Source organism: Dermochelys coriacea, chromosome 2 (assembly GCF_009764565.3).
Source record: "Dermochelys coriacea isolate rDerCor1 chromosome 2, rDerCor1.pri.v4, whole genome shotgun sequence".
Lineage (NCBI taxonomy): Eukaryota > Metazoa > Chordata > Testudines > Dermochelyidae > Dermochelys > Dermochelys coriacea.
In genome coordinates this window covers 150643407-150715495 of record NC_050069.1, presented here as the reverse complement: position 1 = coordinate 150715495, position 72089 = coordinate 150643407, and the positions used below count along the sequence as shown (strand labels likewise).

The 72089-nt window shown below is 40.5% G+C and overlaps 2 protein-coding genes across 4 annotated transcripts; one reads left to right on the top strand and one right to left on the bottom strand.

The window, feature by feature from the left end:
- The first annotated feature begins 32496 nt into the window (after positions 1 to 32496).
- IRX2 (iroquois homeobox 2) lies at positions 32497 to 50676 on the top strand. Of its 3 annotated transcripts, XR_005291518.2 has the most exons (6): positions 32556 to 33172; positions 34676 to 35081; positions 35579 to 36274; positions 36966 to 37033; positions 41628 to 41693; positions 50529 to 50676. XR_005291518.2 is itself a non-coding variant. In XM_038393006.2 (5 exons), exons 1-4 carry the CDS (start codon positions 32930 to 32932, stop codon positions 37007 to 37009), a joined length of 1389 nt encoding a protein of 462 aa, XP_038248934.1. In that variant the 5' UTR covers positions 32497 to 32929; the 3' UTR covers positions 37010 to 37033; positions 37707 to 38293. The 3 variants fall into 3 exon arrangements, 2 of the variants coding, with proteins under 2 accessions (XP_038248934.1, XP_043364440.1); XM_038393006.2 differs by lacking the exons at positions 41628 to 41693; positions 50529 to 50676 and adding an exon at positions 37707 to 38293 and having other exon boundaries at positions 32497 to 33172; XM_043508505.1 differs by lacking the exon at positions 50529 to 50676 and having other exon boundaries at positions 41628 to 42044.
- On the bottom strand, positions 43483 to 48579 carry LOC119850652 (histone H4-like). Its single transcript, XM_038389079.1, has 3 exons — positions 48270 to 48579; positions 44216 to 44277; positions 43483 to 43614 (listed from the first exon to the last, which is right to left on the bottom strand). The coding sequence occupies exons 1-3, from the start codon at positions 48577 to 48579 to the stop codon at positions 43483 to 43485; spliced, it is 504 nt and encodes a 167-aa protein (XP_038245007.1).
- Positions 50677 to 72089: the final 21413 nt, after the last annotated feature.

The window sequence follows — 72089 nt, the reverse complement described above, 5'->3', positions numbered from 1 at the left end:
ACATTTTTCTATGGGCTGCATCATGCTCTTATTGTACATTATTAAATTGTGCCTGCTCTTTGTAATGGATGTGTTCATGTCCAATTCATCCCTAGGAATCACATTGTAAGACCTGAAATTGCACTAATTGTTAATAATTCCCTATTAACATTGTTGCCTGCATGGAGGTTGTTATTGTCGCTCATTGTAATCATGTTCTGACAACCTGAACCTGATATTTATATGAAGGATTTTGAATTGTCCTATATTATTTCTTAAGCAAAGCACTGAGAACATTGCTTTACCACCATTAACTGAAAATAGGGGAAAAACCAAAATCAAATCAATTCAGTTGGTAAGAAGTGGGGTGGCAGCAGTAGACGATAACATTAAGGTGCATAAATTAACAATTAAGCATATACTAAAGAAATAAGGTGATGGCTTACAGTTTAAATGTTTGGTAATTTAAGTGTGCATACAATGTCGGCACACAGCCAAGGACAGTGAATTGGCAGTTTCAAGCTGTTTAGCCTATGGTTAGTGTGTAGGTAGGCAGAATGTGGACTGAGGTTAAATAAAGGTCACTCCACCACTGCAGGGAGGGGTCAGTCAGACATAGTCCAAAACTAGGTGAGGGTCACCATTCTATGATGGTAAACATCCCATAATACTAAAATGTGTTGTGTAACAGCTTTGATTGACAGTTAGATTTAGCAGTTGTGATTGGTCTATATGGACCAATCGGAGAGGGTTTAAAGATGATTGGAGGATAGATATGCTAATGCTAGGATTGGGAAACAAGTCAATCAGAACAGGCCAAAATTGTATAAAAGACAGAGAGCAAGCAGGCAAAAGTCAGTCCAGTTAGGAGCAGGAGAAGGAGCAGAATCAGGAAAAGATCAGAAGAAAACAAAAAGAGTGAAGAAGTAAGTAGCAGAAGCAACTGCAGGGTGACAGCAGCAGCAGTAGTACTACTGGGACAGAGCAGAAAAGGCTCCTTAGATAGAATAAAGGGAAAGAAGACTATGGAGTGTAAGCATGCTAGCTATAGTAAAGGATCTAGAGTAGAAATAGGGTTAATGAATGTGTATGCTTGGGATCTTCTCCTTGGGCTGCCACCTTGATGTGGTGGAGAAACTTGCATAAACTTAAGACCCTAAGAGCGATGCCATCTGTAGTCTTGTACTCCTGATAGGGTCATCCATGGCGGTAAGGTCGAAGGCAAGGTACCAGACAAAGTTCAGCACAGCACAACACAACCCAGTATAAGACCTCAATGGCAGAACAGGCAGATGAAGCAGAATCATCTCTCAATGGCTGCAAAGACACATGAAGACTGCAATGGAGGAGAAACCACCTGTCATCTTGGACCTCCTTGCTACCGGACACAGGTGCTTCTTCCGCCAAGATTTGTGTGCATCAGCTCCCCCATATTAAACTACTCACACGCAGGAAGAACTTTTTCCCACTCCTACCCATAAAAGTCCTGCAGCGATGGGTGAGTGGCAATGCGGATAGGTGAAGTGATCACCAGGAGTCCCTAGTCACAAACCCACAAGCAGGCGGTGTCCACAAGATAGATGTCATTTGCCCCTGGATTGGGATGGGGGGCATTTTCGGTAGCAGGAACCCCTCTGCTCACCCCATATGGGAAGGGGCTAGAAAAGGTGCCCCAAACGTAGGCTATCCCACCATACTTGACTGCATAACCATGTCCAGAGGGATCACTCCCAGTGCAGTCAAAAACAAAAATGTTTCTTGAAACTTGGAATGTCCAGACCCCACTGGACGAATCAAAAAGTGAAAGACCCAAATGCAGAACAGCAGTTATTGCCCAAGAACTCTCAAGGTATAACATCAACATTGCTGCTTTCAGAGAAACAAGACATGCAGATGAAGGCCACTTGAGGGAAGACAAGAGGCAGGTGGTTACACTTTCTTCTGAAAAAAAAAAAACAGTAAGCAACATGGTGTTAGCTTTGCAATCAAAACCCTTCTAGTCAACCGCCTGACTGAGCTCTCGACATCAACAAGCACCTTATACTCCTCCGCATCCAATTGATCAATAAGTCATTTGCAACTATCATCAGTGCATATGCACCAACTCTTGATGCTGAAGAAGAACAGAAAGAATCCTTCTACATTGACCTTGATAAAATTTTGTCATCCATTCCAAAAACAGATACAATAATCCTCTCAGGGGACTTTAACACAAGAGCTGGCCGAGATTCTAATGTATGGAGTAGCACCATTGGGAAGGAAGGAGTAGGGAAGACCAATTCCAGTGGCATTGTTCTACTCAGTAAATGTGCAAAGCACAACCTTGTGATCACAAATACAATCTTCAGGCAAAGCAACAAGTACAAAACAACTTGGCAACACCCCCGCTCAAAACAGTGGCACCTCCTAGACTATGTCATTGTAAGAACACAGGATCTAAGAGATGTCCAAATCATCCATGTCATGAGAGGAGCCAATGATTGCTGGACTGACTACCGCCTGGTGAGATCAGTCATGACTATCAGGATTGCATCAAAATATAAAAAGAAATCCAAACCATACGGACAACAATACAACACCCAAAGACTTCAATCCTCAGTGCACCAAGAGAACTTCCAAATACTCCCCAGTGAAAAACTGACTCTATGCACACCTGGAAATGACAACCCATGTGTTGAAGAAGACTGGGAAGCCCTGTTTACGAGGAATCCATTGGCCTTGCTACCCGTTGCCATCAAGACTGCTTTGACAACAACTCTGAGATTACAGCCCTTTTGGACCAGAAGAGAAAAGCTTTCTGTGATTGGCAAAACCAACCACTATCCAGTCAGAAGCAGAGCTCTTTTCATTAGCTCAAAGCTGAAGTTCAAAGGAGGATCTGAGAAATCAAAAACAAATGGTGGGAGGACAAAGCAAAAGAAATCCAAACATTCTCTGACAGATATTATATGTGGAGTGGTTTTGTGAGATAAAGAGCCTGTACAGACCAAGCTAATGTGGCCTCAGACCTCTGAGATCCAAAGATGGTAGTACCCTTCTTAAAGATAACGAATCCATCAAAGAGTGCTGGAAGGAACACTACCAAAAGCTTCTAAATTGAGAATTGACTGTGACTGACAACACCATTGACTCCATCCCTCAGCATGCAATTTGGGAAACTCTTGCCAACCCACCAATACCCGAGGAGGTCTGCAAAGCAATTAAACAAATGAAGAAAAATAAAGCACCAGGTCCTGATGGCATACCAGCTGAAGTACTGAAAATGGGGGCAGAACCAGAACTAAGAAGCTTCATTTGCTGCTCCTCAAAATCTGGCATCCCAAAGAAATCTCTGCTGACTTGCATAATGCTAAAATCATCACCATTTTCAAAAAGGGGGACAGGGCCAACTGTGGCAACTGTTGAGGCATTGCCCTCCTCTCCATCTCTGGGAAGATTCTTGTTAGAATTTTACTGAATCGCCTGCTCCCTCTTGCAGAGGAAGTACTTCCAGAGGCTCAGTACAGCTTCAGACCATCACGAGGCACTGACTTGATTTTCACAGCCAGGCAGATCCAGGAAAAATATCAAGAGCAACACCAGGAGCTGTATCTGGCCTTTATCTATCTGACCAAAGCCTTCAACTCTGTCAGTCAAGAGGCTCTGTGGAAAATCATGTCAAAGTTTGGCTCACCAAGCAAATTTATCACCATTGTAAGACTCCTCAGTGACCAGATGACTGCCTCCATCCTGGGCAGTCGCTCTACCTCTGAGCCCTTTGTCATCTGAACGGGCATAAAACAAGGCAGTGTACTGGCACCCACCCTTTTCTCCATTTTCTTAGCAGCTATGAAAACACTAACCCAAGACCATCTACCACAGGGCACTGGCATCCAATTTAGGATTGACAGCAACCTCTTTTTCTCATCTCTATGCCAGAACTAAAGTAATATTGGCAACAATAACCGAACTGCAGTATGCAGGTGATTGTGCTGTAGTTGCACACTCAAAGGAGAATCTTCAACAGCCCTTAATTGTTTCTCTGAAGCTTACAAAAGCCTAGGGCTAACTCTGAACATTGGCAAAACAAAAGTTCACCACGAGCCAGTCCCCAGTCAATCATCAGACCCAGCAAGGAAGATCTACATTGACAAAGAAGAACTGGAAAACGTAGAATATTTTGCCTATATTGGCAGCCATCTCTCACAGAGGGCAGACATAGATGTCAAGATTCAGCACAGAATTTGCTGTGCCAGCCTTGCCTTTGGCAGGCTGTCTTGTTTGGTCTTCAACAATCACAACATCAGAACACAGCCTAGACTTTCTGTTTATAAAGTGGTGGTGATCTCAACTCTCCTCTATGGCTGTGAGACTTGGGTGACCAACAGAAAACACCTGAAAAACCTGGAACACCAGCACCAGCACTTTCTTCAGAAGATCCTCAATATAAAGTGAGAGGAACATCACACTAATGTCAATGTCCTCAGAGGCCAAAATCTTCAGTGTTGAGGCCCTGATTATCCAGCACCAGCTGAGGTGGAGCGGGCACTGTGTGCACATGCCTGATGTACGCTTACCAAAACAACTGCTGTATGCCCAACTCACCACAGGAGAAAGGAAATGGGGAGGCCAAAAAGAAATGCTTTAAGGACACCCTCAAGATAAACATCAAGAGATGTGGCATCAACACCACACACTGGGAGACAGCAGCCCAGGATAGGGATAACTAACGAAGACTTGTCAGAGAGAGAACATCCACTTTGAGGAAAATCGCCTTTCCCTGGTCGCAGAAAAATGCCAGAAAAGAAAGGAAAGACAACTGTCATGCAGCAATCACGGCCAAACCCTGTCTTCCAATGCCACCTGCAATGTCTGCCAATGAACCTGTGAACTCCTCAGTCACCAAAGGACCCATGAAAAATAAAACATGTGAAAGAGATCATCCTTGACTTCGAGGATTCCCAGCGATGCTTGGGATAATAAAGATGAGTGTCTGTGGTATGTATTTTTATGTTACTATGTATAAAGTTTAGAGTTTATTAAGATTGCTGTCAGTGTCCGGCATGTGACTGATCACATGTGCAGAACATAATCCCTTAAGCCATTCCAACTGTATAACAGTACAGTATTGGGTATTTTAGCTTGTGCTAAGGGATTTATGTTTGTTTTAATTTAGGTTAAGATTAGGAAAGGTTGGTTACACTAAATAAAGAAAACACTTTGTTTTGGAAAAGTGCTGCCTGGTTGTGAATCAATCCTTTGAGTAGGGGGTTGCATCCGTGTCCTCCCATGAGTGAACAGATCTAGTCTGTTCTGGGGAGTTTCCTGAAGGGCATAGGGACATCCTTGGTAAACCCTGGTAATTCTACTAGGTGGACTCCCTCCCTTCACCTTGCAGGAAAAGATGAATAGGTCAACATCTTGCTATTCTGAAATCTGTTTTTCGGGTAACAATATGCTCTCAGACTCAAGGAGGGAATCATGATGTCAACACCACTGTCTCATGTACTCTCCTCCGCTTGTACAAGTCTGACTGAATGTTTCGGATACCTTCCTCTGCTCTTACACAAATTGCTAAAATGGTTCAACTAGTCACATTCTCTGCAATGCTGTCCTAGTACAGAGCACTTCTCCTTTACCCACACATGCTGTCTCCAACAGTAAATGCATCTCACTATGGATAAAGAAACCACCCCACACACACACTCTCCTTTGCTGTTGTCTCACTGTATGTACTTCTGGGGGGTTGGGGCCTGCTTAGGCTTTCATCTTTTCTCTCGGGGCTTCTGCTGCAGGCCCTGGTCTAAGCATTTCTCTAATGTAAGATCACCTTCCTAGAGCAGTCACTTGTGCAGGAGTGAACCTAAGTGCCACAGACTGTCCTGAATTAGGGAATGTGTCAAGTCCCCAGAATATCATGTAGCAGGCAATGTACATAATGCAGTAACATAGAGATCTATGTTAGATCTCCCCTCAGATTGGTGTCTAATGAAAAATGCCATCACTCCAGTTTCATTGTGATTTGGGGAGCAATAAGTCCCATTGGCTCCTTGTACTGCTATGAAGCTTGAGGCAGTGGTGAGCTTCAGAAGGATGCAGATCTCTCTGCCTTGTTCCCCATAAAATAAACTAATAGTGTTACTTTCCTGCAGTTGTCATCCTCCTGCATAGCCAGGTCTCTGTACAGCTCGAACTCCTCCTTCCTCTGAGTCCATCACTAGGTTAGGCTTGTATCTAGGACTCAAAATGTATCAAAATCCAGGACTCCAGGGGGCTTCAGACCAATTTCTGTGGCTCATGATGCCAGTTGCTGCACTTCAGAGAACTCTCAGCTCAGATGCTGCCAGCATGTTTAATTCACAGCAAGTGATACTGAACACAGATTAAGTTGAATAAGTGGAGCTTCATTAAAATCTGTGGACTGCTCTGGCCAGGTGGCTGACTTGCTTCCAACCTAACTCCCCACATTTCCTGTTCCACTGATGTCCCCTCAAAAACAATCACTCCAGGGAATATGAGCCCTCTGACTTCAGTTTCAGTTATCATGGTACACCAGTTTCCCCTCACTTGCTGTGCTTTCCTGGGGAACTGCAAACTGCATCCTGACACAATCCATCTTGCTTCATGCATGGGCTCATCCTGCTGTGTAGACAGAGGTGTCTTCCACCTACAACCTATGACTTAGTAGAATGCTAGTTTAAGAATAGTTTGAGTTGGCTCTGGCCATATACAACTAAGGCTTCCATGAACATCTGAGACATCATTTGTATGAGGGGACATTTAATACTACGTTTTAAACATCTCACCAAAGAAGGTGATGTAATGGTGAGGTAATGTGGAATTGGCAGTGGTACACCCAGGCAGGACCATGTTGCAGTAGCAATTGGGGTCACACTGCTTCTTCTCAATTAGGTGTTTTCAACCAGCTGTCATGATTACAAGAGGTAAAATGTAGGTGGGGGAGAAAAAGTACAAAGGATAAGGAAATGGAATGGGCTTTTTGTTTGCACACAACCCTTTAAATGAGCAAGCTGACTGCTAGCCAGACTTCCAGAAAACCTTTTCCGAGCTCATGCATTGAACAATCTGATGACCCTTGTATAAAACAAGCCATGATTACCACCATAGCTTGGTCCCTATGTCCCAGGGCAACTCCAGAAAAGACATCATTGTTGCCACAAATGATGGTATGGTATGATCTATTATATCTTTTTATCTATTATATCCATCTTTTCAGAAATGATAAGATTTATCTTAAACAAGATGTAATATGATATGATGAACTGCGCAAATATCAAGTTTACAGGCCATTTACTGTTAGTAGTTTCAAAGGAATCCTTCACATCATAATTCACACACGCTCATAAATAAAAGTTGAAATACAAAGTAACCACAATACATGGTCTATCAAAAACTATCAAGATGATAAACAATGGGGCAAGCTCCAAAATAAATAAACAGTGCCAAAGAAATTATTTGCGTATTTTTCTCTCCCCAACCATTGTTTAAATAATGTTTTCAGTCATTGTGCTTGCTCATCCACACAACTGCCAGCTGTGCCGCCTTCTTCCAGCAGTAGTCACATGCTACACTGGTTTGTAATGTTGAGTTTGGAATGGTGCAAAATCATAGGCTATGAAATGCAGCTCTCTATAGTGCTTTTACCATTTGTGTAGCATTATGATTGCAATACTGAAACCAAAACTTAATGTGTAGCTGAACACCAGGGCACATAAGAAACCAAGACAAAGAGTTCACAGGCAAAGGTGTCCAGACAATAAGAGAGTTCCACAGCAACTATCATGTCACTATCATAAATCTGAGCTGCCAAAAGTACTAATAGCATTTGAAGCAGCTTTGAAATCCCAGGTGCACAACTGCTAAATTTAGAGCTCTGTTTTCACTCTTTTCAGTTATGCACATGTATATATTCATGTACCTTAATTGCAAGGCAAAAGGAATGTGATAACTCCATATTTAGAGCTACAGTGTCATTTTAAACTACAGACCAATATTAGGAACAATGCTGAGTTGCACCCGCCATGGGAAATTAGGGTGGCATTCTGCTTCCCCAGAAACTCCAAGGAGTCTAGGCAGGTTCTGTGCACTTAAAGAGGGTGTATGTAGCGTGTGCTCTCCTCCCTAGCTAGCTTGCTATCTTTACTAGTTTCAGAGTAGCAGCCATGTTAGTCTGTATTCGCAAAAAGAAAAGGAGTACTTGTGGCACCTTAGAGACTAACAAATTTATTTGAGCATAAGCTTTCGTGAGCTACAGCTCACTTCATCGGATGCATTCAGTGGAAAATACAGTGGGGAGATTTATGAGAACATGAAACAATGGGTGTTACCATACACACTGTAACCAGAGTGATCACTTAAGGTGAGTTATTACCAGCGGGAGAGCGGGGGAGGGTGATAATCAAGGTGGGCCATTTCCAGCTAGTGGTGAGGAGCAGACCCTTGGCCCCATCTACTCTGTGTTCCACCTATCACTTTTGCAGAGGCTAGAAGAAGTAGAGCTCTAAAGAGCAAAAGGGCTACTGTTGTGACTAGCCCTTGCATGGATGTCACAAACAGGTGAGAGGTTCCTTGAACATTCCTCCTTTCTTTGCATGCTGAAGCCTCAAACAAAGACCATACATAATCTGACCCACACTGTTAGAACATAAATGATACATTATATTCCCATACACCACGATTTTGGAAGGATGCAACTTAAATTATATTTAAAAGCAAATCTCCAATGTAGGCACAGAGGCTGCAGTCCACAATTTTTGACTATATAAGAGAATCATCATACTGATTACAATACTCAACATACATTTTAAATCTAATATTTAGTATCCCCACTGGGGATTTCACAGCTGGCCATTTATAGCCAGAATCTGGTTCCATTCTACTGCCTGAGATCAGCAATGAATATCTGGCCCTTAGTCCTGTTATTGTTTCAGGGGCTTGCACCTCTGTGTTTCCTTAGCAGTCATTCTCAAGGGCTTATAGGAAATATATCTGCCACCACACCGTTGGTGGCAGCACAAAGCTGCTCCCTGCTATTTCTTTTTTTTTTTTTATGGAAAGGGACCAAGATCTGCTTGCCTCGTCCAAAAAACACAGATTCTGTGTCCTCGGAATTTCCCTATTTCTAGATTTATGTGCAGCTTTGCTATGCTGAAGCTGCTTTATCACATGTTTTTATGTGTATTTTTGCAATGAAGAGGAAGTTTTACTGTCTGATTGTACATGTTTTTATGCTGTTGTGAATCTGGAGATGGCTTTAAAAAATTCCCTTGTAGTTCTAGAAACAGTGTCAAACAAATTTAAATGGGAAATTGAGATTCTTATTATTATAATTGATATCATTAAGTTTCTCCCTTGTCTTTTCAAGGAATTCACCTGCATTTGTCTTCTCCTTTTCAAATACTTTAAAATCATTTGGATGTCCTTGATACTAATATTTCTTCCCTCTTTTTGTTAAAGGGGTATCACATGAATCATTCCTCTGGCTGGCTGGCTGAAGCACAAAGTGCATGTATCTAATGGCAGCAATCATTCTGAAAGGACAACTTAACTCCCTTTATAGTATCTTGTCTTGCTTAGTACACAAAAAGTGCTGGCCAGCTGATTTAGCACCCAAAGAATTTACTCCAGAAATGATTATATGAGGTAATCACCAGTCAGCTCCATTACCCTTCCATGAAAAAAAAGACACCTGAACATAAAAAGAAGATAACACACAGCAGTAAAAGTGATACAAAAGTTTCCCAATTGTACCATGCATTTTCTCTAATATAACCTTCTAGTCCCACCATAAATTACTGGTATGAACTGCATGTGGATCCACAAAGGCATTCAGAAATTCTATAGTGTACATGTGCTACACAGATGATAGATTTGGCACTTGTGAGCTAGCTAGTAGCAATCAGAATTATTTTGATGGGGGTGAAGAAGACAGAAACAGACAATTATCCACAAAGGGGGAATAATGCATTGGCATTGATTCATCCCAGAATAAATCCAGTTCTTGTGTCAGTGATAGAGGTTTACTCGGCCCTTAATCCCACATGGGCTGTTAGTCATTGTGGTCCATATGCTCTCCTTCTGTGTAAACAAACATGGGAGAAGAGCAAACTCTAACAAACAGCCATGGCTTTACTCACCCTCTTTTATACAACAGCCTCCTCTAGTAAGTTGCATAAAGGGAATAGGGTGTAGCCTGGGAAAGAGTAGAGACCTAGGATCTACAGGCCAGATCTCATGGGTCACTGGTCAGCTGTGCAGAAAGGCGTCTCCTTCTACATAGCTCATTGGGCAACCCTGTCCAGAAGTGGAAGCATACCTGGCTCAGCTGTCATGTTGCCATTGGTCACCAGGTAGTGGAAATGCTCTTGGGAATCTTCCAGCCATGCCCAAACACAGCCTCCTAGCCCTGCTGATACTGTGTGGATTATTCCTGCAAGAAACAAAGGTAATCTGTATGAGTTGGATGTGCATGGGGCTGTAGTCAGGACAATCCACATACTAGCTTAGATTTACGGACCATTCTCCCTGCAGAACATCACTCCATGACTCATTGAGAGAGCACCTCAGGGAACCTGTAGAGCAACCTCTCCATGGGGTTGAGGGAACCAGACCTGGGACACAGCTAATCATTGCTATCACTTTCTCCCTTCTTTAGCTGTGTTTTATTTGGCTTGTGATAAACCACAAATTCTGCTGTATATAGATGCAAATTCAAACCAGAATGGGCCCACTGTTCTGACCTCTTCTATAAAACACTAGGGATGGGTAAATAATGGAAATATCAATAATAAATTAGCATAATTAAAATTGTAATATTTGTCCAACACATTTTGACCTGCGTATTTATGAATTCTCTGTCTTTCTAAGGTGGATGAAAAATGGAAAATATTTAATGAAATTTGTCAAATTTATGTTTTATTGTTAACAGTTTCCCTAACTATTCTAAGCAGACATACATAGCCAAATTCCATCTTTGTAGGTGTGCACTGAACTTTTCACTAGAATTTGGCCCAAAATATTTAACTTAGTCACAAACAGAAAAGCCCACCAAAACCATAGATCTGTCAAAAACAAAAATCAAAAACAGACATACAAAGCATATTTTGTAACTTAATATTATTTTACATTTTCCTTTTAATTCTTTTGCTCCTCCCATCAGGTAGCCTTCTTAAGAAGCCAGACCTTCTGAGGTGAAGCTGATCTGCATATACATTCCCATAAAAAAATAGTATGCCAAATCCTCAACTGGTTATATAAACTGACTTCAATAGACATAATCTGGATTGCTCCAGCATTGTATCTGGCCTGACATTTTAAAAGCTTTTAATCAAAATGATTAGCAATTTTTAATCCACAAAGTATTACAGGCATGGTGAGTGTTTCCTGTCTAAGAGTTAGAAATAAAATGAAATAACTGACAGCATCACCAGAAAGTCACAGAGATCACTTAAGAAGTGAAATGATATATTGAACAGAGGGAAGATTTTCCATACATAAACAGTCAGACTCATCTTAGGGAGAGAATATCCTGCCCAGGAAATACTTTCCATGAGTTAAACTATCCATTCAGCTCCCTATAAACTGAGCCCTCTCTATGGATATGATCCAAAGCCCATTGAAGTCAATGGGAGGCTTTCCATTAATTTCAGTGAGTTTTGGATTGACCCTTATTTGTCTCCCTTCTGTTTTACTTGAGAGGGACAAATCTTTCTAATTTTGAAAACATGGGTTTGTGCCCTTTTTTATTTCTTTTTCATGGATGAAGAAGATCAGAAAGTTTATTTTAAAGGTTTTGGAGTTTGGTTTGGTTTTGGTTTAATCTGCTCATTTTAACCATAGAAATATTTGGTATGTCGTATTTGGTGCTTGCCAATTTCGCTGAAGGACCTCTGGGGAATCTCAAGAATGCTTACTGTGAGTTCTCACAGCTTAATTGAAAAGGTGAGTATGTTGAATCTTTAACAAAGGCTTCCTTTGGCCAAAATGTTAATTAGCCACTGAACTTTAATGGATGCTTACAAAAACAGAGAAGGGTTTTGAGAATGATTAGATTGTATGACGAGGGATTGGAATGACTGGAGCATCACTGTGGACATGTGCTTGAAAACCTGCTCAGTGTGCAGCAGTGTTCAGAAAAGCAACCCACATTTTCAGATGCAAAAACAATTAGATAACTATAACACTACCAATATTATTACATTATTATATAAATCAGTACTGACTTTGAATCAAAATACTTTGTTCTACAATGGTCATCCTGCTTGAGAACATGCAGTGGTCCTAGTTTTTATGAACCCAGTTTCTTCAATAGACTCATGTGTTCAACTTTATCAAAGGTCCAAATAAATGATGGCAACCAATTCTCTTTTACCCACTCTTTAGTTATCATACTCAAAGAATTCTAAGAATTCTAACATCTTAAAGAAGCACAGTTTTCCTTTATAGAAGTCATATTGGTTTGTCTCCATAGTGGTATGTTCAAAATGGTATTTTATAATTCTATTTTTAATGATCAGTTCCACCAATTTACCTGGTACTGAAGTAAGGTTTGTATTTCCCAAGATCATTACACATAGCTATAACATTTACTACACACCTGTTTTCTGGTATAGGAGCTGATTTTAATTTTAATTCCTTGCATATGAACATACAGCATAGGCCTGGGAGGGACCTCTTGGGTCATGGAGTCCAGTCCCTAGATATAGCAGGCAACCACATCATATAATCTTATTGATAACATTATCAAACTCTATCTTAAAACTATTTTTTGATCTTACTACTCCTACTGGAAGGCTGGACAAGAACCTCACTCCTTTGATGTTTAGAAACCTTCTTCCAATCTGTTAGCTAAATTTATGCATGGCCAGTTTATACCCATTTTGACCTTTAGTTTAAATAGCTCTTCTCCTTTTTGTGGTTACTGCCCCTTAATGAATTTATAGACTGCAATTTTTTTCTAGGGTAAACAAGTCAACTTATTTTAGTCTCCTATTCTAAGATAGGCCCTCCATTCCCCTGATCATCCAGGTAGCTACTTTCTGCACTTGAATTCGTCTTTCTCTTGAACATGAGTGACCAGAATTATATACTTTTTTAATATTACAGTCTTTTTGACTAACTTTTTCATATTTTTAAATCTCCCTTTTTAAAGTTTAGTGTTACCATGCTAATTTGTGGTATTATGCCCAAGCTTAACCTCCACTGGGTTTTAGTTAGTCTCTACCTTCAATATGTTCAAATATGTTCAAAGGCAAATGTTTGCTCTGGGTCAGAGCGCCATACATGTCGCTTCTATGATCAGCTGCATGGCATTCTAGGAGGGGACCCTACCACCGCCCCACCACTGTCCATGGACTTCTGCAAGGGGGGAGTCTCACACAACACGGAGGAGAATTTTTGTGGAAGAGGAGGAGAAGGAGGCGAATGCACATCAGGCAAGCGGTGAATCCATTCTCCCCAGCAGCCAGGACCTTTTCATCACCTTGGAGCTAATACCTTCCCAAGGTGGGATCCCCGACCCTGAAGGCGGAGAAGGCACCTCTGGTGAGTGCACACTTGTAACTATAAAAAGAAAAGGAGTACTTGTGGCACCTTAGAGACTAACAAATTTATTTGAGCATAAGCTTTCGTGAGCTACAGCTCACTTCATCGGATGCATTTGGTGGAAAATACAGAGGGGAGATTGATATACAATCTCCCCTCTGTATTTTCCACCAAATGCATCCGATGAAGTGAGCTGTAGCTCACGAAAGCTTATGCTCAAATAAATTTGTTAGTCTCTAAGGTGCCACAAGTACTCCTTTTCTTTTTGCAAATACAGACTAACACGGCTGCTACTCTGAAATTTGTAACTACAGTACAGGGTTTAAAAGCAATAGTGTTTAATGTTTGATTTGCGCTAAAGACTTGGGATGCATTCGCAGCCAGTATAGCTACTGGAAAAGTCTGTTAACATATCTGGGGATGGAGCAGGAATCCTCCAGGGACATCTCCATGAAGCTCTTCTGGAGGTACTCTGAAAGCCTTTGCAGAAGGTTTCTGTGGAGGGCTGTCTTATTTCGTCCTCCATGGTAGAACACTTTACAACACCAAGTGAGTAGCAAGTATTCTGAAATCATTGCAGCACAAAGCATGGCAGTGAATAGTCCTGGATTTTGGTTGCATTCAAGCAACATTCGGTCTTTATTTTTCTGTGTTAGCCTAAGGAGAGTAATATCATTCATGGTCACCTGGTTGAAATAGGGGAATTTTTGTAAGGAAACAATAAAAGGACCCTGTTCATGCTGAGCTGTTTGTGCTTGGCTAAAAGGGATCATCTCATAGCCACACGGTTAGGGGAGGGGTGAAGGGATCATCCGAAATAGCCACACAAAGGGGTTGGGGGAGGTGTGTGCTGCGCATCCACCCGAAAACCGCAGCCCCTCCTTTTAAACGGCAAACCCAACCGGCATTGCTTGCTATGGGGAAGGAGGACGCTGCAGTTTGAAAACATTCCCACATGTTTTGAAGGGGTTAGAAGCCAAACCCACGTACCCTTTGGCTTACCATGGCTGCCTGGAAACCAAATTCTGTTGCCCAGCCATGTGTGATGTGTCACCATACCAGCAGTTGCTCAATATAAAAGACAAAATGCGACCTTGTACCTAAAGCACATGTGCTGTCTGCTGTGAATTGCTTGATTCACTGTGAACAAGTCTCCCTTTTGTTCTCAGAAATGTATCATCTTAAATTTTACTCTCCCTTTTTATCCCCCTGCAGGTGCAAATGTTTCTATACTCCCCCTATCATCTCCGTCTCTAAGGTTATCACAGATTAGAAGGTGAAAAAAATGCACTCGCGATGACATGCAGTCCTCCCGCACTGATAGGGCACAGCTGAATGCATGGAGGCATTCACTGGCAGAGTCCAGGAAAGCATTAAGTGAGTGTGATGAGAAGAGGCAGGATGCAATGCTGAGGCTAATGGGGGAGGAAACGGACATGCTCAGGCGACTGGTGGAGCTGCAGGAAAGCCAACAAGAGCACAGACCGCCACTGCATCCACTGTACAACCACTTGCCCTCCTCCCCAAGTTCCATATCTCCTCACCCAGACACCCAAGAACGTAGGGTGGGGAAGGCTCCAGGCACCCAGCCACTCCACTCCAGAGGATGGCCCAAGCAACAGAAGGCTGTCATTCAAACAGTTCTGTAGTATGGCTACAATAAGCAATGTGCCCTTGTCCTTCCCTCCTCCCCTCCTCCCCAACCTCACCCTACCTTATTAATTATCTCTCTTTTTTTTAATTAAAAAAGAAAGAATGCATGGTTTCAAAACAATAGTGACTTTATTTCCTTTGCCAGCTGTGATTGAAAGGGGGAGGGTGGTTTGCTTATAGAGAATTAAAATCAACAAAGGGGGCAGATTTGCATCAAGGAGAAACACACACAACTGTCACACCGTAGCCTGGTCAATCATGAAACTGGTTTTCAAAGCCTCTCTGATGCGTAGCGCACCTTGGTGTGCTCTTCTAATTGCCTTGGTGTCTGGCTGTTCAAAACTGGCAGCCAGGCGATTTGCCTCAACCTCCCACCCTGCCATAAACTTCTCTCCCTTACTCTCACAGATATTATGAAGCACACAGCAAGCAGTAATAACAATGGGAATATTGGTTGCGCTGAGTTCTAACCTAGTCAGCAAACAGTGCCAACAAGCTTTTGAACGTCCAAAGGCACATTCTACCACCATTCTGCACTTGCTCAGCCTATAGTTGAACTGCTCCTTACTACTGTCCAGGCTGCCTGTGTACAGCTTCATGAGCCATGGGAGCAAGGGTAGGCTGGGTCTCCAAGGATAACTATTGGCATTTCAACATCCCCAACAGTAATTTTCTGGTCTGGGAAGTACGGTAAGTCCCTTCTTGCAGCTGCTCAAACAGCCCGGAGTTCCTAAAGATGCAAGCGTCATGCACCTTTCCCGGCCATCCCACATTAATGTCGGTGAAACGTCGCTTGTGATCCACCAGTGCTTGCAGCACCATTGAGATATCCTCCTTGTGGTTATGTACTTGTTGGCAAGGTGGTCCGGTGCCAAGATAGGGATATGCGTTCCGTCTATCGCCCCACCACAGTTAGGGAAACCCATTGCAGCAAAGCCATCCACTATGACCTGCACATTTCCCAGACTCACTACCCTTGATAGCAGAACGTCAGTGATTACATTTTTCAGAGTAGCAGCCGTGTTAGTCTGTATTCGCAAAAAGAAAAGGAGTACTTGTGGCACCTTAGAGACTAACAAATTTATTAGAGCATAAGCTTTCGTGAGCTACAGCTCACTTCATCGGATGCATCCGATGAAATGAGCTGTAGCTCACGAAAGCTTATGCTCTAATAAATTTGTTAGTCTCTAAGGTGCCACAAGTACTCCTTTTCTTTTAGTGATTACATTGGCTACTTGCATCACAGCAGTCTCTGCAGTAGATTTGCCCACTCCAAATTGATTTCTGACTGACCGGTAGCAGTCAGGCATTGCAAGCTTCCACAGGGCTATCACCACTCGCTTCTCAACTGTCAGGGCAGCTCTCATCTTGGTATTCCTGCTCTACAGGATGGGGGAAAGCAACTCACAGAGTTGCAGGAAAGAGACCTTACACATGTGGAAGTTTCACAACCACTGAGAATCATCCCATACCTGCAAGACTATGTGGTCCCACCAGTCTGTGCTTGTTTACCGGGCCCAGAATCCACATTCCACTGTATCAACCAGCCCTACTGCCATCATAATGTCCCAATTGCCACATCCCATGCTTTCTGGAATGTCTGTGTCCATGTCATCCTCACAATCGTCCTTGTGCTGCTGTTTCTTAGCCAGGTTCTGCACATACTGCAGTAAAATGTGCAAGGTGTTTACAATGCTCGCAACAGCAGCAGTGAGCTGAGCAGGCTCCATGCTTGCCTTGCTATGGCATCTGCACAGGTAACCCAGGAAAAAAGGTGTGAAATGTTTGTCTGTAGTTGCTTTCATGGAGTATATGAACAGGGAGGAGTGACTGATGACATGTACCCAAAACCACCCACAACAATGTTTTTGCCCCATCAGGCATTGGGAGCTTAACCCAGAATTCCAATGGGCAATGGAGACTGCGGGAATGGTGGGATAGCTTCCCACAGTGCACTGCTCCGTGAGTCGATGCTAGCCACGGTAGTGAGGACGCACTCTGCCAATTTAATGTGCTTAGTGGGGACATATACAATCGACTGTATAAAATCGATTTCTAAAAATCGACTTCTATAACATCAATCTAATTTCATAGTGTAGACATACCCTGAGTGTAGCAATTCATAATACCTTTAAAATCTGGGTCCACGTCTCTAGTGTAGACAAGCCGTTTACCTTTGTCAAAAAAGCAGGTCTCAACTAAAGGAATTGGCCTCTCAATGTGATGTTGTTTCCCTCCCATTATGAGACCAGCTTCCTCAGTTTTAGATTGGGGCAGCCAGTTCTGAGGTGGGCCTGCATGCTGTCTAAAATGTTGCTGTATAATGTCTTTTTATATAATGTCTCTCTGAGCTCCGCCAGTTCAGCAACTCCGGTATCAAGATATCAAACTTGATCTCTCAAAGCCACAAGCTGTTTGCACCGGGTGTATCTCTATGCCATTTGGCCATGAAGTACATGCTACATCTTGCACAGTAAACTGAGTAGCCTCCTTTGTTGCTGTCCTCCAACCTCCAAAGTTAAACTGTATTTCTTATTCTGTAAGTCATCAGTAGGATGAACTAGTTTCTACCTGTACTTTTACAATAGAAACGACATTCTTGATATTGCTTGTTTCCCAGATTTTATTCACTTTAGTTCACTAATGACAAACGTACAGCCTATTCCCCCTCAGTTCCAAGTTCCACTGTCCAAACAACCCTTTGCTCACTCACTTAGTGCTTCACTCACTCTGTCTGGAGCCTCTCTGAGCTTGAGAATAGGGGAAAGGATCCCTCTTCCTCTTTCCCTCATGAAGCTCCCTAGTGGCAACTGAATTACTTGGGCTGGAAGCTGGGAAAAGGATTTTGGCCTAAGTGCACAGTTGTGACAATACTAAATACTGGGTGGCCTTTTTAACAAGACACATCTTGTATACAAAAAGAAAAGGAGTACTTGTGGCACCTTAGAGACTAACAAATTTATTAGAGCATAAGCTTTCGTGAGCTACAGCTCACTTCATCAGATGCATTTGCATCCGATGAAGTGAGCTGTAGCTCATGAAAGCTTATGCTCTAATAAATTTGTTAGTCTGTATTTGCAAAAAGAAAAGGAGTACTTGTGGCACCTTAGAGACTAACACGGCTGCTACTCTGAAACCTATCATCTTGTATACAGTATATGAACAGCTTGAGTGGGAAAGGAAGAAAACCAAAGAATAAAACAGATAGTATCAGGCACATCCACACGTTAATTTTCAGTGTCAACAGATTAACTATCTCGAAGACAAATTCTATAAACAAAAATCAATATGTCCCAATTAAAAGAATGGAAACAGGTAAAACTTCACTAATCAGGTCAGAGCAGAGCAAGCAATCAAAACAAGGAAAACAGGATATTAAATTCCAAGTTAATAAACATTTCTGTCATTTGCTTCCAGAGGAGAACATGCTACCAGGAGATGAGTTCTATTTATAACCCATACTTTTTGATCTTATCATGATAAAATTAGTACTTTTGTCCTCCATGGATGACTGTCAATTTAGCTGGTAGAATACTATAGCTTGATCATTTGTGGGTCTGTTTAAAAACGTCTTAGGTTTTGTGGATATATTTTTCAGTGGTTAAAATTTTCAAAAGTTCCTAGGTGGCTAAATCACTCTGGGTATGTGTATGTATAAAAAAATATGATACCTGTGTATGCAAGAGCATTGCTAATGGTTGTTGTTTTGTTTGTTTGTTTTAAGGTATGCATAAAGAAATAAAAGTAACAATATTTTTTAAAAATAATCTCACCAAAATTACCAAAATTACAGTGAAGGAATATCTGATAATATGTAATATCTTATTATTTTACTACATGTGGCTGACAAGGGAGATGGTCTATTAAATTAAGTTCCTAAAATTTTCTTTACTCATACCTAGGTAAATTGTAATAATCCAACTTGGAGGCCACAAAAGATGGATCATAGAATCATAGAATCATAAAACTGGAAGAGACCTCAAGAGGTCATCTAGTCCCATCCCCTGCACTCGTGGAGGACTAACTATCTAGACGATTCCTGACAGATGTTTGTCTAACCTGCTCTTAAAAATCTCCAATGATGGAGATTCCACAACCTCCCTTTCCAATTTATTCTGGTGCTTACCCACCCTGACAGTTAGGAAGTAGGTCTGTTGATTAATCGCAGTTAACTCAAGTGTTTAACTCAAAAAAATTAACTGCAATTAAAAAAATTAATCACAATTAATAGCACTGTAAAACAATAGAATGCCAATTGAAGTTTATTAAATATTTGTATATGTTTTTCTACATTTTCAAATATATTGATTTCTATTACAACACAGAATACGAAATGTACAGTGCTCACTTTATATTATTGTTTTTATTACAAATATTTGCACCATAAAAATGATAAACAAAATAAATAGTATTTTTAATTCACCTCATCCAAGTACTGTAGTGCAATCTCTTTATCGTGAAAGTGTAACTTACAAATGTAAATTTTTTTGGTTACATAAGTGCACTCAAAAACAAAACAATGTAAAACTTTAGAGCCTACAAGTCTACTCAGTCCATTCAGTTCTTGTTCAGTCAATTGCTAAGACAAACAAGTTCATTTACATTTATGGGAGATACTGCTGACTGCTTCTTATTTACGTCACCTGAAAGTCAGAACAGGCATTTGCCTGGCACTTTTGTAGCCAGTGTTGCAAGGTATTTATGTGCTAGATATGCTAAACATTCATATGCCCCTTCATGCTTCGGCCACCATTCCAGAGGACATGCTTCCATGCTGATGATGGTCATTAAAAAAATAATGCATTAATTAAATTTGTGACTGAACTCTTTGGGGGAGAATTGTGTGTCTCGTGTTCTGTTTTACCCACATTCTGCCATATATTTCATGTTATAGCAGTCTCAAATGATAACCCAGCACCTGTTCATTTTAAGAACACTTTCTCAGCAGATTTGACAAAACACAAAGAAGGTACCAATGTGAGATTTCTAAGATACAGAACTCAACCCCAGGTTTAAGAATCTGAAGTGACTTCCAAAATCTGAAAGGGATGAGGTGTGGAGCATGCCTTCAGATGTCTTAAAAGAGCAACACCCTGATGCGGAAACTACAGAACCCGAACCACCAAAAAAGAAAATCAATCTTCTGCTGGTGGCATCTGACTTAGATGATGAAAATGGACATGCATCGGTTCGCTCTGCTTTGGATTGTTATCTAGCAGAACCCATCATCAGCATGGACGCATGTCTTCTGGAATGGCAGCTGAAGCAGGAAGGGACCTATGAATCTTTAGCACATGTGGCATATAAATATCTTGTGATGCCAGCTACAACAGTTCCATGCAAACGCCTGTTCTCTCTTTCAGATGACATTGTAAACAAGATGTGGGCAGCATTATCTCCTGCAAATTGTAACCAAACCTTTTTGTGTGAGTGATTGGCTGAAGAAGGACTGAGTGGACTTGTAGGTCCTAAAGTTTTACATTGGTTTATTTTTGAATGCAGTTATTTTTGTACATAAGTCTACATTTGTAAGTTCGACTTTCATTATAAAGAGATTGCACTACAGTACTTGTATTAGGTGAATTGAAATATACTGTTTCTTTTTTTTTGTGGTGCAAATATTTGTAATCAAAAATAAATATAAAGTGAGCACTATACACTTTGTATTCTGTGTTGTAATTGAAATAAATATATATGAAAATGTAGAAAACATCCAAAAATATTTAAATAAATGGTATTCTATTATTAACAGTGTGATTAATCACACAATTAATCATAATTAATTTTTTTAATCACTTGACAGCCCTATTAGGAAGCTTTTTCCTAATGTCCAACCTAATCCGCCCTTGCTGCAATTTAAGCCCATTGTTTCTTGTCCTATCCTCAGAGGTTAAGAAAAATAATTTTTCTTTGTCCTCCTTGTAATAACCTTTTACATACTTGAAAACTCATGTCCCCACTCAGTCTTCTCTTTTCCAGACTAAACTAACCCAAGTTTTTCAATCTTCCCTCATAGGTCATGTGTTCTAGACCTTAAATCGTTTTTGTTGCTCTTCTCTGGACTCTCTCCAATTTTCCACATCCTTGCTGAAATGTGGCTCCCAGAACTGGACACAATACTCCAGTTGTGGCCTAATCAGAGTGGAGTAGAGCAGAAAAAGTACTTCTCATCTTTTGCTTTCAACACTCCTGTTAATACATCCCAGAATGATGTTCACTTTTTTTGCAACATTACACTGTTGACTCATATTTAGCTTGTAGTCCACTATGATCCCCAAATCCCTTTCCATAGTACTCCTAGGAAGTCATTTCCCATTTTGTATGTATGCAACTGATTGTTCTTTCCTAAATGGAGTGCTTTGCATTCCTCCTTATTGAATTGCATCCTGTTTACTTTAGACCATTTCACCAGTTTGTTCAGATAATTTTGAATTTTAATCCTATCCTCCAAAGCACTTGCAACTTCCAGCTTGGTATCTTCCACAAACTTTATAAGTGTACTCTGTATGACATTGTCTAAATCATTGATGAAGATATTAAACAGACCCAGACCCAGAACTGATCCCTGAGGGATTCCACTCGTCATGCCCTTCCAGAGTGAGTGTGAACCACTGATGTTTACTCTCTGGGAACGATTTTCCAACCAGTTATACGCCCACTTTATAGTAGCTCCATCTAGGTTGCACTTCTCTAGTTTGTTTATGAGAAGTTCATGCAAGACAGTGTCAAAAGCTTCACTAAAGTCAAAATATACCACATTTACCGCTTCCCCCTATCCACAAGGCTAGTTACTCTGTCAAAGAAAGCTATGAGGTTGGTTTGACATGATTTGTTTTTGACAAAATCATGCTGATGGTTACTTATCAACCGATATCTTCTGATGTGACTTATCTTCTAGATATTTGCAAATTAATTGCTTAATTATTTGCTCCATTATCTTTCTGGGTACAGAAGTTAAACTGACTGGTCTGTAATTCCCTGGGTTGTCCTTATTTTCCTTTTTATAGATGGGCACTATATTTGCCCTTTTCCAGTCTTCTGGAATCTCTCCCAAAATCCATGACTTCTCAAAGATAATCACTAATGGCTCAGGTATCTCATCAGTCAGCTCCTTGAGAATTCTAGGATGTGTTTCATCAGGTCCTGGTGAAGACATCTAATTTGTCCAAGTAATTTTTAACTTGTTCTTTCCCTATTTTAGCTTCTTGTGATCCTACCTCATTTTCATTGGCATTCACTATGTTAGATGTCCAATCACCACCAACTTTCTTGGTGAAAACCGAAACAAAGAAGTCATTGAGCACCTCTGCCATTTCCACATTTTCTATTATTATTTTCCCCCCATCATTGAGTAACAGGTCTACCCTGTCCATGGTCTTCCTCTTGCTTCTAATGTATTTGTAGAATGTTTTTTCTTGTTACTGTTTATGTCTTTGGCTAGTTTGATCTCATTTTATGGTTTGACCTTCCTAATTTTATCTCTACATACTTGTTTTATTTGTTTATATTCATCCTTTGTAATTTGACAAAGTTTCCACTTTTTGTAGGACTCTTTTTTGATTTTTAGATCATTGAAGATCTCCTGGTTAAGCCAGGGTGGTCTTTTGCCATACCGCCTATCTTTCTTACCCAGTGGGATAGTTTCCTCTTGTTCCCTTAATAACATCTCTTTGAAAAACTGCCAACTGTCTTCTATTGTTTTTCCTCTTAGATTTGTTTCCCATGGACTCTTACCTATCAAATCCCTGAGTTTGCTAAAGTCTGCCTTCTTGAAATCCATTGTCTTTATTTTGCTGTTCTCCCTCCTACCATTCCTTGGTATCATGAACTCTACCATTTCATGATCACTTTCACCCAAGCTACCTTCTACTTTCAAATTCTCAACCAGTTCCTCCCTATTTGTTAAAATCAAATCTAGAACAGACTCTCCCCGGTAGCTGTCTCCACCTTCTGAAATAAAAAATTGTCTCCAATATATTCCAAGAATTTATTGGATAATCTGTGCCCTGCTGTGTTATTTTCCCATCAGATATCTGGGTAGTTGAAGTCCCCCATCACCACCAAGTCCTGTGCTTTGGATGATTTTATTAGCTGTTTTAAAAAAGCCTCATCCACCTCTTCTTCCTGGTTAGGTGGTCTATAGTAGACCCCTACCATGATATCATCCTTGTTTTTTACCCCTTTTATCCTTACCCAGAGACTTTCAACAAGTCTGCCTCCTATTTCCATCTCAATCTCAGTCCAAGTGCGTACATTTTTATTATATAACGCAACATCTCCTCCCTTTTTTCCCTGCTGGTCCTTTCTGAGCAAACTGTATCCTTCTATACCAATATTCCAGTCATGTGTTTTATCCCACAGGTGTCTGTGATGCCAATTGTGTTATAGTTGTGTTTATTTACTAGCATTTCGAGTTCTTCCTGCTTATTTCCCATACTTCTCACATTAGTATACAGACATCTAAGATACTGATTTGATTCCCTGCCCCCCAGTTCTGTCTTATCTCTCCTTTATCCCTGCTATAACAGCCCATGCTCCCCCCAAATTCCAGACCTTCTCCCAGGTCTCCATGTTCTTAACTTACCTGTGGGCTTTGGTTACCTGCCCCCCTTCGAACCTAGTTTAAAGCCCTCCTCACTAGGTTAGCCAGTCTGTATCCAAATATGCTCTTTCTATTTCTCAATAGGTGGACCCATTTCCGCTTAGCAGTCCTTCCTGGAACAGCATCCCATGATCAAGGAAGCTGAAGCTCTCCTGGTGACACCATCTTCGCACTCAGGCATTTCCCTCCAGCATGCATCTGTCTCTGCCTAGGCCTCTACCCTTGACTGGAAGGATCAAAGAGACCACCACCTGCACTCCCAACTCCTTCACTCTTATTCCCAGAGTCCTGTAGTCACTTCTGATCTGCTGAGGGTCATACCTCACAGTATCATTAGTGCCCACATGGATGAGTAGCATGGGGTAGTAGTCATAGGGTCGGATGATCCTCGACACTCCCTCCATAACATCTCAGATACGGGCCCCTGGCAGGCAGCATATCTCCCGGGATACCATGTCAGGGCAACAGATGGGTGCCTCTGTCCCCCTCAGAAGAGAGTCACCAACCACCACTACCCTACATTTCCTCCTGAATATGATGGCTGTAATCCTCCCAGCCTTGGGGGTACATGGCTTATCCTCTTCCTCTGGGGGTGATTCCTGATCACTCATTGCCAGGGCAGCATATCCATTTTCCATCACCATGATGGGTGGGTTGGGATGGACATGTGACCATTTCACAATCTGGCAGATCAAACCATAGTCTTCAGACCAATCTCAGCTGGAAGAAGGGAAGGGGGAGTTTTGTTTTTGTTTTCAGAATCCACAAGCAATGAGGAATGAAATAGGATCCAAGACTGTGGTCTTCTCACAATGTGATATGGTGGAGGTCAACTCCAAAGTGTTTCTCTCTTCTCACCAACATCATCTCCATCTTTCCTGAATTCACTTCAGCCAGTTTTCTTTCATTTAAGTGCTGATCTCAGACAAAATTGGGTTAGTTAGGAATTGGTGCTAACTGTATATGAGGTAAAGGAGAAGCAGAACTTGGTATTGTTTGCATATTTCTGGTGTTTGAGATGATGGCATCTCAAAAATCCCCCCAATGGCTTCATATTGATGTTTTAAAGGATGAGAGAAAGAATCAAGACCCCAAGGACTCTGGGAACATCAGTGATTCAGCAGTTTCCCGATAAAGACATATTTTGAATTGTTGGTCATGTGTGACCCCTATCGTTAAAGCAAAATTAAGTTTTGCACTTAAAGCAGAGATTCAACTTCTTTTGTTAAGAATACAGTGTATCCTCCCCAAACTTTCACCACTCGCACTTTGAGTATAAGACTAGAGAATGAATTTTCTGAGAATATATGACAATCTGTTAATTAATTAATGTGCTAAAATTAAATAAAAATGCATCCTTTATGCATCCTAATGAAATTAAGCATTAACTATCAGATTTTTATTTGTCCCAAATCATTTTAATAATGAAACAGTACAGACTCTCCAAACTTTCCATATAGTTAAAACTTAGTTTATACATAGGATTTCAACTATGTCTGAGGAAATTAAGTTATTAATAATTGCTGTAGCTAATGATTATAAGTATAGGCAAATAGAACCAGATCAATAGTTCAGGTCATTCTTAAGTGGAACCATTTTGACATCAGAGGGAGCTCAGTCAATCAACACCCTTCTCTTCAGCTGATTTGCATACTGCAATTCTGTTGGCTGAAATGAACCATTGGCATGAGGGGGACTGCATATATGTCTAGATTTCACATTGGTAGGTTATTTGGCTGCCAGCTGCCACTGTATTTGCTCCAACTGACACTGTTTTAACAATTCTGTGGCTATATGCTGACAAATTAAGGGCCAGATTCACCAATATGCTCTGACATCTTTGCATTGCTCCAGTGATGCAAAGCAGCTGTAAACTTGGCTTCACTGGCCAGTCTGCTCTGGCTATTTTGTCTTGTTCCAGAATAGGGTAAAGCAGCTAGAGCACACCAATAAACATGGCCTTGAAAGTTAAAGCTTTTTTTGTTTGTTTGTTTATTTGTTTGTTTAATTTTAATGACTTACAGTTGATACTACATATCTCCAACTCATTAGATCTGCCACAGGGAAACATTTTCATAGGGTTTCTTTTTTCATGTGTTTATGCATGAAAATTTTAATTAAAAAATACAATTAAATCACTAAACAAAACACAAATTAAGTCGGAGAGTATATATCAGTAACCTGAAAGCAAATAAATAAATAAATAAAACCTAAGACTGTTGTAATTATCCCAATACCAAGAATTACAAACCCCCAAAATTAAAAGTTAAAGTTAAACTTAAAAGAAATTGAAATATATTAAGTTATGAGAAAAGAACTGTTAAGCCACCAAAACAACTTTAACTCTGCCCTTTAGTGACACATTATTACATAATCATACCATCATTATTAAGCCATTTTAGTTTTTATGGACTCAGTTTTCATTAAACTGAGTTTTATAGATAGTTTATTTTTTCCATTACCCTCATGGCATCACTCAGGGAGGTACATTTGGGGGAATTGTAATGCTTGTTTCTGGGATAATTACAACCTCCCTGTAATTTTATGTATGCATTTTTACCCATACACTACTGATATATACTCTAAAGCTGTAGCTGCATTTTAACATAGTTTTGTGTCTGGGAATGTATGTTGTTAGATATATGGGTATACATGCACACAGAGACATATATTCCATATATGAATTAAAGACAGAAATGCACAACACACGTGAACAAGTGCTCTCTAGTGTTAAAAGCCGTGATAAAACAGATGATGGAAATTACAGGAAAAAGCGGAAGGGGATTTATACACTTTTAATATGACACGAACTTCGTCTCTTTCCACATGCCCTGCATAACTCAGGGAAAGAAATGTTAGAGGAACTGTGTTTCTATGCAAACACATTAGCTAAAACATTCCAAGAGGTCTACCTAGAAATATTCCCCGAAAACACCTGACCAGGTAAGTGTAATTAACACTGTAGTCATTGTCAACTCCTGTGATAGAAGTATTCGCTATGAGTCCTAACATATAACAGCTCTGTCCATTTCAATTAAAGTGTCCACTTTTCCTTTACTCTGTCCATCATCCACTTTAAAAGTTTACCAGGCGCTGAAGGGATTAGATCTCACACTAACTCTGAAGCGATCTTTTCAATAAATGTTGGCTGAGTACAAACTCCAGAGGCAAGGATGACTGACTGGCTCCAGAGGCTGTGCAGAAGGGGGGATGGGAGAAAGCCTCTTCCTTCAGCGGCAGAGTAGTGGTCACAAGCCGGGGGTAAAGGGCTTGCTCTTATACAGACTAACTTCCCCTGCAACAACTGCAAACCCGAACTTTCCCTAAAGAAAGACAGCACCTTCCTTACCTGCCATGTTTAATATGGCAGTTATTACGGGGAAGTTTTTTTTTTTTTAACTTTTCCACAAATAAATCAATTGCAGACACTTCCAAGATATTTCCAAGACAAGACACTACGGGAGGCAGTTCATCTGCTGCAGTTCTTTTTATATAACTCAAGAACTGCAATGCACCTTAAGCACATGAATACACGCCGCAGTCTTCTGCAAATGCCGGAGAAAAATAGGTATTATATTTGCTTACAATAAAGCAAGTGTTCTGTCATTCTTTATGAGGTATCTGGTAGATAAACATATGCATGGTAGCAGGAAAAAATTCGGGATATGGCGAAAATTAATGATACACTGGCTGCATCTCTTTGGATATTCTTTGGAAATTTACTGAGTCAAAAAAGCACTTGGTAAAACATATTGAATTGATTTACTTTTTAAATGAAAAGGAAATAGCCTACCTGTGGCTTGAACACTTTTTCTCTCTCTCTAAATAATGTTGCCTTGCTTCCAGGCGAAAACACGAGGCTCAATGAAGCGTTTTGAGTGCATCTCTTTTACCTTATGCCCCCTTACGCAGAAAACTGCGTATTTTGCACTAAGCAGAAAATGGCTAAGACATTTAATAAAATCATGGGAGGTTAAGTGAAGCTGTTTCAATTTTCTAAATATCGCTTCTGCTTTTTAAAGATCTGCATTACTTATAGAACAACGCACAACAAATAATGTCCAAAAATAGAAAAGAAAAATCCTTTCTCATTCTAAATAAACAAATATGAGTTTTTATAAGAACAAAAATTTTCATTTGGCTTTTAAAATTACAAGACCACTCACGGAAATACAGCACTGTATAATATATATATATTTTCCTTTCCGTAAATAATTTTTTTTCAGAAAGTCGGTCAAATTCACAGCACTTATCCCAGATATAAAACTAAGTAGACCATGTTATTCTTTTAGTGTATATTGAAAAATTCTAATTATTATATCCATTCTTACCGAACTGAAAAGAAAGGAAGAAGACAAGTAAAGCTTTGACAAGAAGTGGAGAGAATCTAACTCCCTCAGATACTCCTCCTTGTAACGTATGTAGCATGGGGCGACAGTTAGATACTATTTTTAATAAAAGTAATGACTAAAATATGAAAAGAAACCCAAGAGAAGAAGAACCTTACATAAACAATTATGCTGTGAGAGTTTTGGAGCACTGGGGATAATCCATTGCCACAGCGCCCCCTCCCATACTCAGCCTGAACTAAAGATTTTATCCTGGAGATGGCAAAAAGTTCCTTATTTTTCTCTCCTCCCGTCCTCTCTTTTCTCAGTTCTTCCTTTCAATTCTAAAAGCAGATCCGACAAAGTGACTCCTTCAGCTCAGCCTATCTCTTTCCATTATCTGCATGGTTCTCGTAACGCGTCTTATTCAGACCAGCGTCGCAAACACTGCTTGTTTTACTAGCAAACTGAGCAACATCCTCTGAGTGTGTCGTTGGTATTTTAACACCCACTAGTCAACTCTTTCACTTTCTCTGAGGGAGAGGATAGCGTCCCCCCGTTTAATAAAAGAAAGGAGAAACATTCCCGGTCCATTGTATTGTTATGTCACAGGAAGCTGTTTCTGACAGGCATTATGACGCATCCCAAACCCCCACTAGATTCCATTTAGTCCAATTTAAAAGTTTCTGTGACCAGTATTATGACGATTGAGTAAATAACATATATGCTATTACCTGTGTGGCTTGTGTGTGAATATATTTTGGCCAGATCGCGCAGTCCTTAGTCAAGCAAATCTCTCCTTCACGCCAATGGGGGTTTCACCTGAGTAAAGACTAAAGGATTGGGCCCTATGTAAATACCCACCAAACACAAACACGCACAGTCAGTTATTACACAGAACAAATAGATCATGTTTACATTCTATTAGGAAGGACACCATTCCCACAGTCCTGGTTTTCATCTTTGATCGCCTTAAAACTTCACACGAGTGGCTTTAGTGCAAGAAGCCGTAGTAAGCATCTAAAAAATGACAAACCACAACATCTGTCTCCCAGGACTCTAATGAAAAATACCTGAAAAGGATTAATTTTTGTTAGCTGCTCATTAACTATAACCGAAGTAAACTTTACATTTAAAAAGTCAAATGGAAGTGTTGCTTAAAATCTAGGGGTGCGAACGATGCGATAATGAATAGATACCCAAAGAAATATGTAGTGTGTAAGTCTTCAAGTCTCTATGTAGGCATTTTAAGTTGCTACAGTTATTACCAATAAAAAGTGTATGTAGTACTGTTACACTGTTTAATAGTGCAAGTTAGACGGTTTTTATTAGTAACAGGAAAACTAGATTTCAGTTAAGGAGCACAATAGATTAAAAGCTATCTATGGTAAAAATATTCAGATCAAAAAGCATAATTTGGGTGAAATTAGATATAATCCGCATACACTGATCAAAAGCAATATTGTCACAAAACTTCAGATTTTAATCACAAATTCTATTTAAATGACCTCAATAGCAGTTCGATTTCTACATTCCAAGTCAAATGAGTAGTGTTTATTGTAAGTAAATGCATACTCCTCGCCGTGGGTAAGAGCATACTTTTCTGAAGCTATACAAAAATATGCAAATCAAACCAAAGCATGAATGTCTTTTGAAATGATTATACAATATTGCATTAATCTTTTATTGCAGAATTATCATTCATTTTATATATAAAATAATGTTTTGCAATGCACAATGTAAATATTGCAAATTTAATCTGTTGCTCTTTGTATTTGTTAGTGGGTGGGCTATTGATTTATAGTCTTCCTCGTGAAATCATAAAAAAGATTTTGCACCAAGGAACGCAAGAAATACAAATGCAGACAAAGGCAACATCTACATTTTCTAAATACATACTTATATATCCAGGATGTGGTGTGTGTGCGCGTATGTGTTTTTATGTATGTGCATACTCTGAACTGAATTACATAATTCCTCCTGGGAGCACAGTATTTGTTTAAGCACTCTTTCCAGGTCATAACTGTAACACCCAGTTAATAGCATTAATCCCCTGTTATAATGTCAACACAACGGCCATTGTATTCCCAAATCTGAATTGTACCACTAATTATTAAAGAGGATGAATCAAAAGCAATCAGCTCGCTTAAATACTTACTTACGTCGCCCCTGTTGGAAAGAATACACTCGTTTTACAAAATAAAAATGCAGAGATAGTCTATATTTTGTAATGCATGCAATTTGACTTCGAGAGGTTCATGTATGACTTTATAATGTTATAGTTAATTTTCATGTTCAAATCTCCAGCTGCTGCAGCGTTAAAGCAAAGCACAAAAATGTATATATTTCAAAAGTCGCCCTGCGAACACAGAAGTTTAATATTCAGAGGTAATCGTCTGCTATTGATTATTCCATATAACTGAAATATGAATTAATGTTATATAAAGCACTTACTTTTACAGTTTCCATTGTTATTTAATACATGTGTATTAATCACCTCGTAGGAAAGCAAGCATCATTTCTGTAATCTGTTGCATTGAGTTTACCAGTTGTTTATCACTTTCTTATCACGAAATGGAAAGTCTAGATTTAATGATAAGAAATACCTGTTGGCGTTAACCTCCTCCCCCCTCACCTTCCTTTTTAAGGATTGCATCTCCTATAGGCCACAGGAATTAATTCCCTATGTGGAATGGCCAGATCTCTCTGGATGCAGGGGTGAGAGGAAAATTGGCGCGGAGATGGAGGGGGTTCCACAGGGAAAGAAAAACAAAAACAAACATAGGTTGCTTAAAACATGCACACATCCATATATTTGGCTATATAGTTTTAATACTGCAAGTTTCCCAGAGAGCACACCGAGCCTGTATTAGAAAGATCATTAAAACAGCATCTCAAAGTATATTATTTTATTAGCAGCACGTTTAATTGATAGGCAGCCCCGATAACCCATAATTCTTCCGTTATTGCGCTCTTTTCTTCCTGTCAGTTTCTAATAGATTCCCCCAGTGTACTTTGGTTTGATGTATTCCCCCATCCACTGTAATGATATGGAGTATTTAGTAAAGTATTTAACTTTAAAGCCGACTGCACTTTTTAAACTACTATATTTGGTTAAATAAAGAGCAAATGCTCATTCATAGATGTAGTGAAGACACAATACATGGCTTAATGTGTACACGATCCAGTGTAGAAGTTTATTTCAAGCTTTAATGTTTTGCCTATTTGTGACAACTATTTCATTAAAAATGTGGTTATTTTCAACAATTACTATTTCACAGTTTAGATTAATACCTCAAGGCCTGATCCTGTATTCTTTAAGTAAAACTCTCACTGATGGATTGCGACTGAATAAGGGTGAGTAGCTGAGAACACACACATAGGGGCCTACAGTACATGCAAGCAAGAGATATAGCAAGTAATAAACGGATATACTGCAAACTGGTAGGGAAATCCATATTTAAGTGGATTGTGTACAGTGCAATACACCCTTGGTAGATGAGGTGTGTTTTTATGGGAAGGCAGGGATTTAGAAAGGTAAGGAGGAGAGGAGAAACGAATTGTATCTCAATCACAGTACACTAATAATAGAGTTCAATTCCAGATCCAAAGGATTGTGTATACAATCAATCACAGACTTCTCAAAAGTCTCTCAAGACCAGTCAGCCTGAGAAAATATAGACCAATGCCTTCACCTCATCCTCTCCTTTCTGGTATATTGTAGAACTGCCAGTATTTGTGGTAGGCAGCAATTATATTTGTTAAGTTAATTATGCCCTGAATGTTTGCTCTGATAGGCTTCCTCTCCGAACTGCAAAGAGAGGGAGGGCTTGTACCCCGGCATAGGGTCACCTGGGCCTCGCCCCCAGGCAGCCAACACCAGAGCAAGTAGAATGGAAGCTGAAAGATTCTTCCTTGGAGGATTTAATGTGAACGTTTAACCTAGCTTGGCTGCTTGGGAAAACCTGTTATCAAAGTAGAAAGCTCTTGCTGTCGTACGCGGACAATCATATAGCGTTCTCCGTCTATTCCTGTGTGTACTTCCCTCCTTTTCACCATACACGGGGCAATACTTGTTCTTGTGCTTTCCCCCGGTATCCTAACAAGCCCTGTGCGCAAGTCTGTGATAATATATAAGATAGAAAGTGTGGGCATAGGTACCTATCGCAACGGAGTGTGTGCAAGCGTGTTTGTGGCTCTGAGCCGGGAGAGACTGATCAGCGGCGTCATCCTTTGGCTTCAGCAGTGTGCTCGCTGTCAGACAGAGAGGGGGGCTTGCAACCCATTACAACAGCCTGCTTCCCTCCCTCCGGCTGCGGGGGGGGGGGGGGGATGGAGAAGGAGAAGGGGCGGGCCCGTCGGAATATGCAGATGAGCCTCTGTGACGGACAGCTCCGCTTTCCAATGTCTCTCAGAAAGTCGAGGGCTCCTTCCCTCAACTCTTCACTCCAGACTCTATACTTCCCCCAAAATACAGGCTGGCCGGCGCTGGGGGAGCGGGCTGGCGGGCAGAACTCCATATGCAGCAGCCACTTTCCTGAGCCGGGCTGTCTCCCTCCCGCTCTCCCTGGCTTGCTTTCTCTCTCCCCCTGGGCGTTACCCAGCTACTTCTCCCCTCTCCCCACGCCCTTCTCCTCCTGAGCGGATCCGCCGTTGTGCCGCTGGCCGGGGTGCATGGGTGGCCAGTAGGGCAAGTCTCAGTCTCTGCACAGCCGCCCAGAGCCGGCCGGGGAGAGGGAACACGAAAGCAGCCGAAGGAGCAGCCGAAGCGCCAGGGCCGGTCACCCTCGCCCCCTCCCTGCTCCTGTGCACGCCCGTGCAAGCCATGTCCTATCCTCAGGGTTACCTCTACCAGCCCCCCGGCTCGCTGGCTCTGTACTCCTGCCCGACGTACGGGGCGTCGGCTCTGGCGGCCCCCAGGAGCGAGGAGCTGGCCAGGTCTTCGTCGGGCTCGGCGTTCAGCCCTTACCCGGGATCGGCAGCTTTCACAGCCCAGGCGGCGGCCACAGGCTTCACCAGCCCGCTCCAGTACTCCACAGACCCCGCCACGGGATTCCCCTCCTACATGGTAACTACCGAGAAAAATCCTCTCCTTCTTCATTAGCATCCTCATCCTCATCCTCCCCTGCCCTATCTCCTACACACGCACCATCAGTAACAGAGCCCGGGCTGCACAAACTCGGCCGCCTGCTTATGTTTTCCCAACACCACGCTCAGAGTGCAAAGCCGAGGTGTCCGAGCGGGGCAAAAGGAGAAGAGGACAGGGGCCCTGGCACTACCTCGGACCGGACCCTGGCGGCTCTCGGGGCTTGCAAACATACAGCTGAGCCTGCCCTCGCCCGCGTGTCCGTTAGTAAAGAATCCGCATTGTCTGAAGCAGTTTGGTGGCTGCGTTTTGTGCTGCGGGAGGAGAGGGGAGGATTTCTTTTTTCTTGCTTTTCCACGCCAACGTTTAGTAGAGCTCCGGGAAGGGAGCCCGGTGCGGTTTCAGTTACTTTCCATGCGTTTTGTGCTAATGGTTTAGCTGGATTTTAGAAATGAAAAGAAGCAGCTGTTTGCGATCTGTGAGCTTCGCTCATACCCAAGATGGTTGTGGTGGCCGCAGCTTCAGCTTTCACTTTGTTGTCATTACTTAAAAGGAACATTTGAAATTGCGTGCGTCTCTGCGTGTATATATATCGTTATATAGTTACAGTTATATAGACACACATCAGGAATTTAAGGTCGGAGACTCCAGGTTGGTTACGATTGGTTCCAGGAAGGGGTACCAAAAAGGTTAGTTATATAAACCGACAGAAAACCAAACGTTTTCTGGTTGTAATATACTTCAGCAGAAATGGTCGTGCAGTCTTAATTCAATGCAATGTGAAAGATCTGAAGATCTGCCCCTCCTGACTTTCCTGTCGAGGAGTCAGCAGATAAGTGGCTGGAAGTTGCAAAGTGTGTTTGTCAAGTATTAAGAACATTAGGTGAGTTTGGGGCCGTAACTCTCCCTTCGCTAGGATTTTTAAACGTCCTTAAAGTTATCAACTTCCTTAGTAATATATTCAACTTTTCTTCCATTACGCAGACTTAAATAAGCGCAGTAGAATTAAAATGCTAATTACATCGCATTTAAACAATTCGAAACGGTGCATATCTTCTGATTTGCGAGTTGAATTTGCAATGCATTAGTGCAGTGAATTGCTAAGCAGTGGCTCTGTTGTGTTTTCTATAGCAAAAAGGAAACATCGTTTGAATCTTTGAGAGAAACGTAGATAGTAAGGCACTACCTGTAAGGCCCTTTTTAAAATGTCTGCGTGACTCAGAAATAATTTTGGGAAATATTCAATTACAAGGAACTAAAATTAACTGAAGATTAAAAGATCAGCGATTGAAGTGTGTGCGGTTTGGGAGGGGGAGGAGGTAAACCAGATCTTAACGGCCTTTGGGTACCCTTGTTTGCTATTAGAATAGGAATGTGAGATACCAATCCAAGAAAATGCAAATATAACTACTGATATTTTCTTGACAACTTACTAATGACTAGCAGCAATAACAAATTGCCAACCCACTATTTTGCCCTTTCCAGGGCTCTCCTTACGATGCTCATACGACTGGAATGACCGGGGCCATCAGTTACCATCCCTATGGCAATCCTGCTTACCCGTACCAGCTGAATGATCCCGCTTACAGGAAAAACGCCACCCGAGATGCCACAGCCACCCTGAAGGCCTGGCTGAATGAGCACAGGAAGAACCCCTACCCCACCAAGGGCGAGAAGATCATGCTGGCCATCATCACCAAGATGACCCTCACCCAGGTCTCCACCTGGTTCGCCAACGCCAGGAGGAGGCTCAAGAAGGAGAACAAAATGACGTGGGCTCCCCGGAACAAAAGCGAAGATGAAGACGAAGACGAAGGGGATGGAGCAAGAAGTAAGGAGGAAAGTTCAGACAAGGTGCAGGAAAGCAATGAAACTTCAGCAGAAGACGAAGGTTAGGCACAACACGATTGTACTATAACTAGATAGAAAGGTTCCAAAGGGATACATGTGCAAGTGCCAGAATTTATTTAAATACACCTTTACTTCCCATATTGTAACCGGGATGCTGCGAGATATATTTAAAACTCATGTCCCATCCCCTCTATGCCGTTTACCCTCACTAGTTTATCTTCACCTTCACTGATTAATAACGATAGCAAAGACCGTTTACATTGACCTAATTCTGCAATGAGCCATTCCCCTAAAACACCTAGCCAGAGCATTTGCGTTAATAATGCCTGTCGTGCTTTTGTACGGGCGCATATAGGAAGCTGCTTTCATGCAGCCGTAGTGATAGCCGGTGGGAGTGTTCCTAGAATTATAATTATACATAAAAGGATTTGATTACAAGCGTCGCTTTCCTATCAGTGGTTGTGGTTGCTTCTCTCCTGCTCTCTTTAGTCTATATAACTGACTGTACCCTTGTTTGTTCGGCTGCTGCCTTTGCAGGGATCAGCTTGCAGGTTGACTCGCTCACCGATCACTCCTGCTCCGCGGAGTCGGACGGGGAGAAGTTGCCCTGCCGAGTAGGGGACACGCTCTGCGAGTCCGGATCAGACTGCAAGGACAAATACGAGGACGACGAGGATGAAGATGATGAAGCAGAGAGAGACCTTCTCGCTAAGCCTGTCACTTCCTCCCCCCTCACCGGAGTGGAAGCCCCCCTCCTTAATCACCCCCACGAGGACGCTTCAAGGAACTCCAATAAGACTACTTTGGTCAACAGGATTTCCCCCAGTTCCGAGATACAGGCCATTAAGCCCAAGCTCTGGTCTCTAGCTGAAATAGCCACCTCGGACCTTAAAAATCAGAACCTGGGCCAAAGCTGTCAGCCACCGGCGTTATCTTCAGTAACCCCCTCTTCTACTTCTCACAGCTCTGGCTACTCTCCCTCTTCTCTCTTAGGAAGGCACATTTATTACACTTCACCTTTTTATACCAATTATACAAACTATGGGAACTTTAATGCACTCCAGAGCCAGGGGATCCTGAGATATAACTCCGCAGCAATGGCTTCGAACGAGGGACTAAGTCAGACTGTACTAAATGCAAGCTCTGTTCACAAACAGAGCAGTGACTCTTTGAAAACGATCACTAACCAGCTAGAACAACATTACAGGCCCTCTAGTTATGAGTCTAAGAAAGGTAGGTGACTGATTGCTTCTTTTCTTCCCAAAGGCAATATGACTTCTATATACACTGTAGATAAAGAATGCTTATTTGGACAAACCACCACCACTGCCAGCAGAAAAATAAACCGACAATACTTAAGAAAAAGGAGCTGGAGCTAGACAACAATATATTTTGGGAATTTAAAAATATATTCCCCTCTTTTTTGTATTTAAGGAATAGAAAAAGAAATAACAGAGGACTTAAAAAAATCTAAATATGTAGCTTTAAAAGTCAATGTTTATAAATAAACCCTTTAATATATATAATTTAAAAATGCTGCTATCTTTACCTTTTGTGCATTGTGTTTAGTAAAACAGGACATCAACTTTTTTAATTTTAAGGAGTTAAATATAGTTAAATTCGATTTAAGATAAAGAAAATAAAATGATCCAAGTTACCAAATTATGTCTATCATAAAACCTCTATTTTCCCATACAGTTTTAAAATTAGTATAACAAATTAATATAATTGTTTGATTTTAAAAAGGAAAAAAAAGCCTGATACCACCATTATCCAAACTGTAGTCAATTATAAAATATTAATGTAGACGTTCTAAATGGTTTAGATATGAATTTTCTGCAAGTGAATTTTGGGACATACACATACTGTATAATCTAGTTAGCTGGCTGTGTCCTGTGACTAACTGACGGTTATATTTTGACAGATCCCACTGACGTCTGCACAGTAGGAGTACAACCATACCTATAGAAGTGCAATCACACAGCAATGCAAGTAAGTGAGAACATTTTCTATTACACTGATCATTTGGCATCAGGTCCAAGACATATTGCACAGCTGTAAACTTGCTTAACGTTAATTTCCTGCTTCATTACATAAGAGTCTGATTACAAAGTAATATGCTCTTTTCTGGTCTTTTTAAAATCCCTTATTGCAGCTTTTCTTCTCTGCTTTATACTCCTTTGTAAGTCAGTTTAGAGGGTTCCCAACTCCTTGATATGACCTAAGGTTTTCTTTTACCTTATGTAAAACAAAAATAAAGGAATACTTACATTTTATAGAGATATCTTGAGATCTCTTTTTAAATTAATTTTCTAATAATTGTTATAAGGTAAGGTGCTTGTGTTAAGATATTATTACAATTGTACATTGTAAATATTTCAAATTAAAAAGCACAATTATAAGATTTCAGCATGCATTTCTAGGAGGTTATGGTATCTCTGAATAGTTTGATGTCTGGTAACAATGGCATCCTTACAACCGTCTATGTTTAAGACTAACCAAAATCCTATAGATCTTTTAAAAGTAATATTTTCATGAGAAGAAAATAAAAGAGTAATCATTTTAGGTCCCCTCCTCCTTCCTCCTCTCCTCCCCCCCTCAGTTTAATGGTGTTAGTGTGTAACTGAAGGATTTTGGATGATCTGGTTTTTTCCTTGGTCCACAGGTAGGTGTCACAATTGCTTTGAAAAAAAGTCAGCAAGCCATCATCTCTCCCCGAGCTAATATATAGAACAAATCTCTAAATCCGGATCACATCTTGTGCCACTGTATAAAGGAAGACCACAGAGCACTATTAAATCTACAGACTCTAATTATTAAACCAGAATTTTGTTGGACATATGTGAGTTTGCTGGTATAGTATAGTTTCCCCAATGTATGTGTTACTTTTGAAAACATCTGTTTTTCTCAGGATATCTTGAGTTGATCACTTCATTGCCACGGTATATATTCGATAGGTGTGATAGGTTTTATTGTAAAATTTATTTGTAAAAGATGTATACAGTAGAGATAACAAAGATGTGATTGGAGAACTTGAGTACTTACAAAGTGGAAACAAATTTGATATTTATTTTTGTAAAGATATAAAAGCTTCTAGTAATTTATGCAAGTTGTATTGCAATGAAATTGGAACTTTTGTAAATAAATTTTGCCTGGTTTTTATTTGAAACATTAATGGTTATACAATCTTTGGTTGTTTAACAAGATTTCTTTACTAATTTATATCTTTAATTGTAAATAAAAACAAACAGACTAGTCTGCAACAGTATGGTGTTTTTGGTTCATTTTCCCCTAAAATACTAAATTATTTAGAAAAATAATAAAATTGATAGTAGTTGCAATTTCACTTCATAATTTTTTAGAATGTAAAAAGCCTAAAAAAATTAAACAAACTGCAAATACATGCTTTGTTTAATTAAAACTCAGAGTTGTTCTGTATAGATATAAAGATACATGTGCATGCACATGTACATTTTATACAAGCTAACAGAGATGCAGTTATTTTTAGTACTAGCTGTTTCCAATGCTGTTTTCCTTTTCCATAAATAAAAGATCTTCATAACTCATCCTACTTTGCTATAGCTCAAACAATCATTTATTTTAATTCTTATAATAATTATTTTAACTTAATTTAATAATTAAGTTATGTCCAGAAGTGCTGAAAATACAAGAAAACAAAATACTCCAGATGCTATTTTTTATGTTTTTCCTCTTTTAAATTGCATGAATTATGTCTATAATTTGGTAGTCCTGTTAGAGATCCACCTTGATTAGACTCAGAAAAACAGCTACCCTATCATTTTAATTTTCAGTAAAATTATGAGAATCCCCATATAATATAATTTCAGAAAAGAAACTAACAATCATTTATTTCCCCCAAAAGATAAATTGAGTGAATATAATTTACGGTTATAAAACAAGAATAATAGCTTCTTAGATTGCCCTTTAATCAATCATACACTTATTTTTCAAGAGGCTCATCTATTTTATTCTATGATTAATAATGTTCCAGCATGAGAGCATTATTAGATCCCAGCAGGGGAGATCCTGGATGCTTTTAGCTGCTTTGGAATGGTCAGTTGGGGTTCATTATGGTCTGATATTGAACAATTTATAAAATCTTGTCTAAACATCTGCCAGCTCAGATAGGCCGACGTGTCTGAGGATGGAAAATTGCTGGACCAGTTGATATTGACAAACGGATCTCTCTCCAGTGGCTTTTTGTTCAGTGAAAATTAGTGGCCTCTTGCTCAGGTCTTGTTAGAAAGGGCATTTGAAAGTGATCTTAGATACTTCAGGCAGCAGCCCAGGCAATGTTAACTGGATAAAGAGCTATTCTAGACTGGAGTCAGAAAATACATCCTGATGGTACTAAGTAGGGAAAGGGACTTAAAAAACAAAACAAAAACAAACAAACCCACCTTGTGTTGGTAACTTATAAAGATGTCAAGCTGATTAAGAAAAATATGTCAGAGAAGGCAGAAATTAGTATTACAATTCTGGGAAACTGTAGGCTGTCCATAGATAGGTACACTAAAGATCTTTGCGGTGCAGGCCTACTTCAGATATTGCAGGGTGACATGAAGCAACGTTTTAGCCTATAAGAAAAATGCAACTCTGTGTCTGCATATAATACCTAGTACAATTTGACAAAAAGTCGACAAATCCTTCAGAGGATGCTTTGCCTTTAGACAAATGTGGAATATTGATTGTGTTCAGATGTTTGCATCCATCTCAAAACTGTTTTTATTGTGCAAAATAGAAACGTTATGAAGATGAACTTTATTTTCTCTGTTGAGGCATTTGCACTAAAGCCTCTTTTTCCCATCTCTAAGTTAATACTCTTTCCTTTCCACCTCACCCGCCCCCACCACCCACTTTTTATGTCCCAAGTCCACTGGGGACACAACGTATACATTGCAATTGGTAAAAACCAAACGCTGTGGCAGAGATTAGAAAAGGCTAACGACATTCCTTTGATGTTTATACGCCCAAAGAATTATAAAAGATTTCCATAATTTACCCACCCTTGCTAGTATTTAGACCTGGATTTCTTTCTGGAAAGGAAAGTAAAAAGATTTGGGGAACTCGCTTTTAAATATTCACTATGTATGTAAAACCCAATGGGTTTCTATCATCCTCTTTGAGAAATTCATGAGTGCTCACGGATCAAGATGGACACCACCCAAAAGATCTGGCAAACAAATGTATTTTTAATAGAAAATGAATGGACAAGAATTCCATTGCCAATCTCAGTTAGTGTTTAATAATTAAAATTAAAAGCGGGACGAAAGCGTGTCTGTGTTAGGCTGTTGGCACAAACAGTGTGATTACTTCTAGAAGGAAAGAAAGACACTTGGACAATAAAAGAGTACTTTGTGTACAGTTTGTTTCATATTGACGCTAATCACCCCGTTGGGATTAATATCTCACGCCCATCCCTTTATTTACTCCAAATTCCCCTCCCCCCCTCTTTGTAAGTACTTGTTTCGGAACTGCTAGAACAAACCCTCCCTTCTCCAGGGCTAGAGGTTTCATTAGAGTTGATTTAGCGAAATTCAAGCTTTAATCTCAGGTGGGATCCCCGAGGGACTGGTGCTGTTGTCAAATAGGAAGAGAGGCGCGTTCCACTTTGGACTGCCTTTCCTTGCTCCTTTCAAATGTCACCATTTGTTCTCAGTAAAAGAGTTATTGTTTCAGCAAAGCTGCTCACCAACTGCCTTTGAAAGTTGAAAAGAACTTCACCCACCTTTGTTTGATTGAGGCTAGGGGAGGGGGAGGGAGACGGAGAGACACTGCACAGGCCATAAACAGAAAGGAAAGGATGTGAGTTGCTCCTGAATACAAGTTCACGGTTTGAGGGAGATAAGGAGTTTAAGGAAAGAGTTAACATACATTGTTATAGACACCAGCGTTTCGGTTTCCAGTTACTCTGCATGTAAATCATGCAGACCTAATAAGAGAAGAGCTCTGCTAGAGGAAAAAAATAAGGGGATCGGGGGCTTACACACACACACACACACACTTTGTGGAGATCGAGATTAAAAAAAAAAATCTTAGGCAAAGAAACAAAGAGCAGGGTGTGCTCTATAACTGCTAGAGAGACACAACCGAGCCCATCGGGGCATCCAACAAGCCATCACACAGTAAAGCCTGTCCTTGGAGGGGTGCATCGTGAACTTCCTGCGCGTCCCACTTCCCAGACTGACAGTGACGGGCTCGAGAGTTTAGGGTACATAAGGAAGGAGAAACCGGGCCCCAGACCCGGCAGAGGAGACGGCTGTTAATTACACGCATTCCCAGGCAGCTAGAACGAAAAAACCCAAACCATCCCGCTTTGGACATTTCTTCTCCCGCCACTGTTTACATCTCACTTTAAAATTAGTTAAACCTCCACCTAGCCCCATTAATAAACCGCAGCAGAAATTCGATTAAATCGAAGGTTTTTATCGCGTATTAACGTTTGCAAAAAAAGAGATTAATTTACAGATATATCGTTTGATAATGTTATGCATTAAAATATTTCTCCAATTCAAGCACAATCTTCTGCTTATTGAGTTAACGAAAAACATCCTTTTTCTTGTAGGATAAAAAAAAATGAAGTGCTGTAAAATTCATGCCTTTCTCTTTAACCCGGCAGATGGAAATTCAGGTACGTTACTGGGTTATAAAGAAGATAAAAAACAAAGCAAAAAGTAAAGGGGGAAAAAAGGAGTCCCGGATGTATTTTCAAATGCATTTATGCATCCCGATCTGGGAATACTAGATAAATAATACAACTTAATTATTGTGAATATAATATTTATTATATTATTATTAGTCCCCTTTGACGCCTACTCTAAATAAACACGGCAACCAAAACGGTGAATTTCTAGCAGCGAGTTTATATTTTGGCCATAAACAATTATTACAGCGAGCGTTCTTATGACAGGACGTATCCTTTCTATGGGAGCGTTTTACCTGTAAACAGTCTGGCGGAGGTGACAGCTGGACTCCTGCAATCTGGAACAATCCCCCCCCCCCCCGGAATAAATCACAGGCGAATTTCACTGTTTTGTACCAGTCAGGGCATGGTCTACTGTATTTTCCCGAGAAAAATAAAAGCCATGAAATGTAGGGACTTGACTGTCCCGATTTAAGCAAAAGACATTTGCTTCCGAAACAGGAATTTACTTTTCATGGATGTAAACTGGGAAATATATTAGAGCATAAGCTTTCGTGAGTTACAGCTCACTTCATCGGATGCATTTAGCTTATGCTCTAATAAATTTGTTAGTCTCTAAGGTGCCACAAGTACTCCTTTTCTGTTTGCGAACACAGACTAACACGGCTGCTACTCTGAAATCTGGGAAATATAAGTAGCCTTAATAGGAGAGAGAAGCTCACCTGAACCTTAGTTCCTCACAACCGTACTACAATAGGCGGCATTGTCAAATCACTTTGCTAAATCAAGTGCTTGAGTAAATTAATTGTGTGTGCTTTAAAAAAAAAAAAAAGAAATGGCTAAATGCGAACGGTATGTCTCGCTCCCTGTGCAGCAGCTTTTTGAGTACTGTAATGGGCTCTCTATTAAAAGTACAGAAAAATAAGTATGTGCATTTTTATAGGGAGATAAATTGACAATTTATTGTGTCTAACTTCTGATCAATTATTAATCATTAATGTCAACAACAGGGTTATAATTACCTTCAGTTATTTAAAGGAATATTTATTTTTCTTCTCTTTGATCTGGTAATTAGTTAATGCTCTGGTGTAATGAATTCGAAGCAGATTTGATTATGATTTAGACAGTTTTCCCCACTCTTTTGGCAGCCCCTTCTGCCCAGCTCTCGGGGGAGAGAAGCACCCCGATGTAGAAGACGCCATTTAATAGCAAAACTCGCAACGTTCACGTTTCAGGGCATAAATAACAATTCTGGAGGAAACGGGAGAAATGACAACCAAATAAACAGCAACTGGAATAAGGCTAATCAAAGTTGGTTGGGTGGGGGCTGCTCAAAGCAGCAGTAGGTCTGTGTCCCATAAGGTGCCATCAGTTCTTGCTTTTCTCTGCTAGATTAAGAGAAAGGGCAAACAGGACATTGTAACCCCTGCCATTTTCTCGCGGGAGAAAAAATAAATGGGCTTGATTTTCGGCCATCCTTAAAATCTGCAAGATAATTTAGCATTAGTAGATTAAGGTGGGAAGCAATTTGCTCTGGAACTTGGAACGTTGCAGGAGAAAAAAAGTACATTGCAAGGCTTGTCTCGTGGGGCATCTGAAAAGTGAATCACATCTGGAAGTTATACAGTAACGTTAACTGTTTTAAAGGCACAAGTTTGAGTAGAACTTGGAAGAGAGGGGGACGAATTTTTTTTAAAAAAAATCTAGCACGGAGAGGCATGCAGTTCATTGTGAATAATTAAGACTTTCCTCAGAAAACTGCTTCTAGTAATATATCTTAATGTGGAAGAGCCTTTTTAAGGCTGCTAATCAGCTGGGATGCACGATATGCACGAAGACAGGAATAATCACTGATTTGCCATATCCCAACGATTTCAGGGGTTCTGGTTAAATCCATCAGGCCTGATACCTGAAATAATAATAAATAATAATAATAATACAAGTTTAACCACTTAACCTTTGAACTCTTTTGTTCAACTTTTGAAATTCTAAAAATCTATTTTGCCCAGATCCGTTCCTTGAACTAAATTTTATGTAATACATTGTTAGTTTAACATTGAAGATTAATGCATTACAAATAGTACAATGGAAAACGATATGCCGTTAGAGTGTTTTCCCACTGCAACAAAAATGCAATGGGAATTGCAGTCAAAATAAAAGTTTTCAAATTAATTCAGCTTGATAGCTTTGATTATCACCCAGCTCCCCTTTCTGTAACTGTCCACAAATGAATGCAGTTTCCAGAGTGTATGTTTTAATTTGTCACATCAAGGCAATAAAGGCAGCAATATATACTTAAGCCAGTTAACATTGTAATAACAGGTTTAAAGAGCAATTAAATGGTAGTGAGTCGCATGTCTGATTTTCAATAGGCATTACCACATCAATGGTACCTTTTAGACTGACTATAACTTAGCATGATTGTCTCAATTAGTTTAGCTACATGATAGTTATCCTGAACTCTTTGTGAGTAATCAATGTTACTCAAGTTCACTGGACAGAGCCGTTACCATTGGAGAGCAAGACGTGAAGATGCTAAGGGACATGGACCTCATATTTCCAGAAAGCAAATCTGTTTTTTCCAGAATGAAATAAACAGTAATTTATAGTCTTATAAATCTGTTTCCGAAATCAGTGTAGCAAAACGTAGATTTATAGGCAAATAACTATTATTGGCCGCTGCTGATAAATGAAACAGTCACTTTACTTTAACGCCAAAGGCGAGTCATCCCAATTATATTTCTCTCTTTTTAGTGCCGAGTGCCAATGATGTTTATTGTCACGACTCAGGCGCGAACTACAAATAACTTTGAGGGATGTTTACATCAAATTATGTGTGTGACTACATATAATACTTATCTGCTCAGATCACGTAAATTTCACTGTTAATATCATAAGCAGTCCAAATGTTCGTCGTTATGGGTATAGAATCGTAGTATAAATAGAAAGGATACTCTGGGGGAAAAGATCTGTAAAATGTGGGTGTAAGTGACATATAATGCAAAGAGAAAGGTCCTGCAAGAGCAAAGGGCTGTTGAGTAACTTGCTAATGTTTCATCACGTACGGATCTCTCTTCATACCACGTTATGGGCGACCAATAAAAATACAGAGATGCAAATTTAGTGCGAGTTGTGTGAACTGTTTTAAAACACTAGGAAGTTCGTAGTGTTTTCTGACAAGGAAAAAGAAAGCGCACCATTAAATTTTAAGATAAATAACAGGCAGGGCAATATATGTTGTGGAAGTTATTCACATTAGTCCTAACGTTGTCTCACCATTAGACAGGGCTGGAGTCAGCCTCAGCCCTAAGAATTGAGATCTGCAAGCTTTTTTGCATGCACATTACATTTCTGTCATGCTTTGCAGCAGAACACGATATCCCCAAAGGGGGGGGGGGAACCCTACCCTGACAGCAGCCATTAGTTAAGAGTGCAATGAATAAACCCCCTTGCACAAGAGTATCAGAACTAATTAAGATTCTGTTTAGCAGCCCTGGATGGAATGTTAATGCAGCTTTGACTAACTGGGAATAAGGGGGGGGGGGGGCGACTTGCATTTTAAGAGGAATGCTGGGGTGATAACATCTCTCGCTTCTTCTGTCCAAGGTCTGCCCAAGCCTGTTACAAAGTCATTATCTCAAATTACTCCTGTACTTCATTTTTAGAGGGGTTTTGGGCAAGCATAGATCCCTTGACGTTGAAGCGCTGCGTAGAGCCTCACAAATCCAATACTCTCTAAGGGGATAAAGGCTGAATCAACCCACGATCTCTACCTTAGAAAGTTTGCTGGTACCAGCTCCTTGGACAAATATAGCCAGAATTCTGAAGGCAGATTAGGATCTATTGCTGGCGTCTCAGCACAAATCCCTAAAGGCTTTTTGACCCTTTGAAGTTTCGTCTATTTTGCTTACACAGAAGTTTACATGATTAAGTCAGGATTTTACAAGGCTCAACAAGGCAAATTTAGTCACCTCGGAACACTCAACACCAAATAAAAATAAATAAATAAATAAATAAATCCAGTTGTCCTGCTACTCGTTTAGCTACAGAAATCCTATGTACTGTGTAATATATCTCGGCGATTAACCTAAGATAGAAGGAGAGAGATATCGCCAAGTTTTCCAGGTTTGTCTTAGAAGAGGCATTGTGCATTATTCCCTAAATCCTCGCTGCTGTGTACTAGGTAGCGGTATTTTAAAGAGTAAGTAGCATAATGCAAAGTCTATAACCCGGAGAGACAATACAAAATACACTTCTAGAAGTGTTACCAGTGCTTCTACATTTCTATCCCCGCTTTGACCCTTCTTGTCCAGACAATTCCATCTTTCCAAAAATAAACATTTCCCAACATTTTACCTGTTAAAACAACCTGTTAAAATGAAAATCTGTGCGTGATGACAGAGCCGCAGATTCACAACATAAACAATACGGCAGAGTTGGTGCTTGGGGAATATCACCTGTTAAAAGACACACGTCAGTCCGGGCAGTGTGTTGCTCGAGACTGGAGTTGCATGTGGCCCGCCATGTTTTTCTTTGTGTTAGTTTTTGCTTCGCCTGGTTTTACGAAACTGCAGCATCTTACTGGCTCGGCCCTGGTGCTTGTTTTGACTACACCCCCCGCTTGGCGGGCTAGCTAATGCTGCACAGTGCCTTTCCCGAAAGGAAGGAATGAGCCGCTCTGGCTAATAAAATAAATAACAGGCCTGACAGTCTGCAAAGTTTTGTGGCTTCCTCCATCTGGGAGTTGCAGGGACAACAGGCAATCAAATGAGCGGCAGATTTCTCTTCCTTAATTGATGAATGGATTTTCTTGTGCAGCTGAAGAGTGTCTAAAAACTATTAAAGAGGTAGGTGTACTGAGAGGTGTTACTTTTATAAGGGATCAGAGGGATAGATAGCAGTGTTAGTCTGGATCTTTGCTGCTTTTGTAAGGGAGACAGTTAAGAGCAGCTGGGAGCCCTTATCAGTGAGATATCTGAGTCGGGAAAAGGAATGCATTAGCTATCTATGGATGGGATTCAACTTTCCACGGGGCTCTAGCATTTTCAGTCTAAAGTAATAGGTGACTCACATGGGGCTGGGACTGGGGCTGAACGTAGGCTCTCTCCTACCATAGATTCTGAAACCAGACTCCCCACTGATTTCAATGAGGAGTTCTGATTCCATGGTATGGCCCTGTAATTGTAGGAAAATGTAAGTTGAGTTGAATTGTGTCAGCAAAGAGGAAACAAAATGTTGTATCATTTCTAGCCCGTGCATTTTGATTACTGGAGAGGAGGATTTTCACACCTGTTAAGGTAGAAACAGATATTTCAAATTACAGTATCCTCCCATAGGGCTGTTCTCACAAGCTAAATATTTGCAGCTGGCTGTAATGAGATGGATTCCTTTCAGAATGAGAGCTCACCTCAGTAGAGCTGGGACAAAATTATGGTATTTTGGGCTCAAATTGTTCCCCCCTTATCTGTTCATGGAGCTGGGTAAGCACTGAGCTGCCTCTAGGGCATCATCCCTTCCTCCTGAGACCTTGCAGAGGGCTTTCCATGTACTCAGGATCTGCATGGGACGCTGGGGCCTGGCATTTGAAAAGGTGGCTGGCAAGAGGCCTGGGCATATCGTCCTTCCATCAGCACTTGGAGATGAAAAGCCATTCTGCTAGGGAGGTGGCACCTGCAGGCCCCAAACCCAGCCCAGAGAGGCAAGAGTCCAGATCCACACAGGCACTTAAATGCCTGCATGCCAGTTTTGTGTTCACTGTGATCAATAAAGCCCCCACCAACCTGGTAGGTTCCTAAACTCATTCTGCACCTAAATTTTCAGGGTAAAGGTTTCCTAGTCTCCTAAATTCTGCCTCTGGGCATGTGCATTGCTGTCTCCATCTATATTGTTATCTCCTGACTAAACTCCAGAGCTATTCACAAACCAGGGGAAGATTGGCATTCATCTGCTTAAGTCACATGTGGGGCCTGATCTGGTAGGCAGCCTCTGAGCAGGCCTGCCAGATTGGGCCCCAGTCAAAATCCAGCTGGAGGACAAGGTGTTTTCCACATTATAACTTTTAGCCCAGCAGTTAGAGCACTCACTTAGGATGCAGGAGATCTAGATCCAAATCCCATCTCTCTGCCAGAACAAAGAAAGCATTTTAACCTCTTCCATCTGTCAGGAGGATGTGCTGACCAAAGAACTGGGATATTCTGATATGGAGCTTCCTCAATCTCTCCGGCTGAAGCTGTTTCACTGTGGATAAATAGTGATAGATTGATTAAAGCAGTCGGACTAGACTCAGGGTCTTCCACCTCCTATAGAGTCATTCTCTCTTTCTTTCTAGCCCAATTACTGTTTATGAGAATGAGAATGCCTCTGTTATCCAGTGGTTTGAGCACCCTCCTGTGAGGTGAGAGGTACCCTGTTCAAAGCCCACATCTAGTAGAGAAGGGGGAATTGAATCTGGGTCTCCTACATGCCAGACAAATATTTTAACCATTGGGCTAAAAGTTATAAGATGGGCACCACCACTCCTCCTCCCCCAGCTTTTTAATGTCAACTTTAAAGTGGGATGGAAACTTAGCCCCCGAATCTGCAGAGAATTTCCCTGGCATTTTAGAGCATAGACCAAGTCCATGGCAATCACAGTCTTTTGCTTGGCATGTTCAGTGTAAGTAACAGCATCACGGATGATGTTCTCTAAAAATACTTTCAGCACTCCTCGGGTTTCTTCATAGATCAATCCGGAAATACGGTTTACACCACCATGGCATGCCAAATGACGAATAGCTGGCTTCATGATACCTTGAGTGTTATCATGGAGCACCTTGCGATGGCGCTTAGCATCCCCCTTTCCCAAACTGTTACTACCTTTTCTGCGACCAGACATGATGCTATGACCTTGAAAACAGTCTTCTTGTCAAGTGAGGCAGGCACTATTGCCCCAAGAAAGACCTTACGCATCTAAAATACCTGACTGAAGGTGATGGGCTCCTGTTTGTGGCTCACTAAGCAGCAATAGGTGCCTGCTTGCAGCCCAGATTTTGATAGGTGCCTGTCTCCATGTGAGGGGTGAGGCTTAGAATACACCTTTCTTGTTGGCATCTCCATTGGGTATCTTAGATGCCCCCTGCCTAGCATGGTGGCTTTTGTAGATCACATTCACATGTAGATCCTCTCTCTCCCCATTCATTATATAGAGAGTGTAGCTGTGTTCGCTCTAAACTGAGCGCTTGGGCAGCCACCCAGGAGTGATTCAAGTGCCTTGCACATCCAGCAGTGTGTGTTCAGGTACCCCACCCCACAGTGCTTTGCAGCCACGTTGCTTCTGCAGCTGCTCCCAGGACCCTCCTGCTGGCTGTGCAGAGCGGGGGTGAGGAAGAGGAGGGTGCTGATGTCAGGGTGTCCCTCTTCCCCTGCCCCTGAACCCCATCTCCACAGAGCAAGGAAGAGGGGACAGCCTGGCTCAGGACTTGGAGCAGAAGAGAGCTGCTGGGGTCTGAGGTCTGAAGGAGTGTTCTCTTCCCAGTGCATGGTCTCTGAGATTTCCCCAGCAGCCAGCATAGTTTGTGGTGAGTTCTAAAATGCCTAACCTGTCCTGTAATTATTACTATGGTAACTTTTAAAAAATATATATCTAGGTTTTTTGTTTCTACTTGTGGCAGACATCCCTCAGTGCACATAACAAAATTTATTCCGCACACGGATGAAAAACATTAGAGGGAACATTGCAGCGTAGGTGCCTAATTTAAGATTTGTGGATCACAGTGTTGTTCTTGTGCTTTTCTAGGTGCCTAAAAGTTAGGCACAGCAGTGCTCAGTGTTGCAATACCTAAGTCCCTTTATGGATCCCACCCAAGGACATTTTTTGTGGATGGCTCTTACCTCCTGCAGATACTGGGAATCCACAGGTCTTGGGGTAAATCTGTGGCCCATTCTCCCTGAATGATCTGTGGGAAACAAAGTGTAAGGGGATCCTCATTGAATTTTATTCCCTCTTTGCCCCTTCCTGTGTGCTATTCCAGGAGAGGGGAAGGTCTCTTTGCTAGGAAGAGTCTTATAGAGAAAATACACTGCTTGTTTAAAACACAATTGGAAGAAGTATTGCCAACTCAAAACATTCAAATATTATGACTCGGGCCCCCCCAAATCACAAAATTAGTTTAGAAATAATAATTTAAAAAAAACCCCAAAAATTGGGTTTTCATAAGGTGCACTCAGATCACAATTTCAAGATATTTCTCCATAAATATGAGGACTAGAAATTTACTTTTAAAAAAAAGAGCTGAGATTCTTGCATAATCACTTGACTCCAGGAACTGGGGTTTAAGAAAAATACCACGTATTAAGAGACTTTCAATAAAATTGTGAGACCTGGCAACATGGTGAAAGGCACTTTACCTTAAAATGCTGTTTTAGTAAGAAAAGTGACTAATAGTGTCTCATTTTCTCCACAGATATACCTAAGGCCTGGTCTACCCTGGGGTGGTGGTGGGGGGAAATCGATCTAAGTTACGCAACTTCAGCTATGTGAATAACGTAGCTGAAGTTGACGTACTTAGAACTGCTCACCGAGGTTTTTTCACTGGGGTGAGTCGACAGCTGACGCTCCCCCATCGACTCCGCCTGAGCCTCTTGCCTCGGTGGAGTACCGGAGTCAACGGGAGAGTGCTCGGCGGTTGATTTATCTAAACTAGACGCGACCCCCGCTGGATTGATCTCTGCCCATCAATCCTGTGGGTAATGTAGATAAGACCTCAGAGGTGTGCTTCTGAGTTATATTCACTCACTTTATTGACCCATATATTTTACTTCTTTTTACTCTCATTAACACTACAGAATGAAGCTATGGAAGAGCCAGATGAATTCTCTTTGGTTCCTGCATAATCAGTGATAATTACATTTCAGCTGCAGAATATTACTGGTCATCACATGAGAGCCAGAAAAAAAACCACTTAACTTTCATATCTTATGATGAGTTTGCAAGGTAGGTAATTAGGAAAAAAAATCTTTTTCTTGCCAGTTGAATGTATTTAATATGGAACTCCTCTAGAGAACCCTGTAAAATGGAACCCCACAATGACATTTTTGTATAAAGCAATTTTTTAGAGTATAAACATACTTATTCTCCATACATTGAGTTTAATGGGAGCTGGACCCATCTCTAAGAAATCATTTTCAAATCAACATTTTATTATCTACACCAACAACAAATTATATTCCTCCAAATGCCAAACAATAAGATAGATATGTTTACATTAACCAAGAAAAGCAAGAAAGTGCCCAGTTAGGGAAGAAACAAACTTCCTGCAATACATAGGCAAAACAGGAGATATTAGAGGCTTAGACTCAATAAAAATGTAAGGTCACAATATCCCTGAAAAATCCATGACTTAAAGCTACTTCTGTACTGCAGAATCCAGTTTTTTACTACTGAAGCCAAGTCTGAGAAAAGTAGGAAACCTGAGATACATATCTTCATGTTCTTTTAATGTGGTTTTTGTTTGGATTAATGATTAATTTTGTACATTTGTACTTTTCAAGGTCTCAATGTAAGCTTATAGTAAAGCTTTTTGCATGGTTTGGAAGGGAGATATAGGAGCTTTAGACTTCAATCTGCAAAAGCCAGTAGGTGGGGAGATGCCTCAACTAGCCAATGGGAGATGGCAACCAGAGGGGTGTGCTCTAAACCCTCCCCTCTGAAAGAGATAGATGCCTAAATCCAGGCTGCAAGGAGGCACCTATCTCTGCTTTGCGATCCACAAACAGGAACTAGCCACCAGGAGTCAGAGTGCTTAGACATCTAAGGTGTTTCTTGCGGGAACAAATTAGGTACCTGCCTTGCTCCACAGAAAATAGCCAAAGGAGGACAAGGAGGTATCGCTGGTGGTGCACACCTTAAAACTTTTAGCCCAGAGGAAAAAATAGTATGTGAACTATGATGAAGTTCCTGCTCTACCTTGGTGGGTCTTGCGCTTATTGGCAGATTTGCTCGCCTTGGAGCTTCACAGCAGCCCTCAACTTCGCTGTTTTTCTGAACCCACAGTCCAGGTCGACTCCTCCTGCGTCTGACCAGGAGTTGGGAGGATTTTGGGGGAACCCGGGCTCGCCCTCTACTCTGGGTTCAAGCCCAGGGACCTGTGGAATGCAGCTGTCTAGAGTGCCTCCTGGAACAGCTGTGCGACAGCTACAACTCCCTGGGCTACTTCCCCATGGCCTCCTCCCAACACCTTCTTTATCCTCACCATAGGACCTTCCTCCTGGTGTCTGATAATGCTCATAGACCTCAGTCCGTATTCTCACTCCCAGCTCCTAGTGCCTCTTGCTCCCAGCTCCTCACATGCACACCACAAACTGAAGTGAGCTCCTTTTTAAAACCCAGGTGCCCTGATTAGCCTGCCTTAATTGATTCTAGCAGCTTCTTGATTTGCTGCACGTGTTCTAATCAGGCTGTCTTAATTGTCTCCAGAAGGTTCCTGATTGTTCTGGAACCTTCCCTGTTACCTTACCCAGGGAAAAGGGACCTACTTAGCCTGGGGCTTATATATCTGCCTTCTATTACTCTCCTATAGCCATCTGACCCGACCCTGTCACAGAACATATAATTAGAGGGTGTATCATAATGCATATGTGCAAGGGGGCAGAAATGAAGTTGCACAGTCAATATTATATCTGGCATTTCCTAATTTTAAAATTTTTGACTTTGCAACCAAAATAACATTCCTTTAATGTATTTTTATGTAGTTTCTTATTTTAAAAAAACTAAAATAAAATTGAATTCTGTTATGCACAGCTGTAGCAATCCCTTATCATGCATGATCAGCATCCTACCAACACCACAGGACACATCTCTATCACTTGAACTACATGATTAACTACAGTAACTAGTCACAGGAGAAGGCTGTTATTCCAAAGAGAGAGTTGGGCAACTGGGGCCATATGCTCATTCCCAAGGAGCCCCACCTAGCTCTGTTCCCACCCGCTCACCTCCAGCAGCTGCCAGGTATTCCTGCTTTAGTGGCAGTGTAGGGCCAGCCTTTCAGATGATCCTGTTCAGTTATTATTTTGGCAGATTGCTAGAATTTTCCCAAGCAACACAAGTGAGAGAATGGAAATCATGATTTTCAACAGTTTATATTTTCAAACCCTGCATGGAATTCCATGGGGCACAGAAAAGGCATTACATTAGCTTGAGGTCTTTCTTCCTGCTGAATTTTAAAGGCCTTCTTCATGCAGTGGTGTTTACATTATTCCTACTGCTTTTTTAAAAAAGTTTTAAGTTGAAAGCAGGGGACTTTTAACAGGTGTTCATGGGTGCAACTGTACCCACAGAAATCACAAAATCAGTGATGTAGAAGCACTCAGCCTCCATAACCCAGGCCCCAACATCATGGTGGTGCCACTTCCTTTCACATCTCTGCATGATTATGTCAGAGTTGCGTGCTGCCTGAAGAGCAAAACCTCCTAGAAGGAGTATCTGGAAAGAAAGTTGGTGTGATGTCCCTGCATGTCCTGGTTTCCAGGCAGTGGGGATACAGAGGCAGGATGGTGTACTCATGGCAGGGTCTCTCCCTACTCTGAGCAGCCAGGTCTGGATGCTGAGTGAGCCTCCTCCACTATGAGTAAGTGGGACTGTCCCTGAGATGGCCATATGGAGTGCATCCGTTGAATCAGGAGGCTACACCCATTACTGATGGAAAGTGGTAGTTAACCTAAACATAGGAGTTGCTATCAGCTCTTCCTATAGTATGCACACACGTACAGCTCAATGCTGCAAACAGTTACTTACTGGAGTTACAATACCTAGAGCAGTGGTTCCCAAACTTGTTCCGCTGCTTGTGCAGGGAAAGACCCTGGCGGGCCGGGCTGGTTTGTTTACCTGCCATGTCCACAGGTTTGGCCAATCACAGCTCCCATTGCAACAGTTTGGTGCTCCAGGCCAATGGGAGCTGCTGGAAGTGGCGCGGGCCAAGGGACGTACTGGCTGCCACTTCCAGCAGCTCCCATTGGCCTGGAGCAGCAAACCGTGGCCAGTGGGAGCCACGATCGGCCGAACCTGCGGACATGGCAGATAAACAAACCGGCCCAGCCCGACAGAGGCTTTCCCTGTACAAGCGACAGGACAAGTTTGGGAACTACTGACCTAGAGAATCAATCACAGAATCATTGAAATATAGGACTGGAAAGGATTTTGAGACGTCATCAAGTCCAGCCCTCTGTGCTGTGGCAGAAAAAAGTGAACTTAACAGGTGTTTGTCCAACCTTCTTTTTTAAAAACCTCCAGTGATAGAGACTCTTCAACCCCCCTTGGAAGCCTTTTCCAGATCTTAACTACCCTTATAGTTAGAAAGTTTTTTCCTAATTCTAATCTAAATCTCCCTTGCTACACATTAAACCCATTAGTTCTTGTCTTATGTTTAGTGGACGTGGGGAATAATCATTGTCCTCCTGATAATAGGCCTAACATATTTGAAGACTGTTATCAAGTCCCCCCATCAGTCTTTTTAAAGACAAAAGATGCCATTGTTTTAAACTTTTACTCACATGTCTGGTTCTCTTAACCTTTTATCATTTCTGTTGCTCTCCTCTGGACTCTCCCCAATTTGTCCACATCTTTCCTAAAGTGTGGCATCTAGAATTGGACACAGTATTCCAGTGGAGGCCTCACCAGTGCTGAGTAGAGTGGGATAATTACTTCCTGTGTCTTACATACAATGCTTCTGTTAATACACTCCAGAATATTAGACTTTTTTGCAGCTGTAACACATTTTTGACTCATATTCAATCTGTGAGCTACTGTAACCCCCAGATCCTTTTCACCATCTACCCAATTATTCTTAATATTTATGTATGTATTTGATTTTTCCATCCTAAGTGAAGTACTTTGCACTTGCCTTTCTCGTTTAATTCAGACCCATTCTCCAGTTTGTTAAGGTCATTTTGAATTCTAATCTTTTCCTCCAAAGTGCTTACAACCCCTCTCAGTTTGGTGCCATCCACAAATTTTATGAGCATTCTCTCTACTTCATTATCCAAGTCATTAATGAAAATATTGATAATACCAGACCCAGGACTGACCCTTGTGGGATCCTACTAGATATGCCCTCCCAGTTTGACTGTGAATCATTGATAACTATTCTTTGAGTATGGTTTCTCAACCAGTTGTGCACTCACCTCATAGTAATTTCATCTAGACTGCATTTCCTTAGCTTATGAGAATGTCATATGAGATTATGTCAAAGGCCTTACTAAAATAAAGATATATCACATCTACTGCTTCCCTGCTATTCAGTAGACCAGTCACTCTGTCTAAGAAGGAAATTAGGTTGGTTTGGGATGATTTGTTTTTGATAAATCCATGCTGTCTATTTGTTATAACTATTATTCTCTGTGTGCTTACAAATTGATTGTTTAATCATTTGTTCCAGTATCTTTTCAGCTATTGAAGTTAGGCTGAATGGTATATAATTCCCCAAGTCCTCTTTGTTCTTTTTAAAGATAGGTACTATGTTTACCCTGCTCCACTCTTCATGGACCTCACCTGTGCTCAGGAGTTCTCAAAGATAATTGATAACAGTTCTGAGATTGCTTCAGTTACTTTCTTAAGTACCCTAGGATTAATTTAATCAGGCCCTGATAACATGAATACATCTAAGTTTTCTAAATATTGTTTAACCTGTTGTTTCCCTTTTTCAACTTGCATTCCTTCCCCATGGTAGTTAACATTAATTATGTTGAGTATCTGGTCACCATTAACCTTTTTAGTGAAGACTGAATCAAAATAAGAATTAAACACCTCAGCTTTTTGGTTAGTTAGTAGCTCTCCTTTCCCAATAAGTAGAGGACCTACACTTTCCTTCATCTTTCTCTTGATCCTAACGTATTAAAGAACCTCTTCTTACTGCCTTTTATGTCCCTTGCTGGTATAACTCATTTTGTGCCTTAACCTTTCTGATTTTGTTCCAGCATGCTTGTAATACTCTTTTGTATTCCTCCTTAGCATTTTGTCCATATTTCTACTTTCAGTAGGATTCATTTTAGATTTTGAGGCCATTTAAAAAACTCGTGATGGAGCCATATTGACCTCTTAGTGGTCTTCCTGTCTTTCCTTCATATCAGGATAGGTGACAGGTATGTGTTTAATATTGTCTCCTTGAGAAACTGCCAGCTCCCCTGAGCTTCTTTTTCACTTAGATTGCCTTCCCGTGTGACCTTTGTGATGCTGACATGGGAAGATGCTATAAGAATGGATCCAGAGTTTGGTCCTGTATCTACAAACTTTTTGGACATCCACAGAGATGCAAGACAGAGATCCCCAAAATTACTTCTGGTAACCCTGACAGACTTATGGAAAACTAGCAGATTACTATATTTATACTGTCATTTTGAACTCACAAACTTTGACTCACTTTGTAATGCATTTTACCTGCTTTAACTTCTCAAGAACACAAATTTCTTTTTCTTAGCTAATAGACCTTTAATTAATTTACTAGAAAAATTGGCTGCCTGTATTGTCTTTGGTGTGAGATCAAGAGTATCCATTGACTTTCTAGAACAGCCTTCCAAGGGGAACAGTGGGGACAAAAACCCCTAAATGGCTTCAAGACTGAGCTTGATAAGTTTATGGAGAAGCTGGTATAATGGGACTACCTACAATGGCACATAGTTGATCTGTGGCTGCTAGCAGCAAATATCTCCAACAGCTGGTGATGGGACACTAGATGAGGAGGGCTCTGAGTTACTACAGAGAATTCTTTCCCAGGTGTTTGGCTGGTAGGTCTTGCCCACATGCTCAGGGCCTATCTGATCGCCATATTTGGGATTGGGAAGGAACTTTCCCCTGGGTCAGATTGGCAGACATCCTGGGGGATTTTCACCTTCCTCTGCAGCATGGAGCATGAGTCACTTACAGGTTTAAACTAGTGTAAATGGTGGATTCCCTGTAACTTGAAGTCTTTAAATCACGATTTGTGGACTTCGGTACCTCAGCCAGAGGTTATGGGTCTATTGCAGGAGCGGGTGGATGAGGTTCTGTTGCCTGCAATGTACAAGAGGTCAGACTAGATGATCACAATGGTCCCTTTTGACCTAAAAGTCTATGAGTGTATGACCTAGGGTAAGTGTCTGACCCTTTGGAGTTGAGAATAGTGATCTGATTTTTGGTTTTAATCACCTTTTATCACTAAGTTCAGTTTGTGTGAGTGACTTGTTGAAATCCAATTATAGAAATATACCACCAGTTTGCGGTGTCTACCCTATTTTCTGACAGTCTGACCTGAGATTGGCACTCACAGTTCTGAGCATCTCCATACAGCATGATGATTGGCATAGTCAGCGCAGGATTCATGTGCCACAGGTCAATTGAGCTTAAAGATCAGAACAATGCTATTTAAAGATTAAATTTGATATTGAGAGTTTTAAGGGTTAAAGATTAGACACAATGGGTGAATCACAATCATGAGGTTCTTGTCAGAAAAGACCTTGAGCATTCGTGCTCACAAAGGGTGTGATCCTTTAAGAAGAAAAACTCAGATCAGGAACTGAGAGCTTTGCTCATAGATTTTGACCAAAAAGCAGGGTCCTCTTTTCCCCCCGCCCCCCACCCGGTCCCCTCAATGCCCCAGATGCTACTGCAGCAGAAATGGTGTGGCTGAGACATCTGGAAGTTGAGAAAACATGTGAGCATGAAAAAAATGATGGTGGAACTCTGGATCAAGGACAAGAAAGAAATCAAGAAAGTTGAGGAAAGAGCCTACCAGAGATGCATGCAGCATTTGGAAGCTGAGAAAGAAGCTCACACACTGCATCTGGAAATCCTACAGAAGCCAAAGGAGCAGCCGCAGTCTGTGGGTACATCCCTTCTCAACAGCAGGGAATGGGAGAAAGCCTGTCTGATTTATCATGAGTCTGACTGCATTGAGGAATTCCTGTCCATCTTTGAGAGACTGTATGATATCCATAAGATTCCAAAGGATAAATGGATGCCTATCCTCTTAACCAAATTGACTGGCTGGAAAAGCCAGGCAAGTCTTTAATGAAATGGAGGTGGATGATGCTATATCAGACAGTATGACAACCTTATCTATCTTTTATCTGAGTTTGTGAGACTACACTCAGAAATAATATATGCATAACTTCTTTCCAGAATCAGGCTCTAAATGTACATGTGTAACACACATATAGTGACCAAATTGAGTTAGAGAAGACAATAAAGGAGGGGAAGGAGGAGTGAACTAAAATGAAAGTAAAAAGCAGAAAAGGGATGAGAGAAGCACTTCAAAATGCTATAATGCTGACAATGCCTAAATTCAGGGAGAAATGAAAATTTGTACAGTTAAAAAGTTGTAACTCAAAGATGTGACATCATATTACGGGTACATCTACACAATTAACTCCTTTCAGCAGCATGTAGAGTACATACACTACTTCACCCCTAGCACGAGTATAAATTTCAGTATGAACAATGAGGCATTGCTTAGGCAAGTAGAATAAAGGCACGTTTGAACCCTGTGGGTATGTACCAAGGTCTGTGCTCTACATAGTTCTAAAGTCACCTAAATAATGCATCCCCCATCTACACTGCTGCTTTTAGCAGTATAGTATCCTCCAGCTGCCTCCCCACATGAATCTTTCCCTACCACAAGGAAAGGCTTCAGTGGCAGGGAAAGACTCCAGCAGCAGGGACACAGTGAGGAAAGACTCTGGCAGATCCCCACTTCTGCGGCCTTTCCCCACCACAGGGACCTGCCAGAGACTTTCCCCGCCACAGGGAAAGGCTCCAGCAGGGGAAAGGTTGTGGCAGGGGGAGGGAGTGGGAAAGGCTATGGCAGGTCCCCACTGCTGAGCATTTCCTTATTGCTTTCCCTCTGCCAGAGCCTTTCACTGACACTTGTAACTACTCACCACAGTGTGGGCATACCCTGTTTTCACTGGGACATGTAGCTACACATACCCTATGTGTCACCGCAAGAGATGTAAAGAATAGACATAGCCAAACAATAAAATACAGCTTTTTAGTATAAGGGATTAATATTTCTAATATTTATATATTATTCACACATCATACACATGCAGATCAATGATAAAAGATAAATTACTTCATCTATTTAACTATGCAGATAAATCTTAAAGATAGAATAGATTAAAAATGGGGGTGGGGTGGGGACTGGACTAGTTTTCCATCAATGTGCAGAAGATTATGGACGTAGCTTTCATTATAATTAGTAGGAGTTGCCCAAACTTAATCCCTTGATGGGAGACCAAACTCCAATATGTTAAAAAGTTAACACAGTGGAGTATATTCTGCATCCAAATATTCAGAATTTATTACCATGTATTAGGGGAAGGGGTGGGTTTCCTGATAATTTAAGCAAAAGACCTTCTTTAATCAGTTCTCTCGCTTAAATTATCATTAAGTCAAACTCTGCTGTGGGGAATAACTACATATACTGGGACTTCAACAGAAGCAATGAAAATGACCTTCTAAAATCCAAGGTGATGACCCTGTGAAGGAACAGAGAGAACTGCAGATTCTGTTCAATTCACTTTTTACCTCAGGAATATAAGCAAATTTAAATGTCAAGATAAGTATCAAAGATATGTTTGATACCTATGGGCCAATTCCACACTCAGTTATATATATAAACAACTCATATGGTGTCAAATTAATCACTGGTGTTACTCAAAAGAAATCTAGGGGTTCACAAATGTTAATTTGGCCCATTGAGCTTACTGGCATTTGCACAGGGTCTTTACATATATTATATATATATATCTACTGTGATTTACATAAAGGTAGAGTTAAAAATAGAAGATAGTAAATCTTTGAAATGGGACAAATCAGCTTTTTTAAACCTGTAAATAGGTAAAACAATATATACATATATGTAGAAAGATCCATAAAGCAAGTAACAGGGAGGGGGAAATAATTAAACTGAATTTTGTAAAAGAAATGGACAAAAATATAAACTAACAGAAAATTAAAGGACAAATGGTTATGAATTATACAATTAAAATGATAAGGCTAATACTAGAACACTCCCTTCCAGACCTTTGAACAAAACTCAGGATTTCTGATTCTAAACATTCCTCTGCTATCTAGTAAATTGCTATGAAACCCATTGGCAAAGTGGGGGTTTCATTCCCCTCTAGTGGCTTGCCTACATGGAGGATAACAGCCTATTGCTCCAGCCAATTACTCCATTAGCCCAGGGGGAGATGTTTATGCTGCTGATATAAAGGTTCTATCCTTATAGATAACCCATGTGGGAATCAGTATGGTTCCTCATGATAGTATTTATCTTTTTAAAGTTTGTTTTAAACCAGTGGTTCTCAAACTGTGAGTCGGGACCCAAAAATGGATTGTGACCCCATTTTAATTAGACTTGCTGGGTCCTGGGAATGAAGCCAAAGCCCCACCGCCCGGGGCTAAAACTGAAGCCTGAGGGCTTAAGCTGTGGGTGACAGGGCTCAGGTTACAGGCTTTGGCTTTGGTCCCCCTGCGCGGTGCTGTGGGGTGCGGGCTTTGGTTTTGGCTCTCCTGCCTAGTGTTGTAGGACTCAGGTTTTGGTCACCCCTCCTGGGGTCATGTAGTAATTTTTGTTGTCAGAAGGGGGTTGTCAGTGCAATGAAGTTTGAGAACCCCTGCTTTAAACAAAACAAAAAAACCCCAAAACCACCTTAGGAAATTATATGCAAAAAATATACTCTAAAAGAATGGTATGGTTGTAAAGTCAAGTCATAACTTTAAGGTGATGCTAGTATTTAGGTTGCCAGTGCAACCCTAATTTGGCTCCCTTGTGCATTAATTCCTTATAATTAACTAAAATCACATACTAATTTTGCCACAGGACTCGTACCTCATGCAGTGTACAGGATGGTCGTTGGTCAGAGAATGATATAGCTGTTCAATATTTGTACAGGCAACTATAAATATGGCATTTCCTAACTTTTGAGTGCTTGATTTTGCAACTTTAATGTTCTTTTAACATACAATACACACACATACATGGACAAACAAAGAAATGAAAGAACAAAGAACTAACAAAGTGTTTGCCAGCCAACCTCCTGACTTTGTTTTTATAGTGTATAGTGTAGTCCTTCATTATCTTCTGTCTTATGGGGGAGCAATCCTATGAACAATTACAGACATAGGTCTTCACATATGAGTATTACCTATTAAGTCAATGTGATTGTTTGGGTTGATAAAGTTAATCTCATGCATAAGTGTTTGGACGATTAGGTCCTTATGTTGTAACCACTTTGGAACACTTGGGCACACTTTCTGGGTGTTTGAACAGTGTCTAGAACAGTGTTGGTGCTGTTGCAATATAACTAATTGACTTCATTTGGGCTCCATGTATGCACTAGGTGCCGCTGCAATACAGATACAAACACCTTACAAGAATGTTCTAATTATTATATAGTCCTGCCTTGAGTGCAGGGTACTGGACTAGATGACCTCTCAAGGTTGCTTCCAGTCCTACACGTCTATAATTCTATGCGAGACCACACAGAGAACTCCTGTGCCTGTATTTAAATTTATGCAGATGAATAGTCTTAATGAAGTCAGTTGAACAACTTATAAGCTACTTGCTTGTGTAAGCATTGGTAGGATTGGGACTTAGTTATTTTGTTGCCTTCTGTAATGGGTTGTGCTCACCACCATGGCGCCTTCTGCTTGTTGCTCTGGGAATTAACTCTGTCCCTCAGGAGGGCACCCCTCCCTCAGGTGGTGTCTCCGTCACTGCTTCTCCACCATCTCCATTGTCTGTGGGAACCCTCATCACTCCCAGACCACAGTGTCCTCTTCAGGGCATGGCTCTTCGGCTGTGCCCCAAACGCCATTTTCTCCTCCCTTCCAGGGGAACCGGCAGTCCTTCGCCTGGCCTTTTGCCGCAGTGGCGAACTGTAGCCCCTAGTCCAGCACACCTTTCAGGGGCAAACTGCAGTCCTTTGGCTGGCCGCTTCCCTCAGTGGCCGATGGGGCAAAGGTCGGGGGCCAGGCCCACCCACTACCCTGGGCCCCTACCCAGGGACCCTATAGCTGGCAGCCGCTCACTGCCTTTCCTTCCCCTCTGCCATTACCGGCTTTCCCTGAGCCACTTCCCCATAGGTTACACAGCCCTTGTATCAAGGCCTCAGTCTGGGAGCCAGCCAGGCTGGATCTCCACTTGCTCCTCTGACCCTGCCCAGTATTGCTCTGTCCTAGACACTTCTCTCTACAGGCAGCCAGTCCTTCTCCCTCAGGCTCCAAGGAGAGCCTGAGCTCTTTGCTGCCTTGCAGCCCTTGCTATATAGGGCCCAGTCTGGCCCTGATTGACTGCTACTAAGCCTTCCTCTGATTGGCTGGGTTCTGCGCAGCCACTCCAAGGGCTGCTATTAACCCTTCGCCAGCCAGTGAGGGGCCAATGCCCGTCACACCTTCCTAAGTGGAAAATAGAAGGGATTGTTATACATGAGCATGAGCAAATTAGAGACAAACTGCATAATGTAGTAAACCTGCCGAAGCCATCTATAATGCCTTTTCCCTGAGCCAGTTGGTCCGTCAATCAATGGTTGTTTCACAAAAAATTAAAAATAGGAAGGCAAACAATACATTAAAATCTTCCTGTTTCATATATTACCTTTCCACTATTACACAGGTCTAAGTCCGTAGAATTCTCTTTACAGGAGAGATGAGAGATTATACAACATACATAAAGTAACAAATATTGGCATATGATTCCATCCAAAAATGAATGGAACGTAACAAAAGCTATTTGTAACAAATCTTATTTAGGAAATTTTAAGGGTTTCTCACTTTAGAGCTGTGCATTTTAATAAACCTAACATAAAATTGCTGGTCTATCTATACAGATAGAGCTCAGTTGTCCCTGAAGATATACACACCATCACACCCTTCCCACTGAAGTAAATGGGAATTGCTCACACACACCTGCAGGAACAATTAGCTTCACACACTTTATTCCAAAAGGATTAATGGCCTGCAAGTGATACATATCATGTTAAACATCTATTGCAGAAATATTTTGCAATTGTCAGTCAACACTGCCCAACAATTTGCAGTGTGCGGTATAACAACTGTGAAACTTGCACAGTTCAGGCACAGAACTAAAGCCTGTACTTTTATTTATACCAAAAGGACACCATCAACTAGACATTTAGTTATTTTCATAAAATGGGTTAAAAGTTGTTTGAGGTATGCACCTGACCCTGCCAACTTTTGTGGCTTTACAATTACATTTTCCTTGTTTTAAAATGGTTATCTCTTCCACTTGTCATGTGCCATGTGCCTTGGACTTTTTAGTTTATTAGACTAAGCTTTAATATAGTTTTTTTTAAATGTTAATGTGTTATATGGAAAAAGGAAACAAATGAGAAAATAGGTAAGTCAAATTTAGGACTTAAAAACTTAACTTTTCCTATAAAATTATGGGCCAAATCCAGAGTTCCTTGTAGGGCTCTTACTTCATGGAGGTGCTCTGTGCTGGCCTGATTGATCCCGAGAAGGCCAAGTATTGTGGGCTCAGAGAGACCGCACTTTAAGAGTTGACAGAGGCAATGAGGGTTGTTTAGGGGCTTTACTAGTCCTTCTGCCCTACCCGATTGACAGTTCTGATCTGGCTGTCAGCTGGCTAGGTTGCAGGGAGGGGTGGTGTACTCAGTCATTCACTGTGGCTATGGTTTTCACTCAAATGGAAACACTCTGACCCAGATGTAGGAACACTGGGGGTATGTCTACCCTGCAATTAAAAAAACATGACTGGCCCATGCCAGTTGACTCAGGCTCATGGGGCTCATGCTAAGGGGTGTTTAATTATGGTGTAAATATTCAGGCTTGGGCTGCAGCCTGGGCTCTAGGAGCCCTCAGCCTGAGCCCCATGAATCCAAATCAGCTGGCATGGGTCTTATGTTACTTCTTGGCTGCCCAACACCACATAAGTGAACAGAAGCACAGGGGGCAGGGACAGTAAGAGGCAAGAGTCTGGGATTTTGCTTCTAGACAATAGGGTGAAGCTGGCTAGCTATGGTGCAGCTCTATGGCCACAGACCATTGGGGGTTTCTTCCCTCCTCAGGATACAAGCTGCAGCAGCTGCAGGTGAAGAGGCATGTAAGACTGGGCAGCTGTGGCTGGACCCTGGACCTACATAGCACCTGCATCCAGGCTTTTCTTTAAGATAATAGTGTTTTTATTTTATTTCATTAAAAACCAACAAAAAAGAAAACTGAGGATGGAAATTCACACTAGAAACTATACTGATTTCTTCAGAACCCTTGTAAGTGTTATTAAGAATTCTAAAAGAGTAAATTATTGAAGTGATATATTTAATGTGTGATCATTTGGAGTCATTATAATCTATTGTTTAGATTTTACACAAGGTCTTTAATGCGCATTAACAGCATGCACCACAATGGCTTAACTGTTATAATTCAATATTGTGGATCCATAGAATGCATCTTTGCAAAATTCAAAGGAGAGATTTTCAAAGTCAGAAATGAAACTGAATGGGAGTTGGGTGAATGACTCACTTTTTTGTGTCATTTTAAATCTCCCCCTAAATTGTTTGGATGCACTATAGCCATCTCTGGAACCACTGTATTTGTGGATATTTCAATGTAAAAAATTAGAGTAAACACTCGCCTTTTAAATGTTATTATTATTATTTGTTTTTGATGATTAGGAGTCCTGGTCATGAACCAGAACCCAACTGATAGGAAAAATAAGAAGTTGAATTAAATTAAGTGCTTTGTACCAATATGTTGATGACAGTTATTTATATCTATCCATTTAATGGCAGAATTGGATGCTTTCTTTCCACCTCAAACCAATAAACCAACCAAGCAAAGTCACACCAAGGCTAAGAGCATAATGTGAAATTTCAGCTTTGAGAAATTATTTATTATACAGGCTCATATTCTATCCTCACTTAGACTTCTATATTCTGATTAAAGTCCATTGGGTTGCCCAGATTTAAGGAACTCATCAAAAGTCCATTGAGGTAAATGGAAAGCTTCCATTTGACTTCAATAGACTTTTGGATCAAGTCCTAAGTGAAAGCAGAATTTGGCCTCTTAGAAATATTTGAAATGAGGTATGTATACTGTTGATTTTTCATAGAAGGCCAGTCAGCTAATGCTTTACTACCTACAACTCTTTGACCTATTCATTAAGAACAATTTATTCAACCTGTTTAGCTCTTTCGTCTCTTCATAAATTGTCCAACAACAGATAATAATTTTTATGATTTTGTTAATTATTTGAAATTATTTGGTGAATAGTTTTTGAGCCCATTTCATCTATAGATTGTATGTAAACCATTTGAAGTGAGCTTTCAATAATAGATTATTTGATACTATGAATTTGTTATATGAGCCATTTGACTGATCATCTAAGTCACATGGCAGTGTTTCTGCTGGATGACTTAACTTGTAAAATATTTCTATCCAAAGTACCACATCCCACATCCTCACAAAACATTTCACTGCTTAGAAAAAGGAAGTGATGTGCCTGGGGTTAGTGAATAATAATACTATACATTTTTACTGTGGTTTTAATCCTAGGCTCTCAAAACACTTAAACTTTAATTAATTAGGCTTTTACAGCACAGTAAGGTAAGTTTTGTTACAACTAGCTTGCAGATAATTAAATTCAAGTACAGAGCCATTAAATAGCTTTCCTAAAGTCACAATATAAGTAGGGTGTCCATACGTCCCATTTTGGCTGAACAGTCCCGTTTTTTAAGCTCTGTCCTGGCAGTCCCGACTTTTTTGACAAAAAAAAAAAGACATTTGTCCTGTTTTCTCTTCCAAACTGATCATTTGGCAAGAGCAAACAAGCAAGTGCACAGCTTACCAAAAAAGTTGGGCTAGGGGGACGTGGAAGAACATTGTGGGAGTGTGGGAATGCGAGGTGCAGGGCAGTGGAGCTCAGGGGTCAGACCCAACCCCAGACAGCACGAGGCTCAGCCCCAGCCACAAGAGGCATAGAGCTATGGGGGGATCAGCCCCCACCCCAGCTGTGGGTGGCATGGGACACAAAGCTGTGGGGGGTCAGCCCCAGCCAAGGGCTGCATGGGGCACAGGTGATCAGCCCAGGGCTAGTTGTCATGGAGTTGGGGGGAGGGAGTCATCCCCAGCACAGGGTGGTGTGGAGCTCGGAGAAGGGGAGTTAAGACAGAGCTGAGGATGGAACTCAGGAGTCCTGTTTCTCAATTTCCTGCTTTAACTAATAGATAACATTCCCTCAGAAATATCATATCTGTAATACAGGACATTCATAGAAAGTAGTCCCTCACAATTAACTGACTCCGCTCAATCTGTTTTTTCCTTCCTTCTGCAGAAAGAGACTCATGGAGTTTTCTTATTTGGTCAGAGATATTAACTTCATGGAGTACAACCATCTATAATATAAATATGATCTGAATTAATTAGGATTATCTCAAACTGGAAATAAGAATTTTCAAAAAGTTGGCATTTCTCATTAAGAATGTCTGGGAAATAAGTCAAATAGTACCATCAAACATGGTGAAAATGAGATTGAAGCAAAGTTTTTTTCCTTCTTGTAAGGCACAAACAGATACAAAATGTCCACTGTCACGTTGCTGATCATTTTATGATGTCATGTTGTAACGAGGAAGTTGTCAATACCAAAATAGGTCTTTACACACATTGAACTGAATATGGCTTTGTGGCAACCTTACCCATTACTGTATACTCTTTTGAGTTTTTCCTTTAACCTGGTGCTGCTCTGGAGTGACTCTGGACTTTAGAGTTCATTATGTTAGAACTCTAAAAAGATTGTGACAGCAGAACGAATTCATTTAGCCTGCAATTTATTTGTATGGATTCTGTTGAGGCACGAAAGCCAAAGTAAATGAACTAGCTTGTGTCCCTGAATTTGATGTCTTTAAAGAATTCTATAATAACAACAGTTAAAAAAATGAATCCCTAAAGAATATTCTCCATAAATTGAATATGTTTTTTTCCAAAGTAGGTCATGTGACTCATTTAGAGTTGCCTTCCTTTCAGCACAATCATCTTTCAGCAAATCCACACAGGAATATTCGTCTTATTTCATTTAATCACCACAGCCTAACAACTAAGTATTCACTTCATTAAAGGCACTCAAAAATTCTGGCCAGCTGTTTCCTGCCACTTGGCTGAGGACAAAGTGGAGAAAGACAAGCAATTCAATCCTCAGTAACTCTCACTTGTGTTCAACATAATTCTGCCACATAATTATACTTTCATCATTTTATTCCTAAACTGGAATCTGAATCCAAGATAGGTTCTGTGATTTATGGTCTTAAATTTTGACATGTTTTAATTCATATTATACACACTGAAATTTCCAGAGATTTCAGTAATCGTTTCAAACAAATTCTTTATTTTGTCAACTGTGCCTTCTTGTGTGGGTCTTTTTTTTGTGTGGGTCTTAAAAAGCATTTTAAACTGCAGCAGTCAAATGGATTGAAGAGGAGGCATAATTAAAATGCTAATTAAATATACAATTGGTGGATTAGATATATGCTTCATACCTGGGAAACTGTTTGCAATTCTGTTCAAATACAATATTTTTTGGAAAATTAAGAGCTCTTTGTCAAAGATTAAGGTTACCATGGTGTGTTGTTCTACTTTCTTCGATGGTGCTAGCAATCTTATTGCACTAAAAATTAAAATTCTCTGATTATAACCACAGAATGGATTAAAATTATTTTTTGATTGCAAGAACTGGAAGCCTATAGCTTGTGAAATTAACTGATAAAATATCAAATCACAAATGCTTATTCAGAAGTCAGATCCTCAGATGGTGTAGATCAATGTAGCTCCCCTGACTTCAGATGAGCTGTGTTGATTTACACCAGCTAAGGATCTGGCCACTACATGGTACAAAAGCACAAGAGTAGCTTGTGCTTAAGTCTCTTTATTCAGGAAAACACTTGAGTAAGTATTTAAATTATAAGCATGTGTTTGAGTCTCATTAGTTTCAATAGACCTTAAATATATGCTTACCAATTAAGCACATACTTAAGTGCTCTTCTTGAATAGGGAGGCTTTCCTGAATTGGGAGCTGTTATGGACTACAACTGAGTGACAGACCTAATTTCTCTCTTTCTTTTTCTTTTTCCTGTACAAAATGTGAGGGCTGATTTGATTTTCTCATACAATTAAAAATAATTAATTAATATTAAAATGTGAAGGGCTACACACTTTCCTTTCCTAGGTGGTGCAAAGAGCAGATGTATCATAGTAAATGTATGGAAATTTAGAATGAAGAGCAACATAAAGGGGAAATGCAACCATATCGTGGCATTTCACCACTGCATAGCCAACTGCTTTCCAGCTCCACTTGCTATGGATTCCTCTGACAATCAAATACTACTGGGTCCACTTCCCCGAAAGGAAAATGCAACAGAGTGTCAGAAGGCCAGGAGTTATAGGTGCATCGTTTTCTTCTGAACCTTTCATTGCGCAAAGGGGAGGCTTTGGCTCAAAGTGAATTTTAGTGATCATGAAACGAGACAGATTGGCAGTCTTAATCTTATCCACAGAACTGCTATATCACAGGCAAGGCAGTGCAAGCTTCCACCAATGTGCCTCAATCCTAAATTAAAGGGATCTCCACTAGTGAGAGGTAGTATGGCCTTCATTCTTATTCAATCCTTGATCTTTGCTAAAATTGCTACCTGGAACAATTGTTGTAGTGCTTTTTGAGATGTGGTCATCATTCCACAAGAATCACCTCATTTTACATAGGCCATTTTACATCCATTTTACATCCATCATGGTTTTGGATCTGACTTGATGTCAAGAAAGACAGTGGGATGGCAAGACACAAACAGAAGTCTCAGCATGAAGAAAAGAACCCACAACCTATAGGTGAAATGCTTCACACTGCATGATCAGTCCTCCTTGAGCCAAATAGTCCTGCTTTTATCCAACCTGACAGTTTACCTGAATTTGTCAACAGCAAGGAAAAGGAATCTCGTTTTAAAGTGAAAAACTTCCCCAAATATTTTTGACATGTTCCAAACAATCTAATTATTATTTGTTATTATTTATTATTTTTATTACAATAATATCTAGGGAGCAACTGAGAACAGAACTCCATTGGTAAAGCAATGTACAAACATAGAATAAGAGACAGTCCCTGCCCTGAAGAGCTTACAATCTAAACAGACAAGAAAGGCAAAGGTAGAGAAAAGGGATATAGCATATTAACAGAGTGAGCAGAGTGATAGTTTGCAAAGATCATGTTAATGCCACAGTTTTGGGGGCTTTATTTATTTATTTATTTAATACTTTTTGTTATGTAAATAGTTTGGGTGGGGTTTAGTATGGAGGGGATCAGGAAACATTGAGAAGGAGAAGGGACATTGAAGGAAAAGGGAAGGTAAGAAGGAGAGGAGCATGGAGGGCAGCTGGAGTGAGACTGAGATGAAGAGACTTTGAGGGAGGATGTGGGAGGGGGTTGCAACAAATAGTCAGTTAGCACAAAGGAGAGTATGTCCTGACTGCAAACTATAGAAAGCAGTGTAATTACATCATCAGTGTCCAACTGTCAAATGAAAGGGTGGAAATATGCCATAAAAACCAAAATGGTAGATCAGCAATATTCAACCCCCTTCTGAGTGGAATTTAAGGAGCTGACATTCTGGAGAAGCATAGACAATAGGGGAATGTGATGAATAACTACTAGTATTTGAAAGCTAACAATTAAAGATGGGGAAGACTTATTTCCAGTGGTCCAGGAGACAATCACTGAACAATGGCTTGAAACAAAAAATAGCAATGCCTAAGAATAAATAAAAAACATGTATTCTCCCAGTCTTACTTATTGTATCCCCATTAAAGGAAATATTGAAATTGTACATTCATTTTTTTTTGACAGAAAGGACAATTAGACAATGGAATGACATGTCAGTTAGACAATAAGTTCATTACTGTCTGAATGCATTTCTCAAATTAGGAACTAAATTCTGCATTCTGTTACACCTGTGCAACCCCATTAAGTTCAATAATAATGAATCAATCAATAAATAAAAGTGAAATTTGTCCCTAGGACCTCAGGAAAAATTAAAGCTATTTTTTTCAAGATGTATTCTCTGAGGGCCTGGTTTATCACCACATTTATCCATTTTCACAATGGTGTAATTAATGGAGTTACACTAGTGTGAAGTAATGGATTGGTGGATCAGGGCCTGTAGGTTTAAATCTTATTTGCTCTTTCATATTAATACAAGTTTGTAAAGTATTCAGGCTTAGTAGTTCATAGTCTTCTCAATTCTGTGGAAAGGGCTGCAGATAATGTGAGTCAAGGAATAGTTGATATAAACCTTCACATGCATTGCCTTATCAGCAAAATAGTCAGAAAGCTTGTAATGACAAAGGAATAGAAAAGAGTTGGCTTGGCCTCATTTGTTTTAGATGATTGCCAAGATACACCATGTTATGAACAAACTTCTAACTGAAGATTTGGCATAAGTAATTACAATCTCTCAATAGGAGTCCCAGGGTTTTCTTAAAGGAATAAGGTTCTTGGGTACCAAGACACTTTACAGAATTCTCAGCACTGTTAGCATCATGAAGAAAAGAAACTTCAAATTAGAAAAGGTAATTACAGAACACAGGAGACATTTCTCCTGTATCTTTCCATTAAAAGTATGCCAGCTTGGCCACTGAAAAGATATAAAATAGTGCCATCAGAATTTCCTCATAGGTGAAATCTTTGTATAGACTCTACAGACTTTAACAACATGTCAATAAAACTTTGTAGCCTGCAGTACTGTATAATAACTACCCAGTCAGAGAAAATGAATGAGTCAGAGGTTGTATAGTTCTAAAACATAGTCTTCTCCCTCACTGACTTAAGGAAAGGAAAGTAGAGAAGCCATCTTTTCCTATCAGTTCTACAGTTCTGAACATTCCTTGAAGAGGTTTAGATGCTCAATGAAAAGTTTGAAACTAGCCCAAATAATTTAATCTCTGATATGAATTGAAAGGAGGAATATTAGAGTCCATTGAAGTTCCATATTGCAAGAGTCATATTTATTTGATTAGTGAGAACAAAGTCAAGAGCTTTGGCCAAAGCTGGATTCCTAAAGTTTGCCCCCCCCCCGCAAATCCATATTTAGACACAATAATAAAAGAGGCCTAATTTTCAATGGATTATCTGCAGCTCTTATTAACCTCAGTAGGATTTGTGGATGGTTTGGTCTTCTAAATATCTGGCCATTAATAATTATGTGCCTAAATGTGGACTTAGGAGCCAAACTTTAGGCACCCAAATTTACAAACATTGGCTATTGTGTAACAAAAAGTTGTTGAATATGTGTGCATGTATATATATAAAAACTACAGAAGAGAGTAACAGCCACTTCAATATATTCTCAGACTGCCAAAATATCAAATAAAATAATAATAATGTACAAATAAGTTAGGTACAAAGACATAGGCCAAATTCTTCAATGTCTTTCATTTTGTGCAAACCCTAGGGAAGTCAATGGGTTCATAGAATGTAAGTCAGCTCAGAATTTGATTCTTTGGGATGTAATTCAGAAAATCTGACCTACAACATTTGGTGAATGCACTGGTAAATGAGCCAAATGCTTAGTTTTCTATTGATCACTTGCTATATGTTAAATAACAAAACCTTCCCTGGAGAAAAAATGAACATGCAATTGAATTCCAGAATATGAACAATCTAGAAGTAAAGGGAGCCCTGAAGATACTAATTTCAGAGTTCTTTAAAGACTCTTTTAAAATGTAAGAGGCTTTACTATAGAACTTAAAAGCAAAATTTTTATTTCATGGAAATTTTATAGGCTATAATTCAAAACATTAGTGCAACATATTTTATCTATCTATCTATCTATCACCTTGCCCCTTGCCTCAAGGTAAGGAAATAAAGTTTACCGCTATTGATTTAAACCAAAATATTCATCACACGGTACTTTGTCAACCCTGGTTTGATGGCATTTAAATTGAATTTAATACAAATTTAAGGGCATCTATACTTTATGTAATGAATAATTCTAGGTTATCATCACCTCTGGTTTTATTAATTTGATTTCTTTTATTATAAGCTAAATAAAGCAATTTTGATTTTGAGTAGCCTTCATGCAGATAGCCTGTATATATATATTTAGCCCATTATAATATATTGATATTAAATGTTTCTCTTACATTCTAAAACAGTATTGAAAGTTTATATTGGTATTTCATATTTAATTTCATATATTTGACTTGTCTGATGTTAATGCTCTATAAACATTGATTAAACTAAAACATAGTTTTACAAATTAAGAGGAAAATCCTGGTACTCTATTCCACTCCCAATCTTCTGCTATTTCAGAGGGGCCTGCCTTCCTCTCTTTCTCTCTCTGTCTCTTTCAGAT

Coding starts and splice junctions, on each gene's coding strand:
- IRX2 (XM_043508505.1), top strand. CDS start 32,930: ATGTCCTATCCTCAGGGTTACCTCTACCAGCCCCCCGGCTCGCTGGCT. Junction 33,173..34,675: donor CGGGATTCCCCTCCTACATG/GTAACTACCGAG, acceptor TGCCCTTTCCAG/GGCTCTCCTTACGATGCTCA. Junction 35,082..35,578: donor AACTTCAGCAGAAGACGAAG/GTTAGGCACAAC, acceptor CTGCCTTTGCAG/GGATCAGCTTGCAGGTTGAC.
- LOC119850652 (XM_038389079.1), bottom strand. CDS start 48,579: ATGTCTGGTCGCAGAAAAGGTAGTAACAGTTTGGGAAAGGGGGATGCT. Junction 44,278..48,269: donor TCTGCAGATTCGGGGGCTAA/GTTTCCATCCCA, acceptor TGGAAAAAACAG/ATTTGCTTTCTGGAAATATG. Junction 43,615..44,215: donor TCACGTCTTGCTCTCCAATG/GTAACGGCTCTG, acceptor TTATTATTTCAG/GTATCAGGCCTGATGGATTT.